Source organism: Triticum dicoccoides, chromosome 2A, assembly GCF_002162155.2.
Source record: "Triticum dicoccoides isolate Atlit2015 ecotype Zavitan chromosome 2A, WEW_v2.0, whole genome shotgun sequence".
Classification (NCBI taxonomy): domain Eukaryota; kingdom Viridiplantae; phylum Streptophyta; class Magnoliopsida; order Poales; family Poaceae; genus Triticum; species Triticum dicoccoides.
The window spans coordinates 547,734,741-547,806,829 of record NC_041382.1 but is presented as its reverse complement, the minus strand read 5'-3'; positions in this window follow the sequence as shown (position 1 = coordinate 547,806,829).

The window sequence follows — 72,089 nt, the reverse complement described above, 5'->3', positions numbered from 1 at the left end:
CAATTCTTGTCCCCAAGTCTGGGATTGGTACCTGTGGGTTGCTAGTAGTGTTAATTACTCCTTGTAGTTGATGCTAGCTGGTTTATTTGGTGGAAGATCATATGTTTAGATCCTATATGCATATTAATACTCGTCTGATTTCATGAATATGCTTTGCGAGTAGTTACGTTTGTTCCTGAGGACATGGGAGAAGTCTTGCTTTTAGTAGTCATGTGAATTTGGTATTTGTTCAATATTTTGATGAGATGTATGTTGTCTCTCCTCTAGTGGTGTTATGTGAAAGTCGACTACATGACATTTCACCATTATTTGGGCCTAGAGGAAGGCATTGGGAAGTAATAAGTAGATTATGGGTTGCTAGAGTGACAGAAGCTTAAACCCTAGTTTATGCCTTGCTTCGTAAGGGGCTGATTTGGATCCACATGTTTCATGCTATGGTTAGGTTTACCTTAATTCTTTTGTTGTAGTTGTGGATGCTTGCAGTAGAGGTTAATCATAAGTGGGATTCTTGGCCAAGTAAGGACATCACCCAAGCACCAGTCCACCCACATACCAAATTATCAAAGTACCGAACGTGAATCATATGATCGTGATGAAACCTAGCTTGACGATAACTCCCATGTGTCCTCGGGAGCACTTTTCTCTATATAAGAATTTGTCCTGGATTGTCCTTTGCTACAAAAAGGATTGGGCTACCTTGCTGCACTTTATTTACTTTTATCGGCGTCCTGGGAATGGGGGTCCCTAGACTTGCCTGCCTGCGGCCCGCGGCGTGGCTGAGCCTGCAGGCCGTACGACCCATCTCACCGGCAAAGCATCCAAGACCCTCGTGAGGGTCCAAGCCTCGCGAGGCGGACGACGCAAGACCTCCTCGGGAGTAGCCTGGCTAGGCAGGCTCACGAGGAGCGGAGATATCAAGGCGGGGCAAACCTCACGAGACCCTCGTGACATGAGCCATGACGCACGACACCAGGCGGGCGCCAGCGCGCGCAGCGTCCTTGTTTCCTCTTTGGTGCTAAGGAGGCCAGTGCAGGCGAAGAGTACCGAGGCATCAGGAAAAGGTTGCTATATTGGTGCAACGAGACCAAGACCAAGAGGACGGCAAGATGGAGGTCATTGTGGAGCCCGAGACGGCGTCACCATAGAGATTTTCACAGGCGAAGACCACTTTTGTCAGGATAGCTTGTACTAGCTGTCCCCCTTCAAATTGGCCTGCCATTGTTGGCTCCCTTCCCGCTCGATATTTGGGAAGAGGACCAGGGCCAATATAAATAGGACTAGCCACCACCTTAGCAAGGGACAGATCATTCAGACCATCCTCACACGCACAAGCTCACCGAGCTCAAGAACACCTCAACCTCAGGAGGCTATTCTTCCCTTGTACTGTTCATTATTTGCCCTAGAGGCAATCCACCACCACCACACTGGAGTAGGGTATTACACCACAATGGTGGCCCGAACCAATATAAATCTCGTGTCTTTCTGTGTTGCGAGTTCGTCGAGTTAGTCCGCGAGATCTTAGCGAGCTAGGGCGTAGATTGGTGGGAAGGAAAGACTTCGCGCGCACCCCAGTGTTTGAACCTTAAGGGTTTGACGGAACCCCACATCCGACAAATTTTGTTACTTGTTGCTTGTTACAAAGTATCTTATCACAAAACTATATGTTACCTATAATTTCAGTGCTTGCAGAGAATACCTTGCTGAAAATCGCTTATAATTTCCTTCTGCTCCTCATTGGGTTTGACACTCATACTTATCGAAAGGACTACGATAGATCCCCTATACTTGTGGGTCATCAAGACTCTTTTCTAGCGCCATTGCCGGGGAGTGAAGCGCCTTTGGTAGGTGGAATTTGGTAAGGAAAAATTTATATAGTGTGCTGAAATTTACTGTCACTTGTTACTATGGAAAGTAATCCTCTGAGGGGCTTGTTCGGGGTATCTTCACCCCAGTATAGCAAAGAGTTTCACCCCAACCTACAGAACCTATTGAACCTACTGAAAATGAAAATGTCTGCTTTGAAATTCCTTCGGGTATGATAGAAAACTGCTAGCTAATCCTTTTTCAGGAGATGGAACATTACATCCTGATGAGCACTTAATATATGTGGATGAAGTTTGTGGATTATTTAAGCTTGCAGGTATGCCCGATGATGTTATCAAGAAGAAGGTCTTCCCTTTATCTTTGGAGGGAGATGCATTGACATGGTATAGGCTATGTGATGATATGTTATCATGGAACTACAAACGATTGAAATTGGAATTTCATCAGAAGTTTTATCCTATGCATCTTATTCATCGTGATCGTAATTATATATATAATTTTTGGCCTCGCGAAGGAAAAAAGCATCGCTCAAGCGTGGGGAGGCTTAAGTCAATGTTATATTCATGCCCCAATCATGAGCTCCCGAGAGAAATGATTATTCAAAAATTTTATGCTCGTCTTTCTGATAACAACCGCACCATGCTCGATACTTCTTGTGCTGGCTCTTTTATGATGAAAACTATTTAATTCAAATGGGATTTATTGGAAAGAATTAAACGCAACTCTGAAGATTGGGATCTCGACGAAGGTAAGGAGTCAGGTATGACACCTAAGTTTGATTGTCTTAAATCTTTTATGGATACCGATGTTTTCCGTAAACTTAGCACTAAATATGGACTTGACTCTGAGATAGTAACCTCTTTCTGTGAATCTTTTGCTACTCATGTTGATCTCCCTAAGGAGAAGTGGTTTAAACATCATCCTCCCATTGAAGTAAAAGTAGCTGCACCTATTAAAGTTGAAGAAAAGACCGTCACTTATGATGATCCTATATTCCTACTGCTTATGTTGAGAAACCACCTTTTCCTGTTAGGATAAAAGATCATGCTAAAGCTTCAACTGTAGTTCGTAAAAGCAATATTAGAACATATACACCTCCTGAGCAAGTTAAAGTTGAACCTAATATGCTATTGTTAAGGATCTCTTGGCTGATAATATTGAGGGGCATGTTATTTATTTCTGTGATGAAACTGCTAGAATTGCTAAACCTTGTGCTAAAGATAAACATAGACCTATGGTAGGCATGCCTGTTATTTCTGTTAAAATAGGAGATCATTGTTATCATGGCTTGTGTGATATGAGTGCTAGTGCTAGTGCAATACCTATTGACTTATACAAAGAAATTATGCATGATATTGCACCTGCTGAGTTAGAAGAAATTGATGTCACCATTAAACTTGCCAATAGAGATACTATTTCACCAATGGGAATTGTTAGAGATGTCGAAGTCTTGTGTGGAAAAACTAAATATCCTGCTGATTTTCTTCTTCTTGGTTCCTCACAAGATAGCTTTTGTCCCATTATATTTGGTAGACCCTTCTTAAACATTGTTAATGCTAGGATAGACTGCAAAAAGGATGTTATTACTATTGGTTTAGGTGATATGTCTCATGAGTTCAACTTTTCGAAATTTCATAGACAACACTGTGAAGAAGAATTGCCTAGTAAAGATGAAATTATTGGTCTTGCTTCTATTGTCGTACCTCCTAGTGATCCTTTAGAACAATATTTGCTAGACCATGAAAATGATATGTTTATGAATGAAAGAAGGGAAATAGATGAGGTGTTCTTTAAACAGGGACCTATTCTAAAACACAACTTGCCTGTTGAAATCTTAGGGGATCCCCCTCTACCCAAGGGTGATCCCATGTTTGATCTTAAACCTTTGCCTGATACTCTTAAATATGCTTATCTTGATGAAAAGAAGATATATCCTATTATCATTAGTGCTAACCTTTCAGAGAAGGAGGAAGAAAAATTATTGAAAACTCTAAAGAAGCACCGTGCTGCTATTGGATATACTCTTGATGATTTTAAGGGAATTAGTCCCAATCTATGTCAACACAAAATAAATTTGGAAAAAGATGCCAAACCAGTTATTGATCATCAACGACGGCTGAATCCTAAGATGAAAGAAGTGGTAAGAAAAGAAATACTAAAGCTCCTTGAGGTAGGTATAATTTATCCCATTGCTGATAGTCAGTGGGTAAGTCATGTCCATTGTGTTCCTAAGAAGGGAGGTATTACTGTCGTTCCTAATGATAAAGATGAATTGATTCCGCAAAGAATTATTACATGTTATAGGATGGTAATTGATTTTCGCAGATTAAAGAAAGCTACTAAAAAATATCATTACCCTTTGCCTTTCATCGATCAAATGCTAGAAAGATTATCCAAACATACACATTTTTGCTTTCTAGATGGTTACTCTGGCTTCTCTCAAATACATGTGTCAGCTGATGATCAATCTAAGACCACTTTTACTTGTCCTTTCGGTACTTTTGCTTATAGACGTATGCCTTTTGGTTTATGTAATGCACCTGCTACCTTTCAAAGATGCATGATGGCTATATTTTCTGATTTTTGTAAAAAGATATGTGAGGTATTCATGGATGATTTCTCCGTTTATGGATCCTCTTTTGATGATTGCTTAAGCTACCTTGATTGAGTTTTGCAGAGATGTGAAGAAACTAACCTTGTCTTGAATTGGGAGAAATGCCACTTTATGGTTAATGAAGGTATTGTCTTGGGGCACAAAATTTCTGAAAGGGGCATTGAAGTTGATAAAGCTAAAGTTGATGCTATTGAAAAGATGACGTGTCCCAAGGACATCAAAGTTATAAGAAGTTTCCTTGGTCATGCCAGTTTTTATAGGAGGTTCATTAAGGACTTCTCAAAAATTTCTCGGCCTTTGACTAATTTATTACAAAAATATATACCGTTCGTCTTTGATAATGATTGTGTAGAAGCATTTGAAATACTTGAGAAAGCATTGATCTCTGCACCTATTGTTCAGCCACCTGATTGGAATTTACCTTTTGAAATTATGTGTGATGCTAGTGATTATGCTGTAGGTGATGTTCTAGGGCAAAGAGTTGATGAGAAATTAAATTTTATTCAATATGCTAGTAAAACTCTAGACAACGCCGAGAGAAATTATGCTACAACTGAAAAAAGAATTCTTAGCAGTTGTATTTTCTTGTGATAAGTTCAGACCTTATATTGTTGATTCTAAAGTAACTATTCACATGGATCATGTTGCTATTAAATATCTTATGGAAAAGAAAGATGCTAAACATAGACTTATTAGACGGGTTCTCCTCCTACAAGAATTTGATCTGCATATTATTGATAGAAAGGGAGCTGAGAACCCAGTTGCAGACAACTTGTCTAGGTTAGAAAATGTTCTTGATGACCCACTACCTGTTGATGATAGCTTTCCTGATGAACAATCAAATGTCACAAGTGCTTCTCACACTGCTTCATGGTATGCTTATTATGCTAATTATATTGTTGCTAAGTTTATACCACCTAGTTTCACATACCAGCAAAAGAAAAAGTTTTTCTACGATTTACGACATTACCTCTGGGATGACCCACACCTTTATAAAGGAGTAGATGGTATTATTAGACGTTGTGTACCTGAGCATGAACAGGAACAGATCCCATGCAAGTGTCACTCCGAAGCTTATGGAGGACTGTAGGATCGAAAGTATGTCTAGAGGAGGGAGGTGATTAGACTACTTGACCAAATAAAACTTATCCTTTTCCCAATTTTAGTTCTTGGCAGATTTTAGCAACTTTGGACAAGTCAAGCAATCTTAACAAAATTCAAGCAAGCATGCAAAGAGTATATGAGCAGCGGAAAGTAAAGCATGCAACTTGCAAGAATGTAAAGGGAAGGGTTTGGAGGATTCAAACGCAATAGGAGACACGGATGTTTTTGTTGTGGTTCCAATAGGTGGCGCTATCGTACATCCACGCTGATGGAGACTTCAACCCACGAAGGGTAATGGCTGCGCGAGTCCACGGAGGGCTCCACCCACGAAGGGTCCACGAAGAAGCAACCTTGTCTATCCCACCATGTCCGTCATCCATGAAGAACTTGCCTCACTAGGGTAGATCTTCACAAAGTAGGAAATCTCCTTGCCCTTACAAACTCCTTGGTTCAACTCCACAATCTTGTCGTAGGCTCCCAAGTGACACCTAGCCAATCTAGGAGATACCACTCTCCAAGAAATAACAAATGGTGTGTTGATGACAAACTCCTTGCTCTTGTGCTTCAAATGATAGTCTCCCCAACACTCAACTCTATCTCACAGGATATGGATTTGGTGGAAATAAGATTTGAGTGGAAAGCAACTTGGGAAGGCTAGAGATCAAGATTCATATGGTAAGAATGGAATATCTTGGCCTCAACACAAGTGTAGGTGGTTCTCTCTCAGAAAAGGTAAGTTGGAAGTGGAGGTTCGTTCTGAGGGCTCTCTCCACCAATGAATAGGAGGTGGAGGGGTATATATAGCCTCCACACAAATTCTAATTGTTACACACAACTTGCCAATCTTGGTGGGACCGAATTGATAAACTCGGTCGGACCGATTCAGTAAATCTAGTGACCGTTAGGATTTTCGGTGGGACCGACATGCAACTCGGTAGGACCGATATGGTTAGGGTTAGGGCATAACGTAATCTCGGTGAGACCGATTACACAAACTCAATGAGACCGATTTTGGTAATAAGCTAACTAGAGAGTTGGTCAGGTAAACTCGGTGGGACCGATTCGCTCATTTCGGTGAGACCAAAATGTTACGAGAGGGAAACAGAGAGTTTACATTGCAATCTCGGTGGGACCAATTGCTCATCTCGGTGGGACCAAAAAGTTATGAAGGGAAACAAAGAGATTACAATCCCATCTCGGTGAGACCAATTTGCCTAGGGTTTGTGGCAGTGGCTATGACATCTGAACTCGGTGGCACCGGATAGAAAGAATCGGTGGGGCCGAGTTTGACTTTTGGTTTAGGTCATATGTGGATGTGAGAAAGTAGTTGAGGGCTTTGGAGCATATCACTAAGCATTTTGAGCAAGAGCCTCATTAAGCATCACCTCATCCCTCCTTGATAGTATAGGCTTTTCCTATATACTCAATGTGATCTTGGATCACTAAAATAGAAAATGTAGAGTCTTGAGCTTTGAGCTTGAGCCAATCCTTTTGTCCTTAGCATTTTGAGGGGTCCACTTTTCTCATCCATGCCATGCCAATCATTGAGCTTTCCTAAAATATTAATCTTGAAATAGCATTAGCTCAATGAGCTATATGTTGTTAGGAATTACCAAAACCACCTAGGGATAGTTGCACTTTCAATCTCCCCCTTTTTGGTAATTGATGACAACATATAGATCAAAGCTTCGGCAAATGATAATAAGAGTGAAAAACATTGTCGCTTTGAGAAGTATGTGAAAAGCAAGAGGTCCCCTTAAATTTGTGCATAGTTTAAGATTTGCTTTGGACTGCAAATGCACAATGAGTTAGGATCATGGGTTACTTTTCCATGTCACATACAACTTGGTGGAGCACTCAAAATGATAATAATTAAATACATGCACTCATCACCAAGCAAAGTGAATGATCATATGGGAATATAAAAGGATAATGTCATCCAACAAGCATTAAGGTAGCATATGATCAAACACATGATCATCCAAGTATCACACAAAAGCATAAAGCATATCAAACAAGCAAATAACAAAGTTCAGCCACCAAACAACAAGAGAGAACAAAGAGCAACACTCTCTCTCGAAGCCTATGATCTATACATTTTCTCCCCCTTTGGCAACAAGTTACCAAAAAGTTCATAAAAACTGCATAGTGCTAGATCGACTCTCAGGCTTGGTCTCCAGGTGGTGGTGTAGATAAAACTCCAAGGACGAAGGCATCAGTTGATGTAGATGGAGCTAGTGGAGTGGGTGCTAGAGCTGGTGGCACTGAAGCTGTAGCTGGTGCAGATGAAGTTGCTCTGGTGTCTATAACTGGCACAGCAGATCTTTGTCCTCTGGGCAATCTAGCAAAAGCATCAGTGGTAGACTTGCCCTTCTTCTCCTGCACTCCATCCTGAAGTTGCTCAACAACTGATTGTATCTCTGTGACCTTCACATCTAAATCATAGAACTTCTGCTCCATGATCCTCTCCAAGCTCTCCTGGTTTTGAGTCAGGGTGGCCAATCCCTTCTCAATCCTTAGAGTGGAGGCAATCAAGTAGCCAAGCTGATCTTGCTTGCTCTTCAGAAGATACTGAGATGCTTCATCAATGGTTGGCATCTTTGCAGCCTTTTCAGTCCTTGCCTTCTCCCTCTTTGCTTGTGCTTGCACAGAAGATGGTTCATTCTCATCCATTACCACAGTGTTGTCCTCAAAGTCTGGGTAGATGGGCATATGATCCTTGTCCAAGATATATGTGCCAGTGCCCATCTTGGATTTGATTACCTCCTAGATCTGTGGGGCATACCCACAACTTCTCTTCTGATCTGCAGCTGTTCTCTTTATAGTTTCCACAATTAGGCTCATGACTTTGAACTTTTGAGGTACATCAAATATGTGAAGCAGGTTAATTGCGTGGCATCTGATCATCTTGTGATCACCTGACTTTGGCAATAGAGTGTGCCTGAGGATCTAGTTGATTGTTGGCAAACCTGACAGAAGGTAATGTACTGATCCAAATTTTTGTGTCTCAAGAGCAGTATCTGGGATCTCTTTGTACATATGTGCCATGGTGTTGTGATCCTTCTTCTTCTTGGCATAGACATCCAAGTCATCTTCATTCTCCTTAGGAGCATTGATCAATTTTGCCCATTCTTCAACCGTTGACTGGTACCTAGTACCTTCAGACATCCAGACAATCCTTACATCTGGGTAGAAATGAGCTGTGGAGTAGAACTGCATAATAAGCTCATAATTCCACTTTGTGAGCTTCTGCCCAACAAAGTCCTCTACTCCACAAGACTTGAAACTACCATAGACTCTAGGATAGTGTTCTTCATTTTCCCTGATGTACTCCCAGTCCACCCATCTCATATCATAGACTATAGGCTTCTTGTCAAGCAACACTGTCTCATAGAAGTCCTGATGTTCCTTTGTATGGAACCTGTAGTCCACAACAGTTCTTCTCCTGACTGCATAGGGATCATTCAATCTCCACTATCTGAGTCATGCATCCTTCCTGAGCTTCATGTCCTCAGCTACTGGATGAGCATCATTGTGATCTGGAATTTTGGGCTTCAACTTCCTCAAGGCATGTGACTCATCATCTTCTTCTATAGCAGCTTCAAGCACTGGAGCCTTGTTCTTCTCTGCAGCTGGAATATTCCTTGTACTCCTCTTGGGTGCAGCTTTGGGTTTTGGAGCAACTGCCTTGGGAGCTTCTTGGGGCTTAGATGGAGCTGCCCTTGATCTTATAGCATCTCCCATAAAACTTTTGAGCTTTAGGTGCTGGTGCAGCAACCTCTTCCTCTTCAAATTCCATCATTGAGGGCTTCCCAATTACTCTGGCAATGGTCTTCTTGACCCTTTCTTTCCTCTTCTTACCATCTCCAATTTCCTTGGGTTCAAGAGTGAACTCCATTGTGTCTCCTGTGGCAACTTTCCTTGCCTTAGACATGGGTTGTCTTCTTGCTGGCATCTTAGACTTCAGACCTGGCTTAGTTGCAGCAGCTGTGCCATATTCCTTTTTCAGAACTTTCCTCTTTGAGGTGGCCTCTTCCTCAACAGCCACATAGTCCTCATCCTCAGAATCTGAGGTTCTCTTCTTTCTGGCCCTGGTGGCTGCCTTAGGCAAGTTGCTGGGTGTACTCCTACTTCCATCATCATAGCTGCTAGAGGGACTAGTGCCGTCACTCATGTGAACTTGCTCCTCAGACTTGTTTTGACTGTCACTCTGATCTGACATGATGCAAACACTGACAGCAGACCCTTTGAATAGATATAGATGAGATAGATTGGATGAGCATCACAAAGTGCAGAGGTTTTTGCAAAAGAGTGAGTCAAAAACTTTGTTTTAGTTCTCCACAGAAAGCATTTCGGATCTACCGATTTGAAAACTCGGTGATACCGAAGCAGCTTTTGGAACCTAAACTAGTGAACTCAGTCAGACCGAGTCATAGTTCGGTGGCATCGAGACTGCTAGATTTTCACAAAGAATTGAACTCGGTCACACCGATTTGCAATTCTCGGTCAAACCGAGAATCACATGTGCAATGGCCTTAGCCAAATCGGTGGAACAGATTTCAACAACTCGGTTGGTCCGAGATGATTTCGGCGGAAACCTAACCCTAAATTTTCAATCCACAACTAAACTACAGAGTGATTTCGCTAGATAGAGTGATCTCAATCGTGGCAAGATACATGGCAAAACAATGTGCTAGGAATCGGAGTGAGATTAGCACAAGGATCAAGTCCATACCCTAAGTGCGGCGATGGACCCACTACGGCGGCAACGGCAGAGACGATTTCTATTGACGGCGGCGGAGACGAGCGGCGGGAGGCAGCTGGCGATAAGGAGGACGATCTGGAGACCCAGGGAGGCAGAGCAGGCTGAGCGCGGGCGAAGGGGTTCGGAGAATTTTCCAAAATTTGGCCTGGGGGTATATATAGCCTGACCCTGTTGGTGTAACCGAGTGGAACAACTCGGTGGCACCGAGATGCATAACTACAAGCAGTTACTGCAACTCGGTGTGACCGAAAAGTTCAAATCGGTTGCACCGAGATTGAAAACCTAGATCGACTTAGTGATCTCGGTATGACCGAAATGGATGAATCGGTCAGACCGAAATGCACAAAGAAGTTTTGTAAGTTTAAGTCTATGACGAATCGGGGACTCCGAGTGCTCCTCACATAGAGTGGTTCGAATCTGACTTGATCAAACTTTGTGATGTAGCATGAATAGAGTTTGAGATGAGAAAAGCATAGATAGAAAGAGAAGGTTCTTAGGCATTCTTGTCCATCCACTTGGCAAAAGAAAAAGGAACCAAACAATAAAAACAACAAGTGGATGTCCTCGAATGAGTAAATTATGCAACCAACATGCTCACACAATAAAATGGAAAATGAAATATGTGGCAAAGCATGCACAACCAATTCTAGCATCTATTAAGCAATTGGCGATGACTAGGTCATCTATATATGAGTATATTGACTTAGGAGTCAAATGAGAACATTTGATCATAGGTCATACTCATCGTTTAAGCACAAGTGGGGTTACCACTTTTACATAAAGCATTGTTGTGTTCACACCATTAGAGTTGCTTTAGCTCAATTCTTAGAGTAAAGCTCCCCCTAGATGTGAGATCCCCCCTAAGAGGGATGAACTAACCTTGGGTTTTGTCGATGATGACTTCATGTAGGTGTTGAAGATGTGGATGCTCAATGTTGATGTAGATCATTTGGAGCAATCCTTTGGAGTGAGTTGCACTTTCAATACCTACACGGGTTAGTCCCACAAGGAACAAACAAGGATATCCATAGACATAGAGTGATGCACAAACAAGATGATGCCTATGAAAGCAGAGGTTACCTTGTCCCTTGTCTTACCAACAAGAGGGTTTGTGACTCCTTGAACTAGTGCAAGACGTGGAAGTTGATTGCACTTGTTCTTGCCAAAATGATAAGAGTGAAGTATGTTGACGGAGTCACCCTCGGGAACTCTCTAGTTCTTCTTCTTCGGGATCCATATCATCTTGATGGGAATCCTTGGAGTTGTAGTCGTACTTGATGAAGTAGAACTTGATGTAGTCTTGGGAACCCACTTGACCAAGGCCTTAGGAGCTTGTTCAAATGCATTAATCTCCTCTTGAAGCTCATCCTTGCCTTTTTTGCTTGTGGTCTTGTGGTGGAAGATCATCTTGAGCTTGTGTCCCTTTGAAGGAAGTAGGATCATACTTCTTTTGTTGAGGAACAAACTACGTCTTGGGGTATTGATCTTCTTCCCACTCAACTCCATTGGCATTGAACTTTCGTTTAAAACCAACACCTTGGTTCTTCCGGTGCCTTCCTTGCTTGCGTACATTTTCCTTGAATTGCTTACTCCCAGCAAGGCTCTTGTAAACACCTTTCTCTATAGTTCCCTTCAATAAGCTATTTTCTTGCTCAAGTGTAACTTGGCTAAGAGAATCATTAGTGGAATCACGAGAACTACTAGAAGCAACAACATTGGATTTAGCATGAATATTGTTACTACTAGAGGAAGAATCTTTCTTGTTCTTGTTACTAGACTTGACTTGAGGCATGTAAGTGGATAAGAGTAAACGCTTGGCAATGTAATAAGAACTTTTCTTGCGAAGATCATCATTGATTTCCTTTAAGAACTCATGATCTTGCTCAAGGTTGAGCTTTTCAAAACGTAATTTCTCATGAGTCCTTAAAAGTTCTCGATGATCTCCTAAGATAGTTTCATGAGCTAACTTAAGAGTGTTTAGTTCTTTAGTTTGAAACTCAATCTTCTCCTTATCATTGTCGTTCGTTTTATCTTGATTAGCATGATTAATTGACGTTTCATCATAGTATTCATCACTAGAGTTTTCAACAAGTAAATCATCATCACCTAACAAGTCGTCTTCATCACTATTGAAATCAACATACTCAGGGTGTGATACCTTTGGGCCTTTAGCCATGAAGCATCTTCCAAGTCCTTCATTTGGTGAATCAAATATGTAGTAGGAGTTGGTTGACACAAGTGCTAGACCGACAACACCTTCATCTTGAGTATATTCGTAGTCGGAGTGATAGCTTCTCTCGGAGTGATTATCGGAGTCGGAGCCTGTCGGTGCACAAAAAGAGGGGTACACTTTTTGTACCCCTATAACTGTGCACGGGTAGTCTGAGCCACAGGCACCACCACACTGAGCAAGGCAAGGGAGGTGAGCCAAGGTAAGGCCAAAGCTCAGGAGAAGCAGAACGACGCCAAGACCAAGACCACAAAGAGCGAAGGGGACGAAGCGGACCCCCCCAGCAAGATCCTTGCCGGGAGGCGATTTTAGCAAACCCGGCAAGACCCTTGCCATGGCAGCTCGCCCCACACCTACGGAGTGAGTCACCTTTGAGTCCACGGCCCCCATGGGGCAAGGATTCGGGAGACATCCCCGTGGTGGCATGCAGATCTTGTGAAGACATTCAAGATCAGATACACCCTTTAGAAGATGATGATCCTTGGCAGGATCCCAGCCAAGGAGGACCACAAGGCCCCCGGCAAGAGCCTTGCCGGGGATGACAGTAGGCGCCACGGCAAGACCCTTGCCAGGGCCCCGGCAAGGCCCTTTCCAAGAACACCTGTAGGGCCACCATCAGGCCCACGCCAGTCAAACCTCCACCACCGTTCGCATGCAACTGCCGACCCAACCAGCTGGGCAGGCACCTGCGTGGCGGCATGCGGATCTTCGTGGAGACCCACCACTACACCACCTCAGCTGCCTGGCTGCCTACATGGCACCACGGGCACCACTGGCCAGGGCGCGTGTCGACACGAGAGGGAGAGGCGACGAACAAGATAGGGCTCTCCCCCGTCCCCGATAAAGCAAGGACACTTGGGCAAGACGCATTAAATGCGCCTTGTCATGTACTGCGAGGGATAACCTCACATCACTGTACCCTTTCCACCTCCTGTTGCCACTGTGGCGATCCCTTTCCTATAAAAGGAGGCCCGAGGCGACCAGGAGGAGGATTCGACTTTTTGGAGCTCCTCATGCCCCATAGCTAGCTCAAGAACACAGATATACAATCCACCAAAGCAGGAGTAGGGTTTTACGCATCCCCGCGGCCCAAACCTGGATAAACGAACTGTGTGCTATCTGTTTGATCCGCTCTTCTCACGACCCCGCGCCCCGCAACCGTAGTAGGGATTCTTGTGATCCCATAGGTGTCATTCCCACCGACATCTTTGGCGCGCCAGGTAGGGGGCGCAGTTGTGAGAATCGGCTCTAGCAGTTAGCCCGACACTCCTTCATCTTCGTGACCCTTGAAGAAGAAAGGAGGCCAGAAGATCGACACTCGAGTGATTGCAAACAGAAGCTAAGTTGCACTGAACCCTTATTTGTGCTACCCTTCTTAGTTGAGGTTATTCCCCCTGGAGATATTTGCTTTGTATGAGAAACCTGCACGCCAGGGGGCTCTACCATGATCAGCAACGCCCTTGCCCTGTTTCGAGTCTGCTCAACAGCTCAAGCGGCTGCGTCGAGAATGCAGAGTAGCCTTCCGCGATCAGCAACACCCCCGATTCTGACTCGAGTCAAGCTCGACAGTTCGAGCGGCCGCGTTCAGAACAGAAAGGTGGCTCGTCCGGCAGCACGCCTACCCGGCTGGCCATGGGGATCCGTCCCCAAAACGCCGCTAGGGGCTTCCGCGCCGGCAAGCCTTCCCGATCGACATAGGGCACGCATACAAAGAGGAATCGAACGGGGAAATAACATGCATGAAAATTAAGAGTACTTCAAAGTTATATTACATCACATCATAGCTGCGGTTCTAACTAAAGATAAAAAATTCCTTGGTCGGGAACCCGCAGTGGCGAAGAAGAACAGGATGCCTAATCCCGGCGCTGGCCTTCCACCCTCTTGATTTCATCGATGCAGTCAGTGATGGGCTTGATGCGCTCCTTGAGCATCACGAGGTCAGCACCATCCGGCAAGCTCTTCATCGCGGCCGCAAAGTCAAGATCGGGATTCCAGTATGCCGTCTTGGTGAGGGCCTTGGTCACGACCCTCCGGCAAAGTCGCCGGGCCTCCTCGGCCAGCGTGGCCGTCCTGTTGGAGTGAAGATAAGCCAAGGCTCCGAGGACGCCCTCGAAGAACAGGGTCAACTTGGTGTTGACGGTCCCGCTGCGCTCAGGGGCGTACCTCACATGTGGCATCCCCATGGTGGCCACCTGTGAGGTGACCCTGCCGGCGACCTCCTCCAGACGGCTGATCCATCTGTTCTCGCCCGCCACATAATCCTGGTGGGAGGCGGCCTCGTTCGCCCGCAATTGCTTCTCCTCCTCCAGGCTCCTGGTCAAGGTCTCCTCCCGAGCCCTGCTCTCCGACAGCATCTTCTCGAGATCCTCCAGCTTCAGCTTGAGGTCTGTGACGGAGTTTTGCGCTTCGGAGAGCTCCCCAGCCCTGCTGATGACCGCTCCTTGCGCCTCCACCAAGGCGCTGTTGAGCGTGCTCTTCTCGTTGGACAGCTTGAGGGCCTGGTCCTTCAGCTCATCCTGCGCCACCTCCAACTCCCTTACCTTGCCGGCATGGGCCAGAGCCTGGGCATCGAGTGCCTCCTTGTGCCTCTGCTCCAGCTCGTGAGTCCGCCGCGCGACAAGGGCCTCGAGCTCCTCATCCTTGCCATGGAGCGCTGCGGCAAGCTTCGCCTCACACGCGGTGAGGTCCTCTTCTTGGGAATCCAAGGTGGCTTGATGCTGGTTCAGGGCGGCCTCGGTCGCGGCAGCCAAGTTCGCCACCTTTTCCTGGGCCTTCTCGATGTCGGCCATCTTCATGGTGAGCTCCACATCACGCTCGGCCAATTTCTCCTGAAAGGCCCTCTGCTCCTCGCGAGCCTGGTGGAACCAGGTCTGCGTCTCAGCAACGCGCGCCTTGAAGTCCACCTCCGTGTTGTCCACCGTTGCCATCCTGGACTTGACCTTGTCCAGGCGAGCACGGTAGAGCACTTGGAGCTTCCGGAAATTGGCCCTCATGGCACGGAAAATCTGCTCTTCTGGAGAGCCGTCGCCACCAACGCCTGGCTCATCAACCATCTCGAGCCCGGTGGCGGCAAGCACCTCGCCGTCGAAAACTTCCCCTTCAACGGGCGCCCGGCTTGACGCCCCTGGGAGGTGGACGAAGAGATCGTCGCCCACCTTCAGATATCTGCCGGGGCCCGAGGTTGAGGAGGAGGGAGGCTGGTCACCCACCACCTCTTCCTCGGCGGAGGCCTTGCCGGCCTCACCGGCAGGTCCACCGCTGGCGCCCTCGGCAGAAGCCTCGCCGGTCGCCTTGGCGGCCCCCGTCGCAGTGTCCTCGGCAACATCCTTGGCGGCCTCCTCAGTAATGTTCCCAGCAACAGTATCCACGTCCTCCATACCTGTTGAAGGAGGGCCTGGGCAGCAACGGGAGCAATGAAGCCAAGAAAAGAGTAAGGGAAAAATAGAGACGAAGGACAGGCGACTCACCAGTGCCAGGCTGTGAAGTAGAAGTCCCCTCTCCGCCAGCATTTGGCACCATGGCAGAGCCACCAGCGCCCAAGTTCCCCTCTTCCTCCATGGGTGTGGGCTCCGTGCCTGATGCCCTTGCCAGGGACGCCTCCCGCGGCGGCGTAGTCGATGGGGGTGGTGTGTTAGGAGTAGCCCTCTGTGGCTCCTCCTGCTGCCGCTCCCCTCCTGCAAACCCGGCAAGGTCAACATCATAGCATCGAGCACCTACCACATGTCGAGTAAGAAGAGGGTGACAAACTTACGCCGGGGGCTGTTGTCCGGGCTGCTCAGCACCACCAGTGGTGTCTTTGAAGCCCCAGCCGGGGGCTGGCTGCTTGCCGAGGTCCTTGCCCTCTTCACCCTCTGGGCCAACGTCTTTGTCTCCCTACGGAAGCAAAAATGGATCAAGACAAGCGACCCAATTCGAGGAAATGGAAATGACAGTAAGGAACGGAGAACTTACTCGTCATCCGTCTCCTCCTCTTCCACTAGTTTCCTTTTCCTCTCCGGGCTGAGAGGCCTGAGATCAAAAGGGAGCTCCACATCATCATCCGAGACGACGCCTGCCGGAGGAGGCGAAGGAGGCGGCGGGGTTTGTGCGCGCCCGGATGAGGAAGGGGCTGTTGTCTTCTTCTTCTCAGCGACCTTCGTCAGCCTCTTGGCTGCTTTGGCCCTCGTGTGGCGCCCAGACCCCTCCAGGGTCAATTGAGGCCGCGCAGCCCTGCCGGGTCGGACCGGCTCACCGCAGCCAGCCCGCCGCGGGACTCGCCCTCTTCCCCTGGTTGGCATCGAGCCCGCCGCCATGTCCTCCTCCCCCGACGACTCGTCGGCCGCGTCTTCGACGAGCGGAGATCCAGTGTCGGCGCTGCTGACCTCCCCGGAGGCCACCGCCCACCTGGTGAGCTCCTCTTCCTCCGCCGCCATTGCGGCCTTGTCCTCCACGCCCTCGGCGCTGCCGGCCTCCATGGCAAGCTTTGCCTCCCTCGCCCTAGTGGCGATGTAGTCCAGCTCTGCCTGGGTGGTGTCCATGATAAGCCACCGCTCGGCGTCGGCATTGACGTACACCTCGATCAGGGTGTCAAAGGATTGCTGCACATCCTCGTCCTTTGGCTCCTCCCAGCTCGGGACAGGGCTATGCGCATTACAGTCCGGCATCATGGCGATGATCTCGGACCGACACGAATTGTTGCACAACGGGACCACCCCCGCTGGCAGCTTGAAAAATGGCCCCTTGAGGGCCTTGCCAACCTTTGTGGCAGCCCTCGCGGCCTTGCCGGTCCGCTCGACCTCGCCATCGCGACACACATCAAGCTGGAAAAGCTGCTGGCAGAAGTGGGCAGGCGCCAGCACTGTGAAGTTATGATCGAGGCCGGGGCGGAGTCGCATAATGTCAGCCGGGTTCGTAAAGAGCCAAGCTGGCCTCCCCTTGCTGTGCAACGGGGCGATCCGGCGGCGAATGAAATCCGCCCCGATCATCTCAAGCGTGAGTCCGGCCTGGGTGAGCCAGAGAATCCTGGTGGTGGTGACGGTGAGCCTCCCATCGGCGGCGTCGACATCGCTCCAATCGCTGCCGCGGACCGGCGGCACTCGGCGGACCTTGCAGAATTCTGGCGGGTTTTCATCTTCAATCCAGCAGCACCGGCCACGCCATTCCTCCCACCTCTCCTTCACGGCACCGTCCGGGTACGCCCCCTTGGATCTTGGGATCTAGGTGACGCAACCGGAGACGGCTCCTCCCGGCTGGATTCGAGGGAAGAAGTAATGGCGGAAGAGCGCCATGTTGGGCTGCACCCCGGCAAAGCCTTCGCAAAGATGCGCGAAGAAAGCCATGCAAGCCACCGCATTCGGAGTAAAATCCAAGAGGTGAAAGCCGAAGGTGCGCATAACATCGTAGAAGAAATCGGAGAAAGGGGGGCATAGCCCGCAAGAAAAGTAATCAACGAAGAAGGGGTACCGATTTGAGGCAGGATCAGCGCAAGCAGCAGGAATGATGCGCGTCGCCGGGTGTCCCAAATCCTCTCCCCCCGTCTTCACTCCCCATAGGGGCTTGAAGGCGGCCCGGAGCTCTTGAACATCAACCGTCGAGGGGAAGAAGAAGGCGGACTTCGTCTGGTCCCCCGACAACGCGCTCTCCGGTGGCTCCACCGTCGCGGCGCCCTTAGCCACCCCCTTGCCCTTGGCGAATTTGGGAGCCATGGCAACCAAGAAGTTCAGAGGGCTGAGGAAGGGGGATGGCGAAGCAACGGCGGCGGGCGACAACGAAAGCTTAGGAAGGAAGGAAGAAAGGGAACGACGGCTCTGAGATCGGAAAAGGCACAAGGGAAGAGGAGAAAGTGAGCAGCGGGTCCACGGTTATTCCTTCTTATGGGGGAAAAACACGGGCCGCCTCCTTTCACATTAACTGTGATGTGACGCATGCCCGCGGGAAGCAACCCCACACATGTCGTCCACGTCACACATGCCTCCCCACGCCGCGCCACGCGTGGGAAGCATGGGAAGCACAGCGCGCGAAGAGACTTACCGCGGTAAAAACCACCCCACCTGCCCGCGCACCATTTTTGGGCCTAGCCCAACGACGCGATTGCGCTTACGTGTGGCCCAGGCCCGGGGGCTCCTGTCGGTGCACAAAAAGAGGGGTACACTTTTTGTACCCCTATAACTGTGCACGGGCAGTCTGAGCCATAGGCACCACCACACTGAGCAAGGCAAGGGAGGTGAGCCAAGGTAAGGCCGAAGCTCAGGAGAAGCAGAACGACGCCAAGACCAAGACCATAAAGAGCGAAGGGGACGAAGCGGACCCCCCGGCAAGATCCTTGCCGGGAGGTGGTTTTAGCAAACCCGGCAAGACCCTTGCCGTGGCAGCTCGCCCCACACCTACGGAGTGAGTCACCCTTGAGTCCACTGCCCCCATGGGGCAAGGATTCGGGAGACATCCCCGTGGTGGCATGCAGATCTTTGTGAAGACATTCAAGATCAGATACACCCTTTAGAAGATGATGATCCTTGGCGGGATCCCAGCCAAGGAGGACCACAAGGCCCCCGGCAAGAGCCTTGCCGGGGATGACAGCAGGCGCCACGGCAAGACCCTTGCTGGGGCCCCGGAAAGGCCCTTGCCAAGAACACCCGTAGGGCCACCATCAGGCCCACGCCAGTCAAACCTCCACCACCGTTCGCATGCAGCTGCCGACCCAACCAGCTGGGCAGGCACCTGCGTGGCGGCATGCGGATCTTCGTGGAGACCCACCACTGCGCCACCTCAGCTGCCTACATGGCACCCCGGGCGCCGCTGGCCAGGGCGCGTGTCGACACGGGAGGGAGCGGCGATGGACGAGACAAGGCTCTCCCCCGTCCCCGATAAAGCAAGGACACCTGGGCAAGACGCATTAAATGCGCCTTGTCATGTACTGCGAGGGATAACCTCACATCACTGTACCCTTTCCACCTCCTATGTGCCACTGTGGCGACCCCTTTCCTATAAAAGGAGGCCCGAGGCGACCGGGAGGAGGATTCGGCTTTTTGGAGCTCCTCACGCCCCATAGCTAGCTCAAGAACACAGATATACAATCCACCAAAGCAGGAGTAGGGTTTTACGCATCCCTGTGGCCCGAACCTGGATAAACGAACCGTGTGCTATCTGTTTGATCCGCTCTTCTCACGACCCCGCGCCCCGCAACCGTAGTAGGGATTCTTGTGATCCCATAGGTGTCGTTCCCACCGACAGAGCCGGATACCCATTCACCAAGATGAGCTTGATGTCTTCGTGTTGTGTAGCTCCTTGATGACTTGTCCTTCCTTTCGGAATCCTTGCTTCTCCGAGATGTTCTTCGTTCATAACGATCATCTCTACTCCTTCTCTCTCTTGATGGTGATTCTTCTCTTCTACTTCTTCTTTTTGGAGAATCTTCTCTTCTCTTGTAGCGTGCCATACACTCATTGGAATAGTGTCCGGGTCTTCCACAATTGTAGCAGTTTCGCTCTCGACTAGAAGATCTTTTGTCATTGTAGGACCTTAACTTGGAACTTCTTTCTTTGCTTCTACTCTTGTAGAACTTATTGAAGTTCTTCACCATTAGGCTCAATTCTTCATTGAAGGCTTGTTTCTCACTTGATGATGTGGGAGCTTCACATGAGGCTTTGTAAGCACCACTTGACTTGTTATGGAGCTCCTCCTTATCCTTGAGTGACATCTCATGAGCAACAATTCTTCAATTGACTTTAAGTGGCTTGAGATCTTTGTAATTAGGCATCATTTGGATCAATGTGCATACGGTATCATATTTTCCGTCCAAAGCTCTTAGGATCTTCTTGATGATGAATTTGTCGGTCATCTCTTCACTTCCTAAGCCGGCGATCTCATTTGTGATAAGAGCAAGCCTAGAGTACATTTCAGCGACACCTTCACCATCCTTCATTTTGAACTTGTCAAGCTGACTTTGAAGCAGATCCAACTTGGATTCCTTGACGGAGTCGATACCTTCATGCATATCAATCAAAGTATCCCAAATCTCCTTTGCATTCTCAAGATGGATGATTTTGTTGAATTCTTCGGGGCACAATCCGTTGAAGAGGATATCATAAGCTTGAGCATTGTATTGCAGCATCTTCAACTCCTCCACGGTAGCTTCACGGTTCGGTTCTCTCCCATTAAAGAATTCACCTTCCAAGCCAATACACACAATAGCCCATACGGCGGGGTTATGTCCAAGAATATGCATTTTCATCTTATGCTTCCAACTAGCAAAATTAGTACCATCAAAGTAAGGACCTCTATGGTGGTAATTTCCCTCGCTAGACGCCATACTCTCCTAGTTTGTGAAACCAAGGCTATGACTACCAAAAGCTATGGAAATCAAAGCAAATGGAGACCAAAGCTCTGATACCACTTGTAGGATCAAAGGAATGTCTAGAGGGGGGGTGATTAGTCTACTTGACCAAATAAAACTTATCCTTTTCCCAATTTTAGTTCTTGGCAGATTTTAGCAACTTTGGACAAGTCAAGCAATCTTAACACAATTCAAGCAAGCATGCAAATAGTATATGAGCAGCGGAAAGTAAAGCATGCAAATTGCAAGAATGTAAAGGGAAGGGTTTGGAGGATTCAAAGCAATAGGAGACACGGATGTTTTTGTCGTGGTTCCGATAGGTGGTGCTATCGTACATCCACGTTGATGGAGACTTCAACCCACGAAGGGTAATGGCTGCGCGAGTCCATGGAGGGCTCCACCCACGAAGGGTCCACGAAGAAGCAACCTTGTCTATCCCACCATGGCTGTCACCCACAAAGGACTTGCCTCACTAGCGGTAGATCTTCACAAAGTAGGCAATCTCCTTGCCCTTACAAACTCCTTGGTTCAACTCCATATTCTTGTCGGACGCTCCCAAGTGACACCTAGCCAATCTAGGAGACACCACTCTCCAAGAAGTAACAAATTGTGTGTTGATGATGAACTCCTTGCTCTTGTGCTTCAAATGATAGTCTCCCCAACACTCAACTCTCTCTCACACAGGATATGGATTTGGTGGAAAGAAGATTTGAGTGGAAAGCAACTTGGGAAGGCTAGAGATCAAGATTCATATGGTATGAATGGAATATCTTGGCCTCAACACAAGTGTAGGTGGTTCTCTCTCAGAAAAGGTAAGTTGGAACTGTAGTTTCATTCTGATGGCTCTCTCCACGAATGAAGAGGAGGTGGAGGGGTATATATAGCCTCCACACAAAATCTAACCGTTACACACAACTTGCCAATCTCGGTGGGACCGAATTGATAAACTCGGTCGGACCGATTCAGCAAATCTAGTGACCATTAGGATTTTCGGTGGGACCGACATGCAACTCGGTAGGGCCGATATGGTTAGGGTTAGGGCATAACGTAATCTCGGTGAGACTGATTACACAAACTCGGTGAGACCGATTTTGGTAATAAGCTAACCAGAGAGTTGGTCAGGTAAACTCGGTGGGACCGATTCGCTCATTTCGGTGAGACCGAAATGTTACGAAAGGGAAATAGAGAGTTTACATTGCAATCTCGGTGGGACCGATCGCTCATCTCGGTGGGACCGAAACGTTACGAAGGGAAAGCGAGAGATTACAATCCCATCTCGGTGAGACCGAGATCCCTATCGGTGATACCGATTTGCCTAGGGTTTGTGGTAGTGGCTACGACATCTGAACTCGGTGGCGCCGGATAGAAAGAATCGATGGGGCCGAGTTTGACTTTTGGTTGAGGTCATATGTGGATGTGAGAAAGTAGTTGAGGGCTTTGGAGCATATCACTAAGCATTTTGAGCAAGAGCCTCATTAAGCAACACCTCATCCCTCCTTGATAGTATTGGCTTTTCCTATAGACTCAATGTGATCTTGGATCACTAAAATAGAAAATGTAGAGTCTTGAGCTTTGAGCTTCAGCCAATCCTTTTGTCCTTAGCATTTTTGAGGGGTCCACTTTTCTCATCCATGCCATGCCAATCATTGAGCTTTCCTGAAATATTAATCTTGAAATAGAATTGGCTCAATGAGCTATATGTTGTTAGGAATTACCAAAACCACCTAGGGATTGTTGCACTTTCAAGGACACCTTGCTGGAGATAGAACTGCACATAAGGTATTGCAATCCGGTTTTTATTGGCCTACTCTCTTCAAGGATGCCCGTAAGTTTGTCTTATCTTGTGATGAAGGTCAAAGAATTGGTAATATTAGTAGACGTCAATAAATGCCTATGAATTATTCACTTGTTATAGAACCATTTGATGTTTGGGGCTTTGATTATATGGGACCGTTTCCTGCCTCTAATGGATATACACATATTTTAGTTGCTGTTGATTACGTTACTAAGTTGGTAGAAGCTATTCCAACTAGTAGTGCTGATCATAACACCTATATTAAGATGCTAAAAGAAGTTATTTTTCCGAGGTTTGGAGTCCCTAGATATCTAATGACTGATGGTGGTTCATATTTTATTCATGGTGCTTTCCGTAAAATGCTTGCTAAGTATGATGTTAATCATAGAATTGCATCTCCTTATCACCCATAGTCTAGTGGTCAAGTAGAATTGAGTAATAGAAAACTCAAATTAATTTTGCAAAAGACTGTTAATAGATCTAGAAATAATTGGTCCAAGAAACTTGATGATGCATTATGGGCCTATAGAACTGCATATAAAAATCCTATGGGTATGTCTCCATATAAAATGGTTTATGGAAAAGCATGTCACTTACCTCTCGAACTAGAACATAAGGCTTATTGGGCTATTAAAGAGTTGAATTATGATTTCAAACTTGCCGGTGAGAAAAGGTTATTTGACATTAGCTCACTTGATGAATGGAAAACCCAAGCCTACGAGAATGCCAAATTGTTTAAAGAAAAGGTTAAAAGATGGCATGACAAAAGGATACAAAAGCGTGAGTTTAATGTAGGTGATTATGTATTTCTATACAACTCTCATTTAAGATTTTTTTTGAAGGAAAGCTTCTCTCTAAATGGGAAGGTCCTTACGTTATCGAGGAGGTCTATCGTTCCGGTGCCATAAAAATCAACAACTTCGAAGGCACAAATCCGAAGGTGGTGAACGGTCAAAGAATCAAACATTATATCTCAGGTAATCCTATAAATGTTGAAACTAATGTTATTGAAACCGTAACCCCGGAGGAATACATAAGGGACACTTTCTGGAATGTTTTAGACTCCGAAAAGGAATAGGTATGTGGTACGGTAAGTAAACCGACTCCAAAACAGTTCTAATGGCAATTTTTCTCCGTTTTGGAATATTTTGAAAAATAGAAAAATAAGAAGCAGTCCGGGAAGGACAGGAGGGCTCCACGAGGGTGGAGGGCGTGCCCCCTACATCGTGGGCACCTCGTGTGCTCTCCGGACTCCGTTTTCTTGCACGATACTTCTTTTGGTCGGTAAAAATTCATTATATAATCTCCCAAAGGTTTTGACTCTCGTATCACGCAAAAATCCCACGTTCTTGTTTTGAGCTGTTTTCTGACAGGGTTGTCAAAGCCAAGCATCATGTCGTCTCCCTCCTCCTCCAACAATGAGGGCAACGATGCTTGGCTAATGAAGATAGAGCTGAAGAGAGAAGAACCCATGGAGATCAACAAGGATAAAGGGATCAAGAAGACCATGGAGGACCAAGTTCCAGCAACAGAAGACATCCTTTAACTTGATCACAATCTTCTTACCCCAACTGAGATCGAAGCTTTCAAGATGATTGAGTTAGCTCGTATACAAAATAAGTATCTCACACGTGAAAATATTTTGTTGAAGGAGCATATCACCGCACTCAAAGGCATTATCCGCAAGTTAGAAGACCTCTTACGCTCGATGTGCGACTATCCATTATCACCACCATCTTCTTCACCAACAAAAGAGATATAATCACATGGGTATGGGCACTCCCCTTGGCAACTGCTAAGCTTGGTGGAGTGCCCCGGTATCGTATCACCATCACTAATATCTTTACCGTTTTTCTTAATTCGATCCTTTTGGTAATATCTTGTCTAGTAGCATAAAGTTTTAGTATGATCTAGTTGTGAGTTTTGCTTTATGATCCTTCTATGTAATCGAGTCCGTGAGCTATTTAAAATAAAGATTAGTGTTGAGTCAAGGGCTTGATTATTTTGCAATAATCTTGAGTGAACAAAAGAAAAGAGAAGAAATAAAAAGAAACAAAGAGATCATATGGATCTTATGGAGAGTAATGAGCTCACATAGAAAGAGTATGATGAATAAAAGTTGTTGAGAGTTGACAAACATAGTTTTGGTCATAGTTGCAATTAATAGGAAGTAATAAAGAAAGAGATGTCTTCACATATAAATGCACTATCTTGGACATCTTTTATGATTGTGAGCACTCATTAAAATATGACATGCTAAAGAGTTGACGTTGGACAAGGAAGACAACGTAATGGGTTATGTTTTCTTACATCTGAGATAAATTATATTGTCATGGATCATCCAACATGATTGAGCTTGTCTTTCCCCCTCATGCTATCCAAATTCCTTGCACCAAGTAGAGATACTACTTGTGCTTCCAAACACCCTTAAACCGGTTTTCCATGAGAGTCCACTATACCTACCTATGGATTGAGTAAGATCCCTCAAGTAAGTTGTCATTGGTGCAAGCAATAAAAATTGCCCTCTAAATCTGTATGACTTATTAGTGTGGGAGAAAATAAGCTTTATACGATCGTGTGATACAGAAGAAATAAAAGCGATGGACTTCATAATAAAGGTCCATATCACAAGTGGCAATATAAAGTGACGTTCTTTCGCATTAAGATTTTGTGCATCCAACCATAAAAGCGCATGACAACCTCTGCTTCCCTCTGCGAAGGGCCTATCTTTTACTTTTATCTCCTACCTTGCATAAGAGTCATGGTGATCTTCACCCCGTCCTTTTACATTTTATCTTTTGGCAAGCACAACATGTTGGAAAGATCCTGGTATATATGGCTAATTGGATGTGAGTTTTCATGAACTATTATTGTTGACATTACCCTTGAGGTAAAACGTTGGGAGGCAAAACTATAAACCCCTATCTTTCTCCGTGTCCGATTAAAACTCCATACCCATAAGTATTGCGTGAGTGTTAGCAATTGTGAAAGACTATATGATAGTTGAGTATGTGGACTTGCTGAAAAGCTCTTATATTGACTCTTTCCTATGTTATGATAAATTGCAATTGCTACAATGACTGAGATTATAGTTTGTTAGTTTTCAATGAAGTTTATGATTCATACTTGAAATTGTGATTGATTTGCTACTCTAGCATAAGAGATCATATGACAAGAATTATATAAGTTCTTGTTCTAAGAATGATCATGATGCGCTCATGTCTGTATTTTATTTTTATTGACACTTCTATCTCTAAACATGTGGAAATATTTTTCGATTTCGGCTTTCGCTTGAGGACAAGCGAGGTCTAAGCTTGGGGGAGTTGATATGTCCATTTTTCATCATGCTTTTATATCGATATTTATTGCATTATGGGCTGTTATTACACATTATGTCACAATACTTATGCCTATTCTCTCTTATTTTACAAGGTTTACATAAAGAGGGAGAATGCCGACAGCTGGGATTCTGGGCTGGAAAAGGAGCAAATATTAGAGACCTATTCTGCACAGCTCCAAAAGTCCTGAAACTTCACGGAAGTCATTTTCAGAATATATAAAAAATACTGAGTGCAAGAAGTTCTAGAGGGATGCCACACCCTAGCCACGAGGGTGGGGGGCGCGCCCTACCCCCCTGGGTGCGCCCCTGCCTCGTGGGCCCCTTGGTGGCCCTTCGATGCCCATCTTTTGCTATATGGAGTCTTTCGTTGAGGAAAAAAATCATAAGCAAGCTTTTGGGGCGAGACTCCGCCGCCACGAGGCGGAACCTTGGCAGAACCAATCTAGGGCTCTGGCGGAGCTGTTCTGCCGGGGAAACTTCCCTCCGAGAGGGGGAAATCATCGCCATCGTCATCACCAACGATACTCTCATTGGGAGGGGGTCAATCTCCATCAACATCTTCACCAGCACCATCTCCTCTCAAACCCTAGTTCATCTCTTGTATCCAATTCTTGTCTCCAAGTCTGGGATTGGTACCTGTGGGTTGCTAGTAGTGTTAATTACTCCTTGTAGTTGATGCTAGTTGGTTTATTTGGTGGAAGATCATATGTTTAGATCCTATATGCATATTAATACTCGTCTGATTTCATGAATATGCTTTGTGAGTAGTTACGTTTGTTCCTGAGGACATGGGAGAAGTCTTGCTATTAGTAGTCATGTGAATTTGGTATTTGTTCGATATTTTGATGAGATGTATGTTGTCTCTCCTCTAGTGATGTTATGTGAACGTCGACTACATGACACTTCACCATTATTTGGGCCTAGTGGAAGGCATTGGGAAGTAATAAGTAGATGATGGGTTGCTAGAGTGACAGAAGCTTAAACCCTAGTTTATACGTTGCTTTGTAAGGGTCTGATTTAGATCCACATGTTTCATGCTATGGTTAGGTTTACCTTAATACTTTTGTTGTAGTTGCGGATGCTTGCAATAGAGGTTAATCATAAGTGGGATGCTTGTCCAAGTAAGGACAACACCCAAGCACCGGTCCACCCACATACCAAATTATCAAAGTACCGAACGTGAATCATATGATCGTGATGAAACCTATCTTGACGATAATTCCCATGTGTCCTCTGGAGCGCTTTTCTCTATATAAGAGTTTTTCCAAGCTTGTCCTTTGCTACCAAAAGGATTGGGCCACCTTGCTGCACTTTATTTACTTTTTTTACTTGTTGCTCATTACAAATTATCTTATCACAAAACTATCTGTTACCTATAATTTCAGTGCTTGCAGAGAATACCTTGCTGAAAACCGCTTATCATTTCCTTCTGCTCCTCGTTGGGTTCGACAGTCTTACTTAAAAAAAGGACTGTGATAGATCCCCTATACTTGTGGGTCATCATCCTACTCAGATCACATATCCAAACCCGTTAGTGTCTTAGGAGCGCGTGGAGATGAGCAATGATCCCGTCGCCCCATCTTGAGGACTTACGGCAAGGGTCAGGCCCATCCCTCTCTAGGGAGGCTCATGACCCACAAGTACAAGGGATCCATTGTAGCTCTTTTCAATAAGTAAGAGTGTCAAACCCAATGAGGAGCAGAAGGAAATGACAAGTGGTTTTCAGGAAGGTAATGTTTGTAAGTGCTGAAATTGTAAGTAACATAGTAGTTTGATAGCAAGATATTTTGTAACGAGCAAGTAATGATAATAGTGACAAAAGTGCAGCAAGGTATCCCAATCCTTTTGAGGCAAAGGACAGGCCAAAACGTCTCATATAGTAAGCAAAGCGTTCTTGAGGGTACACGGTAATTTCAACTAGTCACTTTCATCATGTTGATTCGATTCGTGTTCGCTACTTTGATAATTTGATATGTGGGTGGAGCGGTGCCTAGGTGATGTTATTACTTGAACAAACCTCCTACTTATAATTAACCTCCTTGCAAGCATCCGCAACTATGAGAAATGTATTAAGGATAAATCCTAACCATAGCATTAATCTTTTGGATCAAATCGGTCCCTTATGGAATAGCGCATAAACTAGGTTTAATCTTCTGTCACTCTCGCAACCCATCATCTAATAACTACTCTACAATGCATTCTCTTAGGCCCAAATATGGTGAAGTGTCATGTAGTCAATGTTCACATGACACCACTAAGGGAATCACAACATACATACTATCAAAATATCAAACACATATCAAGTTCACATGATTACTGGCAACATGATTTCTCTCGTGACCTCAAGAACAAAAGTAACTAACCACAAGTGATGAACATGCTCAAGATTAGAGGGGTATTAGATAGCATATTGGATCTGAACATATAATCTTCCACCAAATAAACCATATAGTAATCAACTACAAGATGTAATCAACACTACTAGTCACCCACAAGCACCAATTTATAGTTCCGGTAACAAGATTGAACACAAGAGATGTACTAGGGTTTTTCATGAGATGGTGATGTTGAAGATGTTGATGGATATTGCAGTCCCCAAGATGGGAGAGTTGTTCGTGATGATGATTACGATGATTTCCCCCTTCGGGGGGGAATCGCTCCGCCGGAAGGCATAAGTGCTCCTTCCCAAGTTCCGCTTCAAGACGGCGGCGCTCCCTCCCAAAAGACCTCTCCTTATTTATTCTAGGTAAAAATTACTTATATACTAGAAGATGGGCACCGAAGGTGGGCCTGGGTGAGCACAACTCACCAGGGCGCGCCTGGGCTCCCTGGCGCGCCCAGGTGGGTTGTGCCCACCTGGTGGGCCCCCTCCGCTACTTATTGGCTCCAATATTCTTCATATATTGCATAAAAAACTCCATAAAGTTTCAGCTCATTTGGAGTTGTGCAGAATAGGTAGCCTGACGTAGCTTTTCCAGGACCAGATTTCTAGCTGCCGGAATTCTCCCTCTTTGTGTGTACCTTGCATATTATGAGAGAAAAGGCACTAGAATTACTCCAAAAAGCATTATTAAGCATAAAAACATCATAAATAATAGTAGGAAAGCATGATGCAACATGGACGTATCAACTCGCCCAAGCTTAGACCTCGCTTGTCCTCAAGCGAAAAATGAAATGGAAAAACATGTCCACATGCTTAGAGAGAGAGGTGTCGATAAAAACAAACTACGGACATAGAAGCATCATGTAAATTACTATAACAACAACAAACTTTAACATAAAACTTTTATCATAGAAGTTTTATCATAGACTTCTCATGAATAAGTAACAATTCATCACACTATCGAAGTATAAAGCATAAACTCTATTAGAAACCAACAAACTATGTTCTCAGTCAACTTTGCAACTACAATTCATCATCTTTTCAGGAAGGGTCACGTGCCGGAGCCTTTAGGCAAGTCCACATACTCAACCATCATATAGTATTCTATGATTGCTAACACTCACCGCATACACATGAGCAAAATGTTTCAACCGGACACATAGAAAGATAGGGGCTTATAGTTTCGCCTCTGAATGAATTCACCTCAAGAGTGATGTCAACAGTAATAACTTATGCCACCCATATTCAACTGGACATATGTGTCTAGATCTTTCCTCACCACATGATGCTTGCCAAAGGAGTAAAAAGGAATAGAGAGAAAAACTTTGACTCTTGCATAAAAGTAAAAGATAGGCCCTTCGCAGAGGGAAGGAGAGGTTGCCATGCGCTTATTTATTTGTATGCTCAACCCCTTAGTGCAAAAGAACATCACGTTGTATTGCCCCTTGTGATGGCAACCTTTATTATGCAGTCTGTCGCTTTTATTCTTCACCATCACAAGTTCGTACAACACTCAGTTTTCTCTTACACTAAATGATCTCACACTTTTATAAGCAATTTTTATTGCCTTATTGCACCAATGACAACTTACTTGAAGGATCTAACTCGATCCTTAGGTAGGTATGGTGGACACTTGAAAATAAGATTTGGGTTTAAGGGTTTTTGGATTCATAGGTAGTATCTCTACTTAGTTGCCCCCTATTTTTGGCTAGCAAAGATAGGGGTCAAGCACCACATGATGAAGGATCTATGACAATATAACTTCTATGTGAATATGAACAAACATAAATCATTAAGTTGTCTTCCTTGTCCAATGTCAACAATTTTGGCATATAATAGTTTGATGGGGGCTCACAATCACAAAAGATTTCCAGGATAGTATATTTATATGTGAATCTTCTCTTCCCCTATTAATTCTTTCATGAGTTGCATCATTTACCAATGCTATGTTTGTCAATCTCTAACAAAATTTTCTACTTATACTTTTCCTTATGTGGTGTCATCACCTACCATAAGATTAGCATATGATCTTTTCCATTTATTTCCTTTCTTTCATTGGAGCATGAAAGTAAACAAAGCAAAAACTCAAACTAAAACTTTATTATATATATCGCACACAATTACAAAGATAGATCACTAAGCAAACTCTCGAAAAGAAAGGATCAAACTAAACTTTTATTCATCTAAAGCAAAAGATAACTATGGATCAAACTGAAATAAGTAAAGGCAAAAGATAGTGGGCGTGATACGATACCAGGGCACCTCCCCCAAGCTTGGCGGAAGCTAAGGGGAGTGCCCATACCCGATACACAATTTTCTTTTGGTGATGAAGAAGGTGGTGGTGATGAAGTAGAGACCTTGTCTTCGGGTTTCCATGGCAGAGGCCCACCATCATAAGAGGAGGAGTGAGTCTCACGGGTCATGCAACCGGCAACCAAACTCATACCTTTAAACCTCGCCTCATATTCAAAGACTTTGTTTTGGAGATCTTAGATCTGGCTTTGGAGGAAGTTGATTTGCTTGTTGAGGGTGAATACGATGTCCTTCATGGACTTGCCATTCACCTTGAGATCACGAGTAAGGTCCATGATCATGAGCTGATTGGCATTGAGTCCACGCTCCACCATCCCCTTGCACCGGAAGACCTCCCGCTCCATAGCTTCAAGCCTGGCCTCCACGGTTCCCGTCCCATTGGGGCCTTGCACATCGCGCATATGGAGCACCCTGTCATGCATATGGATGACCTGAGGGTGCTGCACCACCTCCTGCCAATATGGGTTGATGACGTTCTTGAAGAACTTGTCCTTGGAGGAGCTTGAAGCGGCCATGGTAGATGGGATCTAACAGAAAACAGCTAGGAAAAGAAAACAGAAGATTTCTCCGTGATACAGTGGTCAATAGGTTCGGGGGGTATAGAAAGATTTTTTATCTTGGGAAACAAGCAAGTTGTAGAAAAACGGAGTCTGGAAGGTACCCGAGCTGGGCACAACCCACCTGGGCGCGCCTGGCAAGCCAGACACGCCATGGTGTCTTGTGCCCAAAGCGTGCACTTCTTGGAAGTTTCTTATTTTCCTAATCTTTGTTATATTACAAAACTGACAGAAAATATTTTTGCGGATTTTTCTTAGTCCGTTTACTTACAGTATCACGTACCTCCTCTTTTGAACGATTCTGGAGTGTTCCGGAAGGACTCTTTTTTGTGTTCTTCCGGTGTCATAGTTTGGATAATATTGCTTTCAACATCAATGGGCATACCTGAGATATAATGTTTTATTCGTTGCCCATTAACAACCTTCGGGTTAGTACCTTCAGCATTATTCACTTTGATAGCTCTAGACCGATAAACCTCCTCGATAACATAGGGTCCTTCCCATTTGGAGAGTAGTTTTACCGCAAAGAATCTGAAATGAGAGTTGTACAAAAGAACATATTCTCCAACTTTGAACTCACACTTTTGGATTCTTTTATCATGCCGTATTTTAACTTTTTCTTTAAATAACTTGGCATTTTCCTAAGCTTGGGGTTCTCCATTCATCTAAAGAGCTAATATGAAACAACCTCTTTTCACCGACAAGTTCAAAATCATAGTTGAGTTCTTTAATTTCCGAATATGCTTTATGTTCTAACTCAAGAGGCAAATGACAAGCTTTTCCATATACCATTTTATAAGGAGACATACCCATATGATTTTGTTATGCTGTTCTATAAGCCCAAAGTGCATCATCTAATTTCTTAGACCAATTCTTCCTGGACCTATTGATAGTCTTTTGCAAAATTAATTTTATTTCTCTATTGATAAGTTCAACTTGACCACTAGACTGAGGATGATAAGGTGATGCAATTCTATAGTTAACATCATACTTAGCAAGCATTTTACGGAAAGCACCATGAATAAAGTGTGAACCACCATCAGTCATTAAATATCTAGGGACTCCAAACCTTGGGAAAATAACTTCCTTAAGCATTTTAATAGAGGTGTTGTGATCAACACTACTAGTTGGAATAGCTTCTACCCACTTAGTAACATAATCAACATCAACCAAAATATATGTATACCCATTAGAGGAAGGAAAAGGTCCCATGTAATCAAATCCCAAACATCAAATGGTTCAACAGCAAGTGAATAATTCATAGGCATTTCTTGACACTCACCGATATTACCTATTCTTTGACATTCATGACATGATAAGACGAACTTACGAGCATCCTTGAAGAGAGTAGGCCATTAAACCCAGATTGAAATACCTTGTGAGCAGTTCTGTCTCCCACATGATGCCCTCCATAAGCTTCGGAGTGACATTTCCATAGGATTTGTCCGTGTTCATGCTCTGGTACACAACGTCTAATAATACCATCTACTCCTTATTTATAAAGATGTGGGTCATCCCAAAAGTAATGTCTTAAATCATAGAAGAATTATTTTCTTTTGTTGGTATGTAAAGCTAGGTGGTAAATATTTAGCAACATTGTAATTAGCATAGTCAGCATACGAAGGAGTGTTATGAGAAACATTTATTGCAGCTAACTGCTCATCAGGAAAACAATCATCAATAGGTAGTGGGTCATCAAGCACATTTTCAAGCCTAGACAAATTATCAGCTACAGGGTTCTCTGATCCTTTTTTATCAGTGATATGTAAATCAAATTCTTGTAGCAAGAGAACCCAACAAATAAGTCTAGGTTTGGAATCTTTCTTTCCCATAAGATATTTAATAGTAGCATGATCGGTGTGAACAATTACTTTTGAATCAACAATGTAAGATATAAATTTATCACAAGCAAACACCACTGCTAGAAATTCTTTTTCAGTAGTAGCATAATTTCGTTAAGCATTGTCTAGAGTTTTACTAGCATGATGAATAACATTTAGTTTCTTATCAACTCTTTGTCCTAGAACAACACCAACAGCATAATCGTTGCCATCACACATAATTTCAAAGTGCAAGTTCCAGTCAGGTGGTTGAATGATAGGTACTGAAATTAAGGCTTTCTTGAGTGTTTCGAAGGCTTCTAAACAATCATCATCAAAGACAAAAGGAATATCCTTTTGCAAAAGATTTGTAAGAGGCCTAGAAATTTTTGAAAAGTCTTTGATAAATCTCCTATAGAAACCAGCATGACCTAAGAAACTATGAATACCTTTGATATCTTTAGGACATGGCATTTTCTCAATTGCATCAACCTTAGCTTTGTCCACTTCAATACCTCTTTCAGAAAATTTATGAACCAAGACAATACCTTCATTAACCATAAAGTGGCACTTCTCCGAATTCAAGACATGATTTGTTTGTTCACATCTCTGCAAAACTCGATCAAGATTGCTTAAACAATCACCAAAAGACTTCCCATAAACAGAGAAGTCATCCATGAAAACCTCAACAATCTTTTCACAAAAGTCAGAGAATATAGCAGTCATACATCTATGAAAGGTAGCTGGTGCATTACATAAACCAAAATGCATATGTCTATAAGCATAAGTTCCAAAAGGACAAGTAAAAGTGGTCTTTTCTTGATCAGGTTGAGAAATAGGTATTTGTGAAAAACCATAGCGTCCATCAGAAAGCAAAAATGTGTGTGCTCAGATAGACTTTCTAGCATTTGATCAATAAAAGGCATAGGGTAAGGATCTTTTCTAGTTTCTTTGTTTAATTTTCTAAAATCAATTACCATTCTGTAGCATGTAACAATTCTTTGTGGAATAAGTTCATTATTATCATTAGGAACAACAGTGATACCTCCTTTCTTAGGGACACAATGAATAGGACTTACCCATCTACTATTAGCTATAGGATAGATTATACCTTCTTTCGGAAGTTTTAATATTCCCGTTCTTACCACTTCTTTCATCTTTGGATTTAACCGATGTTGGTGATCAACAACGGGTTTAGCATCAGGTTCCATATTAATCTTGTGCTGACATAGAGTGGGACTAATGCCCTTTAAATCATCAAGAGTATATCCAATGGCAGCTTGGTGCTTCCATAGAACTTTTAATGATCTTTCTTCTTCATGTTCTGAAATGTTAGCACTAATAATAACAGGATATATCTTCTTTTCATCAAGATAAGCATATTTCAAAGTGTCTCGGAATTGTTTTAATTCAAACACAGGATCACTTTTAGGTGGAGGAGGACTTCCTAGAGTTTCAATAGGAAAATTGTGTTTAAGCATAGGACGTTCTTCAAATAAAATCTTATCTATTTCATTTTTTCATGCATATGCAAATCATTTTCATGGTCTAGCAGATATTGTTCTAGAGGATCAGCAGGAGGCACAGTGATACTTCCATTCTGCATCATGTTTTCTTACTGTTATTTATAATGTTTTTTATCCATAATAATGCTTTTTGGAGTAATTCTAATGCCTTTTCTCTCATAATTTGTAAGGTACACACCAAGAGGGAGAATTCTGGCAGCTAGAAATCTCGACCTGGAAAAGCTATGTCAGGCTACCTATTCTGCACAACTCCAAACAAGATGAAACTTCAAGAGGAATTTTTATGGAATATATAAGAATTATTGGAGCCAATAAGTTCTAGAGGGGGCCCACCAGGTGGGCACAATCCACCTGGGCGCGCCAGGGAGCCCAAGCGTGCCCTGGTGGGTTGTGCTCCCCTCGGCCCACCTCCGGTGCCCATCTTTTGGCATCAAAGTCATTTTTACCTGGAAAAAATAAAGAGAGGACTTTCGGGACGAAGTGCCGCTGCCTCTAGGCGAAACTTGGGCAGGAGCACTTCTGCCCTCCGGCGGAGCGATTCCGTCGGGGGAACTTCCATCCCGGAGCGGGAAATCATCGTCGTCATCATCACCAACAACTCTCCCATCTTGGGGAGGGCAATCTCCATCAACATCTTCAACAACACCATCTCCTCTCAAACCCTAGTTCATCTCTTGTGTTCAATCTTATTATCGGAACTATAGATTGGTACTTGTGGGTGATTAGTGGTGTTGATTACATCTTGTAGTTGATTACTATATGGTTTATTTGGTGGAAGATTATATGTTCAGATCCAATATTCTATTTAATACTCCTCTGATCATGAGCATGTTTATCATTCGTGAGTAGTTACCTTTGTTCTTGAGGTCACACGAGAAATCATGTTGCAAGTAATCATGTGAATTTGATATGTGTTCGATATTTTGATAGTATGTATGTTGTGGTTCCCTTAGTGGTGTCATGTCAACATTGACTACATGACACTTCACCATATTTTGGGCCTAAGGGAATGCATTGTGGAGCAGCAATTAGATGATGGGTTGCGAGAGTGACAGAAACTTAAACCCCAGTTTATGCGCTATTCCGTAAGGGACCGATTGGATCCAAAAGTTTAATGCTATGGTTAGAATTTATTCTTAATACTTTTCTCATAGTTGCGGATGCTTGCGTGAGGGTTAATCATAAGTAGGAGGTTTGTTCAAGTAAAAATAGCACCTAAGCACCGGTCCACCCACATATCAAATTATCAAAGTAGAGAACACGAATTAAACCAACATGATGAAAATGACTAGATGAAATTCCCGTGTACCCTCAAGAATGCTTTGCTTATCATACGAGACCGTTTTGGCCCGTCCTTTGCCTAAAAAGGATTGGGATACCTTGCTGCACTTTTGTTACTAATATCATTACTTGCTCGTTACAAATTATCTTGCTATCAAACTACTCTGTTACTTACAATTTCAACACTTGCAGACATTACCTTGTTGAGAACCACTTGTCATTTCACTCTGCTCCTCGTTGGGTTCAACACTCTTACTTATCGAAAAGAGCTAAAATTGATCCCCTATACTTGTGGGTCATCAAGGCTATTTTCTGGCACCGTTGTCGGGGAGTGAACCACCTTTGGTAAGTGGAATTTGGTAAGGAAACATTTATATAGTGTGCTGAAATTTATTGTCACTTGTTACTACAGAAAACAATCCTTTGAGGGGTTTGTTCGGGGTATCTTCACCTTGTCCGGAACCACAATTAATTACCCCTCAACCTGCTGCACCTACTGAAAATATTTAATATGAAATTCCTTCGAGTATGATAGAACAACTGCTAGCTAATCCTTATGCAGGAGATGGAACCGAACATCCTGATATGCACTTGATATATGCGAAACAAATTTGTGGATTGTTCAAGCTTGCAGGTTTACCCGAAGATGAAGTTATGAGAAAAGTTTTCCCTTTATCTTTGAAGGGAAAAGCATTTGCATGGTATAGGCTATGCGATGATATTGGATCTAGAATTGGAATCGTTTGAAATTGGAGTTCCACCAAAAAAAATATCCTATGCATCTAGTTCATCGTGATCGGAATTATATATATAATTTTTGGCATCGTGAAGGAGAAAGTATCGCTCTAGCTTGGGGGAGGCTTAAGTCAATATTATATTCATGCCCCCAATCATGAGCTCTCAAGGGAAATTATTATCCGGAATTTTTATGCTCGGCTTTCTCGTAATGATCAAACCATGCTTGATACTTCTTGTGCTGGTTCTTTTATGAAGAAGACTATTAAATTCCGGTGGGATCTTTTGGAAAGAATTAAACACAACACCGAAGATTGGGAACTCGACGATGGTAAAGAGTCAGGTATTAAACTTAAGTATGATTGTGTTAAATCTCTTATGGATACCGATGCTTTTATAAAGTTCAGCACTAAATATGGACTTGACTCTGAGATAGTAGCCTCCTTTTGTGAATCATTTGCTACTCATGTTGAACTCCCTAAAGAGAAGTGGTTTAAATATAACCCACCTATTAAAGAAGAAATTAAAGAACTGGTACCAGTTAAATAAGAAACTATACTTTATAATGTTGATCTAGTTGTTCCTTCTACTTATATTGAGAAACCACCTTTCCTTGTTAGGATAAAGGAACATGGTAAAGTTTCAGCTCTGGTTAACAAAAGCTATACTAGAAAACCTAAACCTGATGAATAAATTAAAGTAGAACCTAGTATTGCTATGGTAAAAGATATCTTGGAAGAAGATATGGATGGGCATGTTATTTACTTCTTTGAAGAAGTTGCTAGAATTGCCAAACCTGATAAAAAGGATAAACATAGACCTATTGTTGGCATGCCCGTCATCTCAGTTAAAATAGGAGATCACTGTTATCATGGTTTATGTGACATAGGTGCTAATGTGAGTGCGATTCCTTATACCTTATATCAAGAAATTATGAATGACATTGCACCCACAGAGATAGAAGAAATAGATGTTACTATTAAACTTGCTAATAGAGACACGATATCACCAATTGGGATTGTTAGATATGTTGAAGTCTTGTGTAGGAAAATAAAATACCCTACTGATTTTCTTGTTCTTGGTTCCCAACAAGATGAGTTTTGTCACATTATCTTTGGTTGACCTTTCTTAAACACTGTTAATGCTAAGATAAATTGTAAGAAACAAACTGATGGTGTTAGTTTTGGTGATGAGTCTCATGAGTTTAATTTTTCCAAGTTTAGTAGAAATCTTCATGAAAAAGAATTGCCTAGCAAGGATGAATTAATTGGTCTTGCTTCTATTGCTATACCACCTACTGGTCCTTTAGAACAATATTTGCTAGACCATGAAAATGATTTACATATGCATGAAAGAAATGAAAAGATAAAAATTTCTTTGAACAACGTCCTCTACTTAAACACAATTTGCCTATTGAAACTCTAGGAGGTCCTCCTCCACCTAAAGGTGATCCTGTGTTTGAATTAAAACAATTGCCAGACACATTGAAATATGCTTATCTTGATGAAAAAGAGATATATCATGTTATTATTAGTGCTAACCTTTCATAACATGAAGAAGAAAGATTATTGAAAGTTCTAAGGAAGCACCAAGCTGCTATTGGATGTACTCTTGATGATTTAAAGGGCATTAGTCCCACGCTATGTCACCACCAAATTAATATGGAACCTGATGCTAAACCCATTGTTGATCACCAACGTCGGTTAAATCTGAAGATGAAAGAAGTGGTAAGAATGGAAATATTAAAACTTCTGGAAGCAGGTATAAACTATCCTATAGCTGATAGTAGATGGGTAAGTCCCGTTCATTGTGTTCCTAAGAAAGGAGGTATAACTGTTGTTCCTAATGATAAGAATGAACTTATTCCACAAAGAATTGTTACAAGCTATAGAATGGTAATAGATTTTAGAAAATTAAACAAAGCAACTAGAAAAGATCATTACCCTTTGCCTTTTATTGATCAAATGCTTGAAAGATTATCTAAGCACACAGACTTTTGCTTCCTTGATGGATATTCTGGTTTTTCACAAATACCTGTTTCTCAACCCGATCAAGAAAAGACCACTTTTACTTGTCCCTGTGGAACCTATTCTTATAGACATATGCCTTTCGGTTTATGTAATGCAACTGCTACCTTTCAAAGATGTATGACTGCTATATTCTATGACTTTTGTGAAACGATTGTTGAGGTTTTCATGGATGGCTTCTCTGTTTATGGGAATTCTTTTGATGATTGTTTAAGCAATCTTGATTGAGCTTTGCAGAGATGTGAAAAAACAAATATTGTCTTGAATTGGGACAAGTGCCACTTTATGGTTAATGAAGGCATTGTCTTGGGTCATAAAATTTCTGAAAGAGGTATTGAAGTGGACAAAGCTAAGGTTGATGCAATTGAGAAAATGTCATGTCCTAAATATATAAAAGGTATTCTTAGTTTCCTAGGTCATGTTGGTTTCTATAGGAGATTAATCAAAGACTTTTCAAAAATTTCTAGGCCTCTTACTAGTCTCTTGCAAAAGGATATTCCTTTTGTTTTTGACGATGATTGTTTAGAAGCCTTTGAAACACTTAAGAAAGCCTTAATATCTGCACCTATTGTTCAACCACCTGATTGGAACTTGCCTTTTGAAATTATGTGTGATGCTAGTGATTATGTTGTTGGTGCTGTTCTAGGACAAAGAGTTGATAAGAAATCGAATGTTATTCATTATGCTAGTAAAACTCTAGACAGTGCTCAAAGAAATTATGCTACTACTGAAAAAGAATTCTTAGCAATGGTCTTTGCTTGTGATAAGTTTAGACCTTATATTGTTGATTCCAAAGTAACTGTCCACAGAGACCATGTTGCTATTAAATATCTTATGGAACAGAAAGACGCTAAACCTAGACTTATTCAGTGGGTTCTCTTATTACAAGAATTTGATTTACATATCATTGATAGGAAAGGAGTTGAGAACCCAGTAGCTAATAATTTGTCTAGGCTTGAAAATGTGCTTGATGACCCACTACCTATTGATGATAGTTTCCCTAATGAGCAGTTAGTTGCAATAAATATTTCTCATAGTACTCCTTGGTATGCTGACTATGCTAATTACATTGTTGCTAAATATTTACCACCTAGCTTTGCATACCAACAAAAGAAAAAATGTTTCTATGATTTGAGACATTACTTTTGGGATGACCCACATCTTTATAAAGAAGGAGTAGATGGTATTATTAGTAGTTGTGTACCTGAGCATGAACACAGACAAATCCTACGGAAATGTCACTCCGAAGCTTATGGAGGGCATCATGCTGGAGATAGAACTACTCACAAGGTATTGCAATCCGGATTTTATTGGCCTACTCTCTTCAAGGATGCTCATAAGTTCGTCTTATCTTGTGATGAATGCCAAAGAATAGGTAATATTAGTAAGCGTCAAGAAATGCCTATGAATTATTCACTTGCTGTTGAACCATTTGATGTTTGGGGATTTGATTACATGGGACCTTTTACTTCATCTAATGGGTATACACATATTTTGGTTGCTGTTGATTATGTTACTAAATGGGTGGAAGCTATTCCAACCAGTAGTGCTGATCACAACACCTCTATTAATATGTTTAAGGAAGTTATTTTCCCAAGGTATGGAGTCCCTAGATATTTGATCACTGATGGTGGTTCACACTTCATTCATGGTGCTTTCCGTAAAATGCTTGCCAAGTGTGATGTTAACCATAGAATTGCATCACCTTATCATCCTCAGTCTAGTGGTCAAGTTGAACTTAGCAATAGAGACATAAAATTAATTTTGCAAAAGACTGTCAATAGGTACAGAAAGAATTGGTCTAAGAAATTAGATGATGCACATTGGGCTTATAGAACATCATATAAAAATCCTATGGGAATCTCTCCTTATAAAATGATTTATGGAAAAGCTTGTCATTTGCCTCTTGAGTTAGAACATAAAGCATACTGGGCAATCAAAGAACTCAACTATGATTTCAAACTTGTTGGTGAAAAGAGGTTATTTGATATTACCTCATTAGATGAGTGGAGAACCCAAGCTTATGAAATTGCAAAACTATGCAAAGAGAAAGTTAAAAGGTGGAATGACAAAAGAATCCAAAAGCGTGAGTTTAAAGTCGGAGAATATGTTCTTTTGTACAACTCTTGTTTCATATTCTTTGCGGGAAAACTCCTCTCAAAATGGGAAGGCCCATATGTCATCGAGGAGGTTTACCGGTCTGGAGCCATCAAAATAAATAATTACGAAGGTTGTTAATCGGCAACGAATAAAGCATCATATCTTAGGTACGGCTATTAATGTTGAAAGTAATATTATCCAAACTTTGACACCGGAAGAACACATAAAAGAGTCCTTCTAGAACACTCCAGAATCGTGAAAATAAGGAGGTATGTGATACAGTAAGTAAACGGACTCTGAAAAATCCGCAAAAATATTTTTATCAGTTTTGGAATATTTAAGAATTTTGGAAATAAAGAAACCTCCAGGAAGCGTCCCCTGGTGGGCACAAGACACCAGGGTGCCTGGCGCGCCTAGGTGGGTTGTGCCCACCTGGAACACCTTCCGTACTCCGTTTTCTACCTTATGATTGTCCTCCAAGATAAAAAATCTATATATACTTCCCGAACATGTTGATCACCGTATCGCGTAGAAATCCTCTGTACTCTTTTCTTGCTGTTTCTGGTCAGATTCATCATGCCAGGCATCATGTCTTCTTGCTCCTCCAACAACATGGAAGAAGATGCTTGGTTGATGAAGATCGAGACAAAGTGGGAGGAGCCTACGGATGCCATCGAGGGAGATAAGGGCAAGAAAGCTACCTTAGATCCATCCCCAGTGGCAGCACAAGCACTGCTGGCCGAGGAGGAGGAAGAGGATATCCTTAAGCCCTACCTTACTCACCTTACTCCTGCTGAGATTGAAGCTTTTCGCGTCATTGAAATAGTTCGCATACAGAATAAGTATCTCACTCGCGGAAATATTCTGCATCAAGAGCATATCATCAATCTCCGGAGCGTCATATGTCGATTGGAGAATCTCTTGATCCTTAAGGATAGGATCGCTTCATCACCACCATCACCTTATTCACCACCAAAGGAGAACTAAGTATTGGGTATGGGAACTCCCCTTGGCTTCCGCCAAGCTTGGGGGAGGTGCCCCGGTATCGTATCATCCCACTATCTTTTCGCTTTTACTTATTTTAGTTCGATCTTTTGCTTCAGATGAATAAAAGTTTAGTTCGATCCTTTCTTCTTTGAGAGTTTGCTTAGTGATATATCCTTGTAATCGTGTGCAAAGTTATATAATAAAGTTTAGTTTGAGCTTTTGCTTTCTTTACTTTCATGTCGCAGAAATAAGAAAGAATAAAAGAAAGAATAAAACAAAGGAAATAAATAAAAGAAAGGAAAGAAATAATGAAAAGATTATATACTAATCCTATGGTAGGTGATGGCACCACATAAGGAAAAGTATAAGTAGAAAATTTTATTAGAGATTGAAAAACATAACATTAGTCAATGATGCAACTCATGAAAGAATTAATAAGGGGAGAGAAGATTCACATAAAAATATACTATCCTAGAAATCTTTTGTAATTGTGAGCTCTCATCAAAATATTATATGCCAAAATTGTTGACGTTCTACAAGGAAGACAACTTAATGGTTTATGTTTGTTCATATTCACATAGAAGTCATATTTTCATGGATCCTTTAACATGTGGTGCTTACCCCCTATCTTTGCTAGCCAAAAATTCCACACTAAGTAGAGATACTACTTGTGCATCCAAAAACCCTTAAACCCAAATCTCATTTTCAAGTGTCCACCATACCTACCTAGGGATTGAGCAAGATCCCTCAAGTAAGTTGTCATCGGTGCAAAAAGGCAATAAAAATTGCTTCTAAAAGTGTGAGATCATTTAGTGTAAGAGAAAATTGAGCGTTGCATGAACTTGTGATGGTGAAGAATAAAAGCGACAGACTGCACAATAAAGGTCGCTATCACAAGGGGCAATGTAACGTGACGTTCTTTTGCACTAAGGGATTGAGCATACAAACAAATAAGCACATGGCAACCTCTGCTTCCCTCTGCGAAGGGTCTATCTTTTACTTTTATGCAAGAGTAAAAGTTTTTCTCTCTATTCCTTTTATTTTTTTTCTCCTTTGGCAAACATCATGTGGTGAGGAAAGATCTAGGCACAAATGTCCAGTTGAATACGGGTGGCATGAGTTATTATTGTTGACATCACCCTTGAGGTGAGTATGTTGGCAGGCGAAACCATAAGCCCCTATCTTTCTATGTGTCCGGTTGAAATGTTTTTCTCATGTGTACACGGTGAGTGTTAGCAATCATAGAAGACTATATGATGGTTGAGTATGTGGACTTGCCTAAAGGCTCCGACACGTGACACTTCCTGAAAAGATGATGAATTGTAGTTGAAAAGTTGACTGAGAACATAGTTTGTTGGTTTCTAATAATGTTTTTGCTTTATACTTCGATTGTGTGATGAATTATGACTTATTCATGAGAAGTATATGATAAAAGTTCTATGATAAAATTCCTATGTTTAATTTTGTTGTTGTTACTATAATCAACATGATGCTTCTATGTCCGTATTTTGTCTTTATCGACACCTCTCTCTCAAAGCATGTGGATATATTTTTCAATTTCGGTTTTCGCTTGAGGACAAGCAAGGTCTAAGCTTGGGGGAGTTGATACGTCCATTCTGCATCATGTTTTCTTATTGTTGTTTATAATGTTTTTATCCATAATAATGCTTTTTGGAGTAATTCTAATGCATTATCTCTCATAATTTGCAAGGTAAACACCAAGAGGGAGAATTCTGGCAGCTGGAAATATGGACCTGGGAAAGCTACGTCAGGCTACCTATTCTGCACAACTCCAAACAAGCTGAAACTTCACAATGATTTTTTATTGAATATATAAGAATTATTGGAGCCAATAAATACCAGAGGGGGCCCACCAGGTGGGCACAACCCACCTGGGCGCGCCAGGGAGCCCAAGCGCGCCCTGGTGGGTTGTGCTCCATCGGCCCACATCCGGTGCCCATCTTTTGGTATCTAAGTCATTTTGACCTAGAAAAAAATAAAGAGAGGGGAAAATCATCGAGGCGGAACTTGGGCAGGAGCACTTTTGCCCTCCGACGGAGCGATTCCGCCGGGGGAACTTCCCTCCCAGAGGGGAAAATCATCGTCATCATCATCACCAACAACTCTTCCATCTTGGGGAGGGCAATATCGATCAACATCTTCAACAACACCATCTCCTCTCAAACCCTAGTTCATCTCTTGTGTTCAATCTTGTTACCAGAACTATAGATTCGTACTTGTGGGTGACTAGTAGTGTTGATTACATCTTGCAGTTGATTACTATATGGTTTATTTGCTGGAAGATTATATGTTCAGATCCATTATGATATTTAATACTCCTTTGATCATGAGCATGTTTATCATTTGTGAGTAGTTACCTTTGTTCTTGAGGTCACGGGAGAAAGCATGTTGCAAGTAATCATGTGAATTTAATATGTGTTTGATATTTTGATAGTATGTATGTTCTGGTTCCCTTAGTGGTGTCATGTGAACGTCGACTACATGACACTTTGACACGTATCCAATGTATCTATAATTTTTTATTGTTCCATGCTATTATATTATCTGTTTTGGATGTTAATGGGCTTATTTATACACTTCTATATTATTTTTGGGACTAACCTACTAAACCAAGGCCTAGTGCAAATTGTTGTTTTTTGCCTATTTCAGTGTTTCTCAGAAAATGAATATCAAACGGAATCCAAACGGAATGAAACCTTTGGGAGAGTTATTTTTGGAACAAACGTGATCCAGGGGACTTGGAGTGGACGTCAAGAAATCAACGAGGAGGCCATGAGGCAGGGAGGCGTGCCTGCCCCTGTGCGCGCCCCCACCCTTGTGGGCCCTCGTAGCTCCACCGACCTACTTCTTCCTCCTATATATACCCATATACCCCGAAAACATCCAGGAGCACCATGAAACCCTATTTCCACCGCCGCAACCTTCTGTACCCAAGAGATCCCATCTTGGGGCCTTTTCCAAAGCTCCACCGGAGGGGGAATCAATCATGGAGGGCTTCTACATCAACACCATAGCCTCTTCGATGATGTGTGAGTAGTTTACCTCAGACCTTCAGGTCCATAGTTATTAGCTAGATGGCTTCTTATCTCTCTTTGGATCTCAATACAAAGTTCTCCTCGATCTTCTTGGAGATCTATTCGATGTAACTCTTTTTGCGGTGTGTTTGTCGAGATCCGATGAATTGTGGGTTTATGATCAAGATTATCTATGAACAATATTTGGTTCTTCTCTGAATTCTTATATGTATGATTTAATTATCTTTGCAAGTCTCTTCGAATTATCAGTTTGGTTTGGCCTACTAGATTGATCTTTCTTGCAATGGGAGAAGTGCTTAGCTTTGGGTTCAATCTTGCGGTGTCCTTTCCCAGTGACAGCAGGGGCAGCAAGGCACGTATTGTATTGTTGCCATCAAGGATAAAAAGATGGGGTTTATATCATATTGCTTGATTTTATCCCTCTACATCATGTCATCTTGCTTAATGCGTTACTCTGTTCTTATGAACTTAATACTCTAGATGCATGCTGGATAGCGGTCGATGTGTGGAGTAATAGTAGTGGATGCAGAATCGTTTCGGTCTACTTGTCGTGGACATGATGCCTATATACATGATCATGCCTAGATATTCTCATAATTATGCACTTTTCTATCAATTGCTCGACAGTAATTTGTTCACCCACCGTAACACTTATGCTATCTTGAGAGAAACCACTAGTGAAACCTATGACCCTCGGGTCCATCTTTTATCATATAAGTTTCCAATCTATTTTATTTCGCAATCTTTACTTTCAATCTATATCATAAAAATACCAAAAATATTTATCATATTATTATTATCTCTATCAGATCTCACTCTCGTAAGTGACCGTGAAGGGATTCACAACCCCTTTATCGCGTTGGTTGCGAGGTTCTTATTTGTTTGTGTAGGTACGAGGGACTTGCGTGTAGTCTCCTACTGGATTGATACCTTGGTTCTCAAAAACTGAGGGAAATACTTACGCTACTTTACTGCATCACCCTTTCCTCTTCAAGGGAAAACCAACGCAGTGCTCAAGAGGTAGCAAGAAGGATTTCTAGCGCCGTTGCCGGGAAGATCTACGCACAGTTCAAGACATACCAAGTACCCATCACAAAATCTTATCCCTCGCATTACATTATTTGCCATTTTCCTCTCGTTTTCCTCTCCCCCACTTCACCCTTGCCGTTTTACTCGCCCTCTTTTTTCGTTCCCCTTCTCTTTTCTACTTCGCCTTTTTCCGCTTGCCTCTTGTGTGCTTGTGTGTTGGATTGTTTACCGCGGTGGCCTTACCAAAAAGTTTTGATCCTCACCTTAGAAGGTTGGAAGAAATTGAAAATAACGTTAGAAGTTTTATGCCCTTGCAGTTTGAGCATAATAATTTCTTCAGAAACGAGCTTAAAGAACAAAAAAGTTTTATCGGGTACATGAATAAAGAGCTCGATGATATATCTCAAGAATTTTATGGTCTGAAATCTCAGTTCGCTCTTCTCGAAAACTGAATAGATCAATTTCGGATAAGTAGGCCACCTTAGTTAATAAGATTGCTACCAAACCGGAAGAACTTGATGATAATAAGGATGAAAATCTAAAAGTGATTGATGTGTCCCCTATTAAATCTTTGTTTTACAATATGAATCTTGATAATGATGGGACTGGAGATGAGTCAACTTTAGTTAAAAGGCGTCCCAATGATTCGGAATTTTTAGATCTTAATGCTCAAATTGGTAAAAGTGGGATTGGAGAGGTCAAAACTTTACATAGCAGTGAACCCACTATTTCGGATTTCAAGGAATTTAATTATGATAATTGTTCTTTAATAGATTGTATTTCCATGTTGCAACCCATGCTAAATTCTCCGCATGCTTATAATCAAAATAAAGCTTTTACTAAACATATCGTTGATGCTTTAATGCAATCTTATGAAGAAAAGCTTGAATTGGAAGTTTCTATCCCTAGAGAACTTTATGATGAGTGGGAACCCACTATTAAAATTAAAATTAAAGATCATTAATGCTATGCTTTATGTGATTTGGGTGCTAGTGTTTCCACGATTCCAAAAACGTTGTGTGATGTGTTAGGTTTCCGTGAATTTGATGATTGTTCTTTAAATTTGCACCTCGCGGATTCCACTATTAAGAAACCTATGGGAAGAATTAATGATGTTCTTATTGTTGCAAATAGAAATTATGTGCCCGTCGATTTCATTGTTCTTGATATAGATTTCAATCCTACATGTCCCATTATTCTTGGTAGGCCTTTCCTTAGAACGATTGGTGCAATTATTGATATGAAAGAAGGGAATATTAGATTCCAATTTCCATTAAGGAAAGGCATGGAACACTTTCCTAGAAATAAAATAAAATTACCTTATGAATCTATTATGATATCCACTTATGGATTGCATTCCAAAGATGATAACACCTAGATCTATTCTTGCTTTTATGCCTAGCTAGGGGCGTTAAACGATAGCGCTTGTTGGGAGGCAACCCAATTTTATTTTTGTTCCTTGATTTTTGGTTCTGCTTATTAATAAATAATTCATATAGCATATGTTTGTACCAAGTAGGACCTTTGGGAAGACTTGGGGAAAGTCTTTGCAATCTTGCTGTAAAAAACAGAAACTTTAGCGCTCACGAGATTTGCTGCCATTTTTTACTGGAGAGTGTGATTAGGTTGATTATTTTTGCAGATGATTAACAGACAAATTCCTCAAGTCCATAAGTTTATTTTAGAATTTTTGGAGTTACAGAAGTATTCGAAACCTACAGATTACTATAGATTGTTCTGTTTTTGACAGATTCTGTTTTTCGTGTGTTGTTTGCTTATTTTGATGAATCTATGGCTAGTATCGGAGGTTATGAACCATAGAGAAGTTGTAATACAGTAGGTTTAACACAAAAATAAATAAAGAATGAGTTCATTACATTACCTTAAGTGGTGGTTTGTTTTCTTATACTAACGGAGCTCATGAGATTTTCTGTTTAAGTTTTGTGTTGTGAAGTTTTCAAGTTTTGGGTAAAGATTTGACGGATTATGGAATAAGGAGTGGCAAGAGCCTAATCTTGGGGATGACCAAGGAACCCCCAAGATAAAATTCAAGGACAACCAAAATCCTAAGCTTGGTGATGCCCCGGAAGGCATCCCCTCTTTCGTCTTCTTCTATCGGTAACTTTACTTGAGGCTATATATTTATTCACCACATGATATGTTTTTTGCTTGGAGCGTCTTGTATGATTTGAGTATTTGCTTTTTAGTTTACCACAATCATCCTTGCTGTACACACTTTTTGGGAGAGACACACTTGAATTGGAATTTGTTAGAATACTCTATGTGCTTCACTTATATCTTTTGAGCTAGATAATTTTTCTCTAGTGCTTCACTTATATCTTTTAGAGCACGGTGGTAGTTTTATTTTATAGAAATTATTGATCTCTCATGCTTCACTTATATTATTTTGAGAGTCCTTTATAACAGCATGGTAATTTGCCTTGGTTATCAAATAGTCCTAATATGATAGGCATCCAAGATGGGTATAATAAAAACTATCATAGAAAGTGCATTGAATACTATGAGAAGTTTGATACTTGATAATTGTTTTGAGATATTACCTTGCTGAAAACCACTTGTCATTTCCTTCTACTCCTCGTTTGGTTTGACACTCTTACTTATCGAAAAGAGCTACAGTTGACCCCTATACTTGTGGGTCATCACACAACAATAGAAGCAAGACCAATTATTTCATCCTTACTAGGCAATTCTTTTTCATGAAGATTTCTACTAAACTTGTAAAATTAAATTCATGAGACTCATGACCAAAGCTAACACCGACAGTTTGTTTCTCACTATCAATATTAGCATTAACAGTGTTCAAGAAAGGTCTACCAAAGATAATGGGACAAAAATCTTGTGGGCAACCAAGAACAAGAAAATCAGTAGGGTATTTTATTTTCCCACACAAGCAACATCTCTAACAATCCCAATTGGTGATATAGTATCTCTATTAGCAAGTTTAATAGTAACATGAATGTCTTCTATCTCTGCGGGTGCTATGCCATTCATAATATCTTGATATAAGGTGTAGGGAATAGCATTCACGCTAACACCTATGTCACATAAACCATGATAACAGTGATATCCTATTTTAACTGAAACAATGGGCATGCCAACAACGGGTCTATGGTTATCTGTTCTATCAGGTTTGACAATTCTAGTAGCTTCATTACAGAAGTAAATAACATGCCCATCTACATTTTCTTCCAAGAGATCCTTAACCATAGCAACACTAGGTTTTACTTTGATTTGTTCATCAGGTTTGGGTGTTCTAATATAACTTTTGTTAACCATAGTTGAAACTTTAGCATGTTCCTTTATCCTAACTGGGAAAGGTGGTTTCTCAATATAAGCAGTAGGAACAACTGGATCAACATTATAAAGTATAGTTTCCTCTTTAGCTAGCTACGGTTCTTTAATTTCTTCTTTAATAGGTGGGTGATATTTAAACAACTTCTCTTTGGGGAGATCAACATGAGTAGCAAATGATTCAGAAAAAGAGGCTACTATCTTAGGGTCAAGTCCATATTTAGTGCTATACTTTTGAAAAGCATCGGTATTCATAAAAGATTTAACACAATCATACTTAAGCTTAATACCTAACTCTTTACCTTCGTCGAGTTCCCAATCTTCAGAGTTGCATTTAACTCTTTCCAAAAGATCCCACCGGAATTCAATAGTCTTCTTCATAGAAGAACTAGTACAAGAAGTATCGAGCATGGACTGATAATCACGAGAAAGCGGAGCATAAAATTTCTGAATAACAATTTCTCTTCAAAGCTCATGATTGGGGCATGAATATAACATTGAATTAAGTCCCCCAAAGCTAGAGCGATACTTTCTCCTTCACGAGGCCAAAAATTATATATGTAATTTCGATCATGATGAACAAGATGCATAGGATAAAACTTTTGGTGAAATTCCAATTTCAATCGATTCCAATTCCAAGATCCAATATCATCGCATAGCCTATACCATGCCAATTCTTTTACCTTCAAAGATAAAGGGAAAACCTTCTTTGTAACTTCATCTCCAGGTAAACCTGCAAGCTTAAACAATCAAAAAATTTGTTCCACATATATCAAGTGCATATCAGGATGTTGGGTTCCATCTCCTGCATAAGGATTAGCTAGCAATTGTTCTATCATACCCGAAGGAATTTCATATTCAATATTTTCAGTAGGTGCAGTAGGTTGAGGAGTAGCTAATTTTTGTTCCGATCGAGGTGAAGACACCCTGAACAAACCTTTCAAAGGATTGTTTTCCATAGTAACAAGTGACAATAAATTTCAACACACTATATAAATGTTTCCTTACCAATTTCCACTTACCAAAGGCGCTTCACTCCCGGGCAACAGCGCCAAAAAATAGCCTTGATGACCCACAAGTATAGGGGATCAATTGTAGCTATTTTCTATAAGTAAGAGTGTCGAACCCAATGAGGAGCAGAAGGAAATGACAAGTGGTTTTCAGCAAGGTAATGTCTGCAAGTGTTGTAAGTAACAGAGTAGTTTTATAGCAAGATATTTTTAACAAAAGTGTAGCAAGGTAGCCCAATCCTTTTGAGGCAAAGGACAGGCCAAAGCAGTCTCTTATAGTAAGCAAAGCATTCTTGAGGGTACACGAGAATTTCATCTCGTCACTTTCATCATGTTGATTCAATTCGTGTTCGCTACTTTGATAATTTAATATGTGGGTGGACTGGTGCTTAGGTGATGTTCTTACTTGAACAAACCTCCTACTTATGATTAACCCCCTCGCAAGCATCCGTAACTACGAGAAAAATATTAAGGTTAAATCCTAACCATAGCATTAAACTTTTGGATCCAATCAGTCCCTTGCGGAATAGCGCATAAACTAGGGTTTAAGCTTGTGTCACTCTTGCAACCCATCATCTAATAACTAATCCACAATGCATTCCCTTAGGCCCAAATATGGTGAAGTGTCATGTAGTCGACGTTCACATGACACCACTAAGGGAATCACAACATGCATACTATCAAAATATCAAACACATATCAAGTTCACATGATTACTTGCAACATGATTTATCCCGTGGCCTCAAGAACAAAAGTAACTACTCACAAGTGATAAACAGGCTCAAGATCAGAGGGGTATTACATACAATATTGGATCAGAACATATAATCTCCCACCAAATAAACCATATAGTAATCAACTACAAGATGTAATCAACACTACTAGTCACCCACAAGCACCAATCTATAGTTCCGGTAACAAGATTGAACACAAGAGATGAACTAGGGTTTGAGATGAGATGGTGTTGTTGAAGACGTTGATGGAGATTGCCCTCCCCAATATGGGAGAGTTGTTGGTGCTGATGATGACGATGATTTCCCCCTCCGGGAGGGAAGTTCCCCCGGCGGAATCACTCCACCGGAGGGCATAAGTGCTCCTGCCCAAGTTTCGCCTCGAGGCGGCGGCGCTTCGTCCCAAAAGTCCTCTCTTTATTTTTTTCTAGGTCAAAATGACTTATATACCAAAAGATGGGCACCGAAGGTGGGCTGAGGGGAGCACAACCCACCAGGGCGCGCCTGGGCTCCCTGGCACGCCCAGGTGGGTTGTGCCCACCTGGTGGGCCCCCTCTGGTACTTATCAGCCCCAATATTCTTCATATATTCCATAAAAAATCTCCATAAAGTTTCAGCTCATTTAGAGTTGTGCAGAATAGGTAGCCCGATGTAGCTTTTCCAGGTCCAGATTTCCAGCTGTCAGAATTGTCCCTCTTTATGTGTACCTTGCCTATTATGAGAGAAAAGGCATTAGAATTACTTAAAAATCATTATTATGCATAAAAACATCATAAATAACAGTAGGAAAACATGATGCAAAATGGACGTATCAGTGGCATACCTGCCTGTTTGTGCCTCATAATTATCTTGTGGGTACCCTCCTGGTCAACCTGACTCACAAGAGACTGTTGAAAACTCTGGTCCACCTCTACGGGGGTGGTACCGTCTGTCCCTTTAGACCCGCAGAAACAGTAGACGGGGAATCGTTAAAGGTAACAATGTGCGCGTAACATCAAGGGGAATATGAGGAATCACCCTCGATGGATTCCCACTCGATGCAACCGTCAAGGTGACCTTGGAGGAATCGCCCCCCATGGTTCACACTTGAGGGGCTGCATGACAGAGGCATCATCGGAGACGGGGAAAGAGGAATCACCCTCGATAACCCACAATCGACTAGCTACGCTATAGAGGTATCATGAGGAGTGAGGTAGGAGGTATCACCCTCGCCACTCGATAGTAGTTCTGCAGAGTCGTACAACTAAGGAGGTGTGCAGTGATGTATCGGCCTTAGTACGTCGATCACATTGATCGAGTCCCTGGTAACTAAGCAGGTCAACAAGGACAAGGGTGAGGGGTCACTGATGGATCACTACTCACCCTCGATGGTCCCTGGTAACTAAGCATATAGGATAACAGGTAAAGTAATAATAGCGGGTTACAAAAGCAGGTTATGCATCAGAATAGGAGCTATCGAACAACAATAGCAAAATCTAATGCAAGCATGAGAGAGAAATAATGGGCGATACAGGAATCATCAAGGGGTGTTTTGCTTGCGTGGAAGCTCTGTAGACAGATACAGATGCTCAACGGTGAAGTAGTCGATCACCAAATCAACAACGGTCCCGGGGTCTACCGAAAAAGAAGTAACGGACGAGGAAACAAATAAATAGCAGAGCAATCAAATGCAACACAAACACAATGGCACGACAAGATGTGTGGCTGACATGCTCTAATGCATCACTAAACATTTTAAAATAAGAGGGAAAATATTCAAAAATATTTTACTAGCTCAAGGTTTTATTCGGTCAGACAATCCGGAGGGAAGGTTCCATGTTTGTAGTGTTAGAGGTATGTGACATATGTGTGGACGGCGTATTCAGATTTGTTTGATCATTTTTCATATATATATATATACATAAATTATTTTCATCCGAGTTATGGATTATTTTATATGATTTTTCAATATTTAATCAATATTCTGGAATTAATGGATTTATTTAAATTCGTAAATAATTTAATATTAATTGCTACGGGTACACAGTGAGTGTACCCAGCAGTGCACATGGTGGCTGACAGTGGGGCCGAGTTGCTGAATTGGCGGCTGGCCGGTCAACCCTTATCCATTGGAATAGTGGAGGGTGGCCCCACCTATCGTTAACAGTTAGCATTAACGGATTTTAATTAATGTAAACAAGTTAAATAGGGCAGTGGGGCCCACAGGTCAATGGCTTATGTGTTATATAACATAATTATTTAACACTGCAGGCCCACACATCAGTGGCAGTTAGGGATGCTAATTAGATTAGCCCCTAATCTAAACCAGCCGGTCCGACATGTTAGTGAGCCACGACGGCTGTTTAAACGCACGCGCGCTATGCGTGCCGGTGGTGAGCTACAGGGGCGGCGACGAAGCATGGAGCGGCCCGCTCCAGTGATCATTTTGCCGGCCGAGAGCGTCTATGGGACAAGGGCGACGGCGCGCGTCGAGGAGAGGCATCAGTGGGTGCGGGCGTGGCCGGAACCAACGGTAGAAGCAATGAGAAGCGGCGGTCATGATGAGCACGAGCGACAACAAGCGGCAGCAGAGGAACGGCGGCGACAAAACAGCAGCAGCTAGCAGCACAGCCTCAACGGCAGCAGAGCAACACTACAAGCAGCAGCAACAGGCAATCCGTAGTGCGTGGGAGGAGCAGGCGGGGCACAAGCACCGGCGGGCGCATCGGGAGTGCGACAATGGGGGGATGGGCGCATGCGAGCGGCAGTGGGTGTGGGCAGGCGCACGTGGGTGGGGCGCGGGCGGCGCAGGGAGCGCGCACGGGGGCGCGGTGTGCGGAGCCCGGTGATGACCCACAAGTGTAGGGGATCTATCGTATCTTTTCGATAAGTAAGAATGTCGAACCCAACGAGGAGCAGAAGGAAATGATAAGCAGTTTTTAGTAAGGTATTCTCTGCAAGCACTGAAATTATCGGTAACAGATAGTTTTGTGATAAGGTAATTTGTAACGTGTAGCAAGTAATAAAAGTAAATAAGGTGCAGCAAGTTGGCCCAATCCATTTTGTGGCAAAGGACAAGCCTGGGCAAACTCTTATATGAAGAAAAGTGCTCCCGAGGACACATGGGAATTATCGTCAAGCTAGTTTTCATCACGATCGTATGACTCGCGTTCGGTACTTTGATAATTTAATATGTGGGTGGACCTGTGCTTGGGTACTGTCCTTACTTGGACAAGCATCCCACTTATGATTAACCCCGATTGCAAGCATCCACAACTACAACAGAAGTATTAAGGTAAACCTAACCATAGCATGAAACATATGGATCCAAATCAGCCCCTTACGAAGCAACGCATAAACTAGGGTTTAAGCTTCTATCACTCTAGCAAACCATCATCTACTTATTACTTCCCAATGCCCCCCTCTAGGCCCAAACAATGGTGAAGTGTCATGTAGTCGACGTTCACATGACACCACTAGAGGGATGACAACATACATCTCATCAAAATATCGAACGAATACCAAATTCACATGACTACTTATAGTAAGACTTCTCCCATGTCCTCAGGAACAAACATAACTACTGACAAAGCATATTCATGTTCATAATCAGAGGGGTATTAATATGCATAATGGATCTGAACATATGATCTTCCACCAAGTAAACCAACTAGCATCAACTACAAAGAGTAATCAACACTACTAGCAACCCACAGGTACCAATCTGAGGTTTGGATACAAAGATTGGATACAAGAGATGTACTAGGGTTTGAGATGAGATGGTGCTGGTGAAGATGTTGCTGGAGATTGACCCCCTTCCGACGAGAGGATCATTGGTGATGACGATGGCGATGATTTCCCCCTCCCGGAGGGAACTTTCCCCCGCAGAACAGCTCTGCCGGAGCCCTAGATTGGTTCCGCCAAGGTTCCGCCTCGTGGCAGCGGAGTTTCTTCCCCAAAGCTTGCTTATGATTTTTTCTCAGAAGAAAGACCTCATATAGCAGAAGATGGGCATCGGAGGGCCACCAGGGGGCCCATGAGGCAGGGGGCGCGCCCAGGGGGGTAGGGCGCGCCCCCCACCCTCGTGGCTGGTGGGTGGCCCCCCTCTGGTACTTCTTGCGCTCAATATTTTTTATATATTCTGAAACGTGAAGTTTCAGGACTTTTGGTGATGTGCAGAATAGATCTCTAATATTTGCTCCTTATCCAGCCTAGAATTCCAGCTGCCGGCATTCCCCCACTTCATGTAATCCTTGTAAAATAAGAGAGAATAGGCTTAAGTATTGTGACATAATGTGTAATAACATCCCATAATGCAATAAATATCGATATAAAAGCATGATGCAAAATGGACGTATCTACTCCCCCAAGCTTAGACCTTCCTTGTCCTCAAGCGAAAGCCGAAATCGTTAAATATGTCCACATGTTTAGAGATAGAGGTGTCAATAAAAATAAAATACGGACATGAGGGCATCATGATCATTCTTAGAACAGCAACATATATATATATATTGTCATATGATCTCTGATGCTAAAGTAACAATTCAATCTCAATTTCAAGTATGAATCATAAACTTCATTGAAAACTAACAAACTCTAATCTCAGTCACTGAGGCAATTGCAATTTATCATAACATAGGAAAGAGTCAATATAAGAGCTTTTCAGCAAGTCCACATACTCAACCATCATTTAGTCTTTCACAATTTCTAACACTCACGCAATACTTATGGGTATGGAGTTTGATCGGACACAGAGAAAGATAGGGGCTTATAAGTTTTGCCTCCCAACTCTTTACCTCGAGGGTAACGTCAATAATAATAGTTCATGCAAACCCACATCTCATTAGCCATATATATCAGGATCTTTCCAAGACATTGTGCTTGCCAAAGGATAAAATGTAAAAAGGAAAGGTGAAGATCACCATGACTCTTATATAAGGTAGAAGATAAAAGTAAAAGATAGGCCCTTCGTAGAGGGAAGCAGAGGTTGTCATGCGCTTTTATGGTCGGATGCACAAAATCTTAACGCAAAAGAACGTCACTTTGTATTGCCACTTGTGATATGGACCTTTATTATGCAGTCCGTCACTTTTATTTCTTCCATATCACAAGATCGTGTAAAGCTTATTTTCTCCACATTAATAAGTCATACATATTTAGAGAGCAATTTTTATTGCTTGCACCGATGACAACTTACTTGATGGATCTTACTCAATCCATAGGTAGATATGGTGGACTCTCATCGCAATATTGGGTTTAGGGATATTTGGAAGCACAAGTAGTATCTCTACTTGGTGCAAAGAAATTGGCTAGCATGAGAGGGAAAGGCAATCTCAACATGTTGGATGATCCACGACAATATAATTTATCTCATATGTAAGAAAACATAACCCATTACATTGTCTTCCTTGTCCAACATCAACTCTTTATCATGTCATACTTTAATGAGTGCTCACAATCATAAAAGATGTCCAAGATTTTATATTTATATGTGAACCTCTCTTTGTTTATTACTTCCTATTAATTGCAACGATGACCAAAACTATGTTTGTCAACTCTCAACAACTTTTATTCATCATACTCTTTATATGTGAAGTCATTACTCTCCATAAGATCCATATGATCTCTTTATTTCTTTTTATTTATTCTCTTTTTATTTTATTCCCTCAAGATCATAGCAAAATAATCAAGCCCTTGACTCAACACTAATCTTTATTATATATAGCTCACATACTCGATTACATAGAAGGATTATAAAGCAAAATTCACAACTAGATCATACTAAAACTTTATTCTACTAGGTCAAGATATTATCAAAAGGATCAAACTAAGAAAAACAGTAAAGATAAAAGGTGTGATGGTGATACGATACCGGGGCACTCCCCCAAGCTTGGCAGTTGCCAAGGGGAGTGCCCATACCCATGTCTTTATGTCTCCTTCTTCGGGGGTGGTGATGTGATATTCTTGGCAATGATGCCCCTCGTGATACTATTCTCTTCCTCGAGCTTATTGACTTGCTGCTTGAGGTTCATTATTTCCTTACGGAGCTTGCCAGTGACAGCTAAAGCTCCTTTCATCCAAGGATGTTGCATAGCTGCGAGAGAACAAGTAACACTCGTTTTCATATTTTAATAAGAGAGAAATCTAACATTAGAAGGGATGACCGAGTTTGGAATAGCTGAGCTCTGTAGTTCCCCCATCGCGAGTCCTGCCCAGAAACGAGAAGTAACTTCTTGATCCTCCTCCATGGCATCTATCCTTTTCAAGTCAGCTTCCATCTCTTCCTCCAGTGAGGGCCAAAAGTGATAGGCATCGTTGTTTGCCCCTGGACCTGGTGTCGGGTGAGACACCCGACTCTCCCCGACTGACTCTTGAGAGGACATCTTGCTCTAATATGTGGCAGAAACAGCTCGAAACAAAGACATGAGATATTTGCGTGATACGGTGGTCAAAACCTTCGGGAGATTATATAATGAATTTTTACCGACTAAAAGAAGTATCATGCAAGAAAACGGAGTCCGAAGGGCACACGGGGTGCCCACAAGGCAGGGGGGCGCGCCCAGGGGGGTAGGGCACGCCCTCCACCCTCATGGAAGCCCCATGTCCTTTCCGGTCTGCTTCTTATATTCCTTTTTTATATAGTCCAAAACGGAGAAATATTGCCATTAGAACTATTTTGGTGTCGGTTTACTAACCATACCATGTACCTATTCCTTTTCGGAGTCTGAAACGTTCCGGAAAGTGTCTCTTATGTATTCCTCCGGGGTTACGGTTTCAATAATATTAATTTCAACATTTATGGGATTACCTGAGATATAATGTTTGATTCTTTGACCGTTCACCACCTTCAGATTTGTGCCTTCGAAGTTGTTGATTTTTATGGCGCCGGAATGATAGACCTCCTCGATAACGTAAGGACCTTCCCATTTAGAGAGAAGTTTGCCTGCAAAAAATCTTAAACATGAGTTGTATAACAATACATAATCACCTGCATTGAACTCATGTTTTTGTATCCTTTTATCATGCCATCTTTTAACTTTTTCTTTAAACAGCTTGGCATTTTCATAAGCCTGGGTTCTCCATTCATCAAGTGAGCTAATGTCAAAAAGCCTCTTCTCACCAGCAAGTTTAAAGTCATAGTTGAGCTCTTTAATAGCCTAATATGCCTTATGTTCTAATTCAAGAGGTAAGTGACATGATTTACCATAAACCATTTTATATGGAGACATACCCATAGGATTTTTATATGCAGTTCTATAAGCTCATAATGCATCATCAAGTTTCTTGGACCAATTATTTCTAGATCTATTAACAGACTTTTGCAAAATTAATTCAAGCTCTTTGTTACTCAATTCTACTTGGCCACTAGACTGTGGATGATATGGAGATGCAATTCTATGATTAACATCATACTTAGCAAGCATTTTATGAAAGGCACCATGAATAAAATGTGAACCACCATCAGTCATTAAATATCTAGGGACTCCAAACCTCGGAAAAATAACTTCTTTAAGCATCTTAATAGAGGTGTTATGATCAGCACTACTAGTTGGAATAGCTTCTACCCACTTAGTAACGTAATCAACAACAACTAAAATATGTGTATACCCATTAGAGGAAGGAAAAGGTCCCATATAATCAAAGCCCCAAACATCAAATGGTTCAATAACAAGTGAATAATTCATAGGCATTTCTTGACGTCTACTAATATTACCAATTCTTTGACATTCATCACAAGCTAAGACAAATTTGCAGGCATCCTTGAAGAGAGTAGGCCAATAAAAACCTGGTTGCAATACCTTATGTGCAGTTCTGTCTCCAGCATGGTGTCCTCCATAAGCTTCGGAGGGACACTTGCGTAAGATTTGTTCCTGTTCATGCTCAGGTACACAACGTCTAATAACACCATCTACTCCTTCTTTATAAAGATGTGGGTCATCCCAAAAGTAATGTCTTAAATCATAGAAGAACTTTTTCTTTTGCTGATATGTGAAACTAGGTGGTATAAATTTAGCAACAATATAATTAGCATACCATGGAGTAGTACGAGAAGCATTTATGACATTTAATTGTTCATCAGGAAAGCTATCATCAATAGGTAGTGGGTCATCAAGAACATTCTCTAACCTAGACAAGTCGTCTGCAATGGGGTTCTCAGCTCCCTTTCTATCAGTGATATGCAGATCAAATTCTTGTAGCAGGAGAACCCATCTCATAAGTCTAGGTTTAGCATCTTTATTTTCCATAAGATATTTAATAGCAGCATGATTAGTGTGGATAGTTACTTTAGAATCAACAATATAAGGTCTGAACTTATCACAAGCAAATACAACTGCTAAAAATTATTTTTCAGTAGTAGCATAATTTCTCTGGGCGTTATCTAGGGTTTTACTAGCATATTGAATAACATTTAATTTCTTATTAACTGTTTGCCCTAGAACAACACCTATAGCATAATCACTAGCATCACACATAATTTCAAAGGGTAAATTCCAATCAGGTGGCTGAACAATAGGTGCAGAAATCCAGGCTTTCTTAAGTATTTCAAATGCTTCTACACAATCATCATCAAAGACAAAAAGAATATCTTTTTGTAATAGGTTAGTCAGAGGCCGGGAAATTTTTGAGAAGTCCTTAATGAACCTCCTATAAAAACCGGCATGACCAAGGAAACTACTTATACCTTTGATGTCCTTGGGACACGACATCTTTTCAATAGCATCAACTTTAGCTTTGTCAACTTCGATACCTCTTTCAGAATTTTATGCCCCAAGACAATGCCTTCATTAACCATAAAGTGGCACTTCTCCCAGTTCAAGACAAGATTAGTTTCTTCACATCTCTGCAAAACTCAATCAAGGTTGCTCAAGCAATCATCAAAAGAGGATCCATAAACGGAGAAATCGTCCATGAAAACCTCACAAATCTTTTCACAAAAGTCAGAGAATATAGCCATCATGCATCTTTGAAAGGTAGCAGGTGCATTACATAAACCAAAAGGCATACGTCTACAAGCAAAAGTACCGGAAGGGCAAGTAAAAGTGGGCTTTTCTTGATCATCAGCTCACACATGTATTTGAGAGAAGGCAGAGTAACCATCTAGAAAGCAAAAATGTGTATGTTTGGATAATCTTTCTAGCATTTGATCGATGAAAGGCAAAGGGTAATGATCTTTTTAGTAGCTTTATTTAATCTGCGAAAATCAATTACCATCCTATAACCTGTAATAATTCTTTGTGGAATCAATTCATCTTTATCATTAGGAACGACAGTAATACCTCCCTTCGTAGGGACACAATGGACACGACTTACCCACTGACTATCAGAAATGGGATAAATTATACTTGCCTCAAGGAGCTTTAATATTTCCTTTCTTACCACTTCTTTCATCTTAGAATTTAGCCGTCGTTGGTGATCAATAACTGGTTTGGCGTCTTTCTCCAAATTTATTTTCTGTTGACATAGAGTGGGACTAATGTCCTTAAGGTCATCAAGAGTATATCCAATAGCAGCACGGTGCTTCTTCAGAGTTTTCAATATTTTCTCTTCCTCCTTCTCTAAAAGGATAGCACTAATAATAATAGGATATACCTTCTTTTCATCAAGATAAGCATATTTACGAGTATCAGCCAATGGTTTAAGCTCAAACACGGGATCACCCTTGGGTGGAGGAGGATCCCCTAAGATTTCAACAGGCAAGTTGTGTTTCAGAATAGGTCCCTGTCTAAAGAATACTTCATCTATTTCCCTTCTTTCATTCATAAACATATCATTTTCATTGTCTAGCAAATATTGTTCTAAAGGATCGGTAGGAGGCACGAAAATAGAAGCAAGATCAATTATTTCATCTTTACTAGGCAATTCCTCATCCCGGGGTTGTCTACGGAACTTAGCAAAATTAAACTAATGAGAACTTAGCAAAATTAAACTCATGAGACATATCCCCTAAACCAATAGAAACAATATCCTTATTGCAGTCTATCTTAGCATTAACAGTATTCAAGAAGGGTCTACCAAATATAATGGGACAAAAGCTATCTTGTGGGGAACCAAGAACAAGAAAATCAGCAGGATATTTAACCTTCCCACACAAGACTTCAACATCTCTAACAATCCCAATTGGTGAAATAGTATCTCTATTGGCAAGCTTAATGGTAACATCGATATCTTCTATCTCAGCAGGTGCAATATCATGCATAATTTCTTTGTATAAGGAATGGGGTATTGCACTTGCACTAGCACCCATATCACATAAGCCATGATAGCAATGATCTCCTATTTTAACAGAAATAATAGGCATGCCTACAACAGGTCTATGTTTATTTTTAGTATCAGGTCTAACAATTCTAGTAGTCTCATCACAGAAGTAAATAACATGCCCATCAATATTATCGGCCAAGAGATCTTTAACCATAGAAATATTAGGTTCAACTTTAACTTTCTCAGGGGGTTTGTGTGTCCTAATATTACTTTCGTTGACTACAGTTGAAATTTTAGCATGATCCTTTATTCTAACAGGGAAAGGTGGTTTCTCAACATAAGCAGTAGGAACAACAAGATCATTATAAGTGATAGTCTTTTCTTCAACTTTAATAGGTGCAACTACTCTTACTTCAATGGGAGGATTATATTTAAACCACTTCTCCTTAGGGAGATCAACATAAGTATCAAAGGATTCACAAAAGGAAGCTACTATCTCAGGGTCAAGTCCATATTTAGTGCTAAATTCACGGAAAGTATCGGTATCCATAAAAGATTTAACACAGTCAAACTTAGGTGTTATACCTGACTCCTTACCTTCGTCGAGGTCCCAATCTTCAGAGTTGCGTTTAATTCTCTCCAATAAATCCCATTTGAATTCAATAGTCTTCACCATAGAAGATCCAGTACAAGAAGTATCGAGCATGGAGCGATTACTGAGAGAAAGCCGAGCATAAATTTTTTGAATAATCATTTCTCTTGAGAGCTCATGATTGGGGCATGAATATAACATTGACTTAAGCCTCCCCCAAGCTTGAGCGATGCTTTCTCCTTCGCGAGGCCAAAAATTATATATATAATTACGATCACGATGAACAATATGCATAGGATAAAACTTCTGGTGAAATTCCAATTTGAATCGCTTGTAGTCCCATGATCCCATATCATCACATAGCCTATACCATGTCAATGCATCTCCCTTCAAAGATAAAGGGAGGACCTTCTTCTTGAAAACATCCTCGGGCATACCTGCAAGCTTAAATAATCCACAAACTTCATCCACATAGATTAAGTGTAAATCGGGGTGCAATGTTCCGTCTCCTGCAAAAGGATTAGCTAACAGTTTCTCTATCATTCCCGAAGGAATTTCAAAGTAAATAGTTTCAGTAGGTTCTTTAGGTTGAGGATCAACTCTTTGCTCTACTGGTCGGGGTGAAGATACCCCGAACAAGCCCCTCAAAGGATTATGTTCCATAGTAACAAGTGACAGTAAATTTCAGCACACTATATAAATTTTTCCTTACCAAATTCTACCTACCAAAGGCGCTTCACTCCCCGGCAACAGCGCCAGAAAAGAGTCTTGATGATCCATAAGTGTAGGGTATCTATCATAGCTTTTCGATAAGTAAGAGTGTCAAACCCAACGAGGAGCAGAAGGAAATGATAAGCAGTTTTCAGTAAGGTATTCTCTGCAAGCACTGAAATTATCGGTAATAGATAGTTTTGTGATAAGGTAATTTGTAACGAGTAGCAAGTAATAAAAGTGAATAAGGTGCAGCAAGATGGCCCAATCCTTTTTGTGTCAAAGGACAAGCCTGGACAAACTCTTATATGAAGGAAAGCACTCCCTAGGACACATGGGAATTATCATCAAGCTAGTTTTCATCACGATCATATGATTCGCGTTCGGTACTTTGATAATTTGATATGTGGGTGGACCGGTGCTTGGGTGCTGTCCTTACTTGGACAAGCATCCCACTTATGATTAACCCCCATGCAAGCATCTGCAACTACAATAGAAGTATTAAGGTAAACCTACCCATAGCATGAAACATATGGATCCAAATTAGCCCCTTACGAAGCAACGCATAAACTAGGGTTTAACCTTCTGTCACTCTAGCAACCCATCATCTACTTATTACTTCCCAATGCCTCCCTCTAGTCCCAAACAATGGTGAAGTGTCATGTAGTCGACGTTCACACGACACCACTAGAGGGATGACAACATACATCTCATCAAAATATCGAACGAATACCAAATTCACATGACTACTTATAGCAAGACTTCTCCCATGTCCTCAGGAACAAACGTAACTACTCACAAAGCATATTCATGTTCATAATCAGAGGGGTATTAATATGCATAATGGATCTGAACATATGATCTTCCACAAAGTAAACCAACTAGCATCAACTACAAAGAGTAATCAACACTACTAGCAACCCACAGGTACCAATCTGAGGTTTGGATACAAAGATTGGATACAAGAGATGAACTAGGGTTTGAGATGAGATGGTGCTGGTGAAGATGTTGATGGAGATTGACCCCCTCCCGATGAGAGGATCATTGGTGATGACGATGGCGATGATTTCCCCCTCCCGGAGGGAAGTTTCCCCAGCAGAACAGCTCTGCCGGAGCCCTAGATTAGTTCCTCCAAGGTTCCCCCTGGTGGCGGCTGAGTTTCTTCCCCAAAGCTTGCTTATGATTTTTTTTCTCGGATGAAAGACCTCATATAGCAGAAGATGGGCATCGGAGGGCCACCAGGGGGCCCACGAGGTAGGGGGCGCGCCCAGGGGGGTAGGGCGCACCCCCCACCCTCGTGGCTAGTGGGTGGCCCCCCTCTGGTACTTCTTGCGCTCAATATTTTTTATATATTTTGAAACGTGCTCCCGTGAAGTTTCAGGACTCTTGGAGATGTGTAGAATAGGTCTCTAGTATTTGCTCCTTTTCCATCCCAGAATTCCAGCTGCCGCATTCCCCCTCTTCATGTAAACCTTGTAAAATAAGTGAGAATAGGCATACGTATTGTGACATAATGTGTAATAACAGCCCATAATGCAATAAATATCGATATAAAAGCATGATGCAAAATGGACATATCACCCAATGACGGGACGACTACGGGGCACGAGAAAGCAAAGGGGGACAGGTCAAGGGGGAGCTGTGGCTCACAGTGGTAAGGTGAGGCGCTCGGGGAAGCTGGGGTGCTTGAAGATGGGTGTCAGGAGCCCTTCTGATGGGTATGCGGGCCTGCCCCTGGACAGGTACATGGGTCGGGCCCATCAGCCTACCGAAGCTGAAGATTACAAGTACCAGCAAGTGGACGACGCTCTGGTCATCCAGTGGATCACGGCACGGAACGGCGGCGGCTCCTCTCTCTTTCCCCTACCTCCAGTTCTTCCCCTTCATCTCATTTGTGTATCCAGATTCTTGTAATAGCTATTGTGATTGAGTTCCTCTGCAAGACTACTACTAGTTCGTGTGTGAGATATCAAGGGCATACTTACATATGGTATTAGAGCCAGGCACCACCCTTCCCCCTCAAATTTTCCCCAAATTTTCTCCCAATTTCACTGGCGACGATGGCATGCCCGCTGTCAAACCACCAGAGTGGGATGCCATGTCTGCCAAGGAGCAGTTGTTGTGGTATCTTGAGAGATTATGCTCTCAGGCGGAGGAGGTGAGCTCAGTGTTGGGGGTTGCACGGGTGGGTGACCCTCCCATGGTCACCTCACTTGTCAATCTGGCGGCCTCAACCACGACGCATGCATCATCAGCGCCCATCCCCGACGTCTCCTGCTCCACCACCAAGTCCCAGGAGGTCCTCGAGTTCATCCACGATGCGGCCCCTGCCTCCATCGAGATGGCGTGCGTCATCTGTTCGACGAAATGCTCGCACCAGGTTGCCACCATCGAATTTGGCAACAAGGGCCATGACACCCCTGTAGCTGCCACCCTTCTCAAGCCTGTGGTCGACCTCAACAACATCAAACCCACCCCTCCAATGGCCGAACCGAGAGACCAGAAGGAGTACCAGGTTGTTGCGACCGCGTCCCGGTCTGTCGACTTCACCATCGATGTCCAACTTGCCACCCGTGTACCTCCCACACTCTCAAGGTATGGCCCTGACATCGCCAACAACTGCGACGGCGTTGCTAATGCGTCCCTGATTTTGTTGGTCACATGTGCGAAGAAATCGGTGCCTTCGGTTGTCCTCGTCCATGACAACGACAGGGTGCAGCCAATTGCACGCGCAGAGCATCGACCGCACGAATGTTTCACTGATGATTTTGGCTATGAGTGGTGGCCACCTAACCACCAGCTGGCTGACTATCAGACGGAGCTATCTTTAGCAGTACATCCAGACGGAGAGTCGGACGTTTCGCCGCATACAAGGCACCAGGGCCTGCTGCTACGACCAACGCCTTGGCCATCGTTTCTGGTGGATCAAGCAGATGAAAAGCTGAAGCCATGTCTTTGTCAGAAGGTTGCTTGCGGGATTCCTCCTAGACAAAGAAATACCCATGTCTCAAGTCTGTTGATAATGCCAATAATGGATGGTTTACACTTGTGTGCTACTGAGTGGTGGTCGGTGATCTCTTTTGTACAGTTCTCTTATGAAGTAAGTGATCGAGAGAATATGCTGTTGGAGCTATTGTGGTCACCATTTTCAGGAAACTTCAGAGCAGTACATGTATGGAAGATGGTTACTCGCATATTTAAGATTTGGGGGTTTGTGTAACTACTCACTCTACTCAAGGGTTGACTGAATGGTGGCATGCATACCAATTCAGTTCTTCTGGTGCCGCTCATGTTCATCTTATAGAGTGGCACAATGTGCTTCTTGTTCATGGAGTAGTACTCCGCACAATGCATAAAAGGGTCCTACAGATTGTGGCACAATTAAAGGACCTAGTACCTACAATTATGCTCAAGAACAACGGTTCAAAAAATTCAGTTACAGAGCCCATAAGTATAGCTACAGCAGAGAAGTATTGTTCAGGTCGTTCAGTTATATATATCCAAGCAGTGTTCATGAAAGGAGAGTGCAGTATACTGCATGACAGAGCAAGAAAATCACTAGCAACATTTTCCTATGTGTTGGCATTCACTTGGTGGGAAACATGTTTATTCTAATTCGACTTAATCCATTTTTCACCCAATCAGGGGAGCATGTGCGGTTGCTGCAAACCCAACCTCCATGACCAACCAATTTTGCTAGAGAATTCAGAAGAAACTTGAGAACGAATTCTGAATTTCTGCACATCACTCGTTGATACGTCTCCAACATATCTATAATTTTTGATTGCTCCATGCTATATTATCTTCTGTTTTGGATGTTTATGGGCTTTATTATACACTTCTATATCATTTTTGGGACTAACTTATTAACCTAGAGCCTAGTATCGAGTTCTAGTATCGAGTTGTAATCATTGAGTTGTAAATAAATAGAAGTGTGATGATCATCATTTTCTAGAACATTGTCCCAAGTGAGGAATAAAAAAAGAGAAAGGCCATAAAAAAGAGAAGGCCCAAAAAAAGGAAGGAGAAAGGCCATAAAAAAGAGAAGGCCCAAAAAATGAAAATAAAAAAATGAGAGAAAAAGAGAGAAGGGACAATGCTACTATCCTTTGCCACACTTGTGCTTCAAAGTAGCACCATAATCCTCATGATAGAGAGTCTCTTGTTTTGTCACTTTCATATACTAGTGGGAAATTTTCATTATAGAACTTGGCTTGTATATTCCAACAATGGGCCTCCTCAAGTGCCCTAGGTCTTCGTGAGCAAGCAAGTTGGATGCACACCCACTTAGTTTCTTTTGTTGAGCTTGCATACATTTATAGCTCTAGTGCATCCGTTGCATGGCAATCCCTACTCCTTGCATTAACACCAATCGATGGTCATCTCCATAGCCCATTCATTAGCCTCATTGATGTGAGACTTTCTCCTTTTTGTCTTCTCCACATAACCCCCTCATTATTCTATTCCACCCATAGTGCTATATCCATGGCTCGCGCTCATGTATTGTGTGAAAGTTTATATGTTTGAGATTACTAAAGGATGAAACAATTGCTTGGCTTGTCATCGGGGTTGTGCATGATGAGAGCATTCTTGTGTGACGAAAATGGAGCATGACTAAACTATATGATTTTGTAGGGATGAACTTTCTTTGGCCATGTTATTATGAGAAGACATAATTGCTTAGTTAGCATGCTTGAAGTATTATTATTATTATGATGTCAATATGAACTTTTATCTTGAGTCTTTCAGATCTGAATATTCATGCCACAATTAATGTATTACATTGAAATTATGCCAAGTAGCACTCCGCATCGAAAATTCTGTTTTTATCATTTACCTACTCGAGGACGAGCAGGAATTAAGCTTGGGGATGCTGATACGTCTCCAACGTATCTATAATTTTTGATTGCTCCATGCTATATTATCTTCTGTTTTGGATGTTTATGGGCTTTATTATAAACTTTTATATCATTTTTGGGACTAACCTATTAACCCAGAGCCCAGTGCCAGTTTCTGTTTTTACCTTGTTTTAGGGTTTCAAAGAAAAGGAAAATCAAACGGAGTCCAATTGACCTGAAACTTCACGGAACTCATTTTTGGAAAGAAAGAAGCCCAGAAGACTTGAAGTGCACGTAAGGGAAGCTTCGAGGAGGCCACGAGGTAGGGGGCGCGCCCTCCACCCTTGTGGGGCCCTCGTGGCCCCCTGACGTACTTCTTCCGCCTATATATCTCCATATACCCTAAAAACATCAAGGAGCACAATAGATCGGGAGTTCCGCCGCCAGAAGCCTCCGTAGCCACCGAAAACCAACCTAGACCCATTCCGGCACCCTGCCGGAGGGGGGAATCCCTCTCCGGTGGCCATCTTCATCATCACGGTGCTCTCCATGACGAGGAGGGAGTAGTTCTCCCTCGGGGCTGAGGGTATGTACCAGTAGCTATGTGTTTGATCTCTCTCTCTCTCTCCCTCTCGTGTTCTTGAGATGATACGATCTTGATGTATCGCGAGCTTTGCTATTATAGTTGGATCTTATGTTTCTCCTCCCCCTCTACTCTCTTGTAATGGATTGAGTTTTCCCTTTGAAGTTATCTTATCGGATTGAGTCTTTAAAGATTTGAGAACACTTGATGTATGTCTTGCCGTGCGTATCTGTGGTGACAATGGGATATCACGTGATTCACTTGATGTATGTTTTGGTGATCAACTTGCGGATTCCGCCCATGAACCTATGCATAGGGGTTGGCACACGTTTTCGTCGTGATTCTCCGGTAGAAACTTTGGGGCACTCTTTGAGGTTCTATGTGTTGGTTGAATAGATGAATCTGAGATTGTGTGATACATATCGTATAATCATACCCACAAATACTTGAGGTGACATTGGAGTATCTAGGTGACATTGGGGTTTTGGTTGATTTGTGTCTTAAGGTGTTATTCTAGTACGAACTCTAGGGCTGTTTGTGACACTTATAGGAATAGCCCAATGGATTGATTGGAAAGAATAACTTTGAGGTGGTTTCGTACCCTACCATATTCTCTTCGTTTCTTCTCCGCTATTAGTGACTTTGGAGTGACTCTTTGTTGCATGTTATTATTGTTGAGAGGACTTGCACTAGTAAAAGTATGAACCCTAGGCCTTGTTTCAACACATTGCAATATCGTCTGTGCTCACTTTTATCATTAGTTACCTTGCTGTTTTTATATTTTCAGATTACAAAAACCTTTATCTACCATCCATATACCGCTTGTATCACCATCTCTTCGCCGAACTAGTGCACCTATACAATTTACCATTGTATTGGGTGTGTTGGGGACACAAGAGACTCTTTGTTATTTGGTTGCAGGGTTGCTTGAGAGAGACCATATTCATCCTATGCCTCCTATGGATTGATAAACCTTAGGTCATCCACTTGAGGGTGTCCTACAAACCTCTGCACTTGGAGGCCCAACAATGTCTACAAGAAGAAGGTTGTGTAGTAGACATCACTCGTGTTCTTTCGGAGTTGACTCAGGTTTGGGTTGCTACTGAGGATATCAGTACATCTAGCTTTGGTATCCATCTGGTGGGAACTTTGTTGATTATGATTGAGCTAGAGCAGTGCACTGAGACGATTTCTTATATGATAAAACATGGGCTGCATCCTTTAGGCATGAGTGCTACTAGCAGGGCATTGTTGGTGTTACAGCTTGAGAGGACATTATTTCCACGTACAGATTTTCTTGTTGGAAACCTTGCAGTCAATTCAAATTCCTGTGCAGTCAATGCCCCTGGGGATTATAGTCATCAACATCCCTTTCTTCAGATTGTCAAAGAATTTGGAGAATGCTTACCGATAGTAGAGAACAATGGTTCAAATAATTCAGTGGAAGATCTCAAATATGATACATCAGTATGGCGGCCAGAGGATTGCAAGTGTGTGATTTTAATGCCGCTCAGCTATGAAGAAGCACCGAGTTCGACGGTAACTCAACCGGTGAACAGTTATTTCAATGGGTTTGCAAGTTCTTGTTTGAGGGTATCTCCAGTTCATGAATTCAATTATATGATGTCCAGTGCGACAATTGTCAGATGGGCCATGAGGTTGGGGGCTTTTCTCTTGGGCAAGTTACCCTACACATCCTTTTGTTTACCATCAGTCCAACCAAAACACCCATGGCCATCCCCTGCTGCAGCCATGTTCACTCAGCGGCTCTTATTTCCCATGACGACTATTACTGGATTTGTGCCTATTCATAAGATTTATGTAAGGCTCTATGAAGTTGGGATTGCTCAATGGATTGGCAGTAAATCAGCTAGTGCATGTCACCTTGAGAAGTCTTGGGATCCTGGCCCCGGTAAAAAAACATTGTCAGTTCAGATTTCTCACCCATGGGAAGATATTACTCACTGTCAAATAATGTTTCAAGATGACCAACATGTGGTGGATGAAATGCAATTCTCTTCTGGCTGCCCACAAGAACATTTTCATGAAGGAAACAATCCTAGTTTTGTGAAGATAATCAGCAGTGGAGCATCGGCCATGAGTGGTATGACATTCTCTACAGGCTACAATCAATATCATTTTCAATAAGGAGGGGTGTCATCACCGTCACCTCCGTCTTCACGCAAGGCTCTGTCAACCATGAGCACTACCTCGGCTTCGACCACAGCAGTGTTGACAAGGGCTATGTACTCGACGCCTTCTTCGGTGGAGCTTCCATCAGCCACAACTACTGCTCCTACTTCCTTGAAGTCCACTTCTGTTTCGACCGCCAGCGTGACTACGTCCTGGTCAAGCAACATCAACTGCAATGGGATCCGGGGGGTTTTGTGTGGCGTCGGCTTGGGGTCAAGCCGGATTTCAAGAAGGGGGGATGTCAGGAGCCCTCCTGATGGGTATGCGGGCATGCCCCTGGACAGGTACATGGGTCGGGCCCATCAGCCTACCGAAGCTGAAGACTACAAGTACCAGCAAGTGGACGACGCTCTAGTCATCCAGTGGATCACGGCACGGAACGGCGGTGGCTCCTCTCTCTTTCCCCTACCTCCAGTTCTTCCCCTTCATCTCATTCGTGTATCCAGATTCTTGTAATAGCTACTGTGATTGAGTTCCTCTGCGAGACTACTACTAGTTCGCGTGTGAGATATCAAGGGGATACTTACAATGGGCGAATCGAGGCGGCAGCCGAGGCGAACAATGACAGAGGGGAATGGCGTGGGTAGCGTCGCCGGTGCTTCCCGACCTTGATCCAGGGGTGTGGTCGATGAAGAGGAGCATTGTCGTCCTCTTGAAGAAGTTGGTGCAGCTCGAGGTGGCTGGTGGACGCGGTGGTTTGCGACGGCGTGCTCCGATGCATCTCGGTGGAGCTCCAAATCAAGAACATGGGCGAGGGGAAGGGTAAAATGGGGAACTAGGGTTTCAGGGGATGGAGAGAGACGACTGGGGTGGTGTTATCCATTCCACGGTGCTGCAGTCGCAAGGGAGGGTCAGGCACGCTGGCCATGGCGATCGACCTTTCCTGGGTGTGGCAAGAGCTGGGGAAAGGCCGGCTAAAGTGGGCCGGGCCGCACTGTGCCATTGCTGGTCCAAGTGCACAATGTAAGTTTTTTACTTTTATTATTTTTCTCTTCTATTTTGTATTTTTTTTCTTTGTTTTCCATTTAATTTCGCTACTAAATGATTTTAGTAAGTTATGAAACTTGGCATACAAAATCTAGGCAACAAATTGACGAGGCCCACAAAGTTTGAGGCCAATTGGAAAATATATAATTAGGTTTATATTTAAATGGTTATTTTAACTTTTGCTGGACCACTTATTAATTTTCTATGAATTTATTTGTGGGCCAAATGATGTTGGTTTATACATGATAATTCCTTGATGATTATTTGCAACCTAACCAACATTTGTTTTATTGATTGAATAAATAATAGTTTGACTTGAAATTTGAATTTGTCTTGAGTTTTAATATAGTGATAATTAGTTTAGTAAGGCATGGTAACATGTCATCATTAGGGTGAGGTTACTGTAGCATGACACTCGGGGTGTTACATCCACCCGGTCGAAGCGTACATAGCGTTGTCCGTCTGGTCGCGAACATGCATGTACGATGAACTGTGGCCGAGTAAGTAGATCCCTCGACGTAGCAGTTCAGACAGTCCCGTCTAAACCATGTACACGTACATACAACCACATGCCAAAAAATACAGCCACATATGTACATACGGGCGGGGTATCGAACGCGTACTCGCATATACGTACGGACAGGGCTCGTGTACATGGAGAAACAACGGACGACAGCAACAGTGTCCTGTTCATCGGCAGCCAACCGGCTGGGTCAAAACGGAGAAACAACGTCGTGTTCATCGGGAGACAACGGAATGCGTCATGTTCATTGGGAGCCAACCGGCTTGGACGGAACATCCGAAACGGGGTCAGGCATACCGCAAAGCGGAGCAAACGACCTTTTGTTCGACCGCGTACAGTCGAGATGAGATCACGTTCATCGAAAGGAGTCTGGCGTGCCGCAAAACAAAGGAAACAGACTTCTTTTTGAGCGCCTATGGTCGAAATAATGCCATGTTGATCGGGAGGTGTGTAGCGTACCGCAAAATAGAGAAAACAGACTTCTGTTCGATCGCCTACGGTCGAAATGGGGTCCTGTTAATCGGGAGGGTGTGTCGTATTGTAAAACGGGACTCCACGGCCTACTGTTCATCCATCGTCGACTCCCTCAGCCTCCACGAGCTACTGTTCATCCACTGTCGAATTTCTCCAGCA